The sequence below is a fragment of the Nicotiana sylvestris genome, chromosome 7 (assembly GCF_000393655.2).
Source record: "Nicotiana sylvestris chromosome 7, ASM39365v2, whole genome shotgun sequence".
Taxonomy (NCBI): Eukaryota; Viridiplantae; Streptophyta; class Magnoliopsida; order Solanales; family Solanaceae; genus Nicotiana; species Nicotiana sylvestris.
This window is the reverse complement of record NC_091063.1, coordinates 61075756-61147844: the sequence shown is the minus strand read 5'-3', so window position 1 is coordinate 61147844 and position 72089 is coordinate 61075756. Positions and strand designations below refer to the sequence as shown.

At 36.7% G+C, this 72089-nt stretch overlaps 4 protein-coding genes across 4 annotated transcripts; 2 read left to right on the top strand and 2 right to left on the bottom strand.

Annotated features, from left to right (window-relative positions):
* Positions 1-20479: 20479 nt before the first annotated feature.
* On the top strand, positions 20480-20875 carry LOC138873212 (uncharacterized). Its single transcript, XM_070151657.1, has one exon. It carries the CDS (start codon positions 20480-20482, stop codon positions 20873-20875), a length of 396 nt encoding a protein of 131 aa, XP_070007758.1.
* Positions 20876-28521: 7646 nt separating this feature from the next.
* Positions 28522-34007, top strand: LOC104218248 (sodium/calcium exchanger NCL-like). The gene is made up of 7 exons (XM_009768695.2): positions 28522-28974; positions 30282-30467; positions 31145-31326; positions 31689-31834; positions 31911-32187; positions 32263-32565; positions 33565-34007. Exons 1-7 carry the CDS (start codon positions 28593-28595, stop codon positions 33811-33813), a joined length of 1725 nt encoding a protein of 574 aa, XP_009766997.1. The 5' UTR covers positions 28522-28592; the 3' UTR covers positions 33814-34007.
* A 268-nt stretch (positions 34008-34275) lies between these two features.
* On the bottom strand, positions 34276-37219 carry LOC104218247 (uncharacterized). The gene is made up of 5 exons (XM_009768694.2): positions 36139-37219; positions 35731-35832; positions 35265-35431; positions 35025-35187; positions 34276-34936 (listed from the first exon to the last, which is right to left on the bottom strand). Exons 1-5 carry the CDS (start codon positions 36670-36672, stop codon positions 34769-34771), a joined length of 1134 nt encoding a protein of 377 aa, XP_009766996.1. The 5' UTR covers positions 36673-37219; the 3' UTR covers positions 34276-34768.
* A 5828-nt stretch (positions 37220-43047) lies between these two features.
* LOC104218249 (zinc finger BED domain-containing protein RICESLEEPER 2-like) lies at positions 43048-45278 on the bottom strand. The gene is made up of 6 exons (XM_070151656.1): positions 45056-45278; positions 44278-44977; positions 44078-44178; positions 43811-43942; positions 43184-43744; positions 43048-43085 (listed from the first exon to the last, which is right to left on the bottom strand). Exons 1-6 carry the CDS (start codon positions 45276-45278, stop codon positions 43048-43050), a joined length of 1755 nt encoding a protein of 584 aa, XP_070007757.1.
* Positions 45279-72089: the final 26811 nt, after the last annotated feature.

Genomic DNA, 72089 nt, shown 5'->3' with positions numbered 1-72089 from the left:
TTTGATACCCTTTCTTTCTAACCCCATCCAAAAGTCCACATTACGGTCCAAAGAAAGACATTCCGATCAGTCTTCGAGAGATGCCAAGTTAAGCAAATAGAGGTGATTCATATCAGGATAACACTCTGATCCAAGCAGGAAAAGTAATGAAAATGAGAAAATCTTATTGGTGAAAACCCTCATGGGCACCATGAGGCGACGAAAGCTGAGAGAAAGTAAAATTGAGAGAGTCTTATCGGTGAAAACCTTCCGGGCATCATGAGGCGACGAAAGCTGAGAGAAAGTAAAAATAAGAGAGTCTTATCGGTGAAAACCTTCGCGGGCACCATAAGGCGACAAGGAATTGAGGAACAAATGAATGAGAGAGGTTTGTCGGTGAAAACCCTTCAGGGCACTGCAAGTCGAACAAGGTCCGTAAGTTGGCGGAAAGTAAAATTGGGTTGTGGAAATCTTGGAGAACAAAGTAAAACAATTGGAAAGGAGATTGGTTAAATAGACTGGGCTGATTAATCCAAAATACATAACATGATCATTGGTGTCAGTGACTCCATTCAGATAAGTTCCTTTTTCCTATCTCCAACAGTCATCCAAATTTGGATTTTCTTCTTTATTCTTAATTCTCAAAATCGTCGCATTTCATTGCTGTTAATTTTTACTCCTCTAAAGCTCTTCCAAGGTTAGCCTTGTTCCAACAAATAAGAAGGAATGTCAAAGTGTACTACCAGATTCAAAATTGCACAAAGCAAAATACGGCTAGGACATGCTGGAGATAGTATGATGAAAAGTGGGACCTAGGGTGTAAGCAAAGGTTAAATCGGTGGAATGGTTCAGTAATGTCATGAGAGATGTATGGTTACGAATAAAAGGGTCAGAAGTGAAAAACAACAGTTGAGGATCCTGCAGTTAAGGATCAGTCATGAGGTCAAAACAGTCCTTTCGACCAGTTCAAGGCAGTCTGTTGAAGCAAAGCATGGCAAAGAGAAAACCATCCCCAACAAGAATGCCACAACTAACCACCACGTTTTAAACTGACAAGATTTTCTTTGATTTGAAACAGGGGCAAAGATGGCATTTATTTCAGGAAGCACCCTGTAAGGAAAGCAAGTACCATGCAGGTTTGATCGTATAAATTCTCAGGACCCTCCTAGAAAATGGGACTTAGCTTTAATTCAAAACATTCATGAGTACAAGATCTAGCACAAGCTCTACTTCGTGAAAATATAAGTTGGTTTGAATTTTTCATTTTTTTAAGACAAGACTCAATTCGAAACTTCAAGACCCTCCTGGAAAATGGGACCTAGGTTAAAATCCAAAAAAAACCATAAATAGTGAATATAGGACAAATGTTCACCAAAAGGGATATAAGTTGGCTTCAAAGTTCGCATAAGAGTTTTCAGGACTCACCTGAATAATGGGACGTAACTTTAAGCATTCCATTAGATAAGTAAGTGTTGTTATAAGAGAGTACAATTTAGCCGTAAAATTGTCACTCTTAAGATAAGACTTGATTTTTGATTGTCAGGACCCTCCTGGATAATGGGACGTAGTTTAAAACTGGCTTGGATAACAAGATTTAGCATAAGACATACCTTCAGTAGATATAATTTAGCTTTAAAATTGTCATTAATTAAGAGTTTTCAGGACCCTCCCGGATAATGGGAAGTAGTTTAAGACCTTCTTAGATAACAAGATTTAGCAGAAGTCATACCTTTAAAAGATATAGCTTAGATTTAAAATTGTCGTTTAGTTAAGAGTTGTCAGGAACCCCCTGGATAATGGGACCTAGCTTTCAAATTCTTAGTAATATTTGGTAATATGATTCAGTTTAACACTCACAGATGCGCCCAGCTACCAAATTGGGGCAGAAAATTTTCTTTTGTTTTGTCTATTTTTGTTGAAGTCAGGTGCCCATCTGAAGAACAGGGAGAACAACACGGATGTTAAAGATAAGAGCATGACCAAGTACTAGCAATCAGGCGTCCACCTGGAGAACAAGGAAAAACAGTTGAAATATCAGCAATCAGGTGTCCACCTGGAGAACAAGGAACAACAGTTGAAGTATCAACAATCAGGCGTCCACCTGGAGAACAAGGAAAAGCAGTTGAAGATTCAGTAATCAGGCGTCCACCTGGAGAACAAAGAACAACAATTCAAGTTTCAGCAATCAGGCGCCCACCTAGAGAGCAAGGGAGTACAATTCAAGTTTCAACTTTCAAGTTCTTACTGATATTTGGTAACATGATTTAGTTTACACTCATATATATGCCCAGCTACCAAACTAGGGCAGAAATTTTTCTTTATTTTTGTCTATTTTGTTGAAATCAGGCGCCCACCTGGAGATCAAGGGAATACAATTCAAGTTTCAGCAATCAGGCACCCACCTGGAGAGCAAGGGAATATAAATCAAGTTTCAGCACTCAGGCGCCCACCTGGAGAGCAAGGGAATACAATTCAAGTTTCAGCAATCAGGCGCCCACCTGGAGAGCAAGGGAATACAATTCAAGTTTCAGCAATCAGGAGCCCACCTAGAGAGCATGTGAGTATAATTCAAGTTCAGCGGTCAGGCATCTACTTGGAGGAAAGGGAAAACAACTCAGATTACAATTAAAGTCAACAACAAAAGAAGTTCGCGGCAAGAATGCGAGTCAACAGTCCGAGCTGATCAACAAAAGTTAGTCACGATCCAAAAAAAAGAGAAAGGCAAGAAGTGAATCCAAATGCAGAAGTTGATGAAAGATGTGAGCTTCTCAAGACATGGTTAAGGTGACAAGCACTACATGTCCGGTCTTGATCCGAAAATCTGAAGAAGAACGAGCTAGCACCTGCAACTAGCAAGCGTCAAGGTTCAAATCCAAAGTCTGCATGAAGAACTATTCAAGATTCAAGATCTAGCTTCAGAAGACTTATAGATAGGAATCTTGTAACCTCATAGTTGATAGGCTTAGCTAGTTTTTTTTCCATATTTTGATTTTTGATGTAACATTAGGATTGCGGATCGGAGCCTCGGACAGAACGTCACTCGACTCTCGAACATCACTTCATCACCTCATCCATTTCTGAACTACACGCGACCTGATTCCCTTATAACCTGGGATATATAGGCTGTCCAAAACCAAGAATCGGTTGCACTTTTTCTTTTTATTTTATTTTTCCTCTTTTGAATATCGATATGGTCAAAAAATTAGTCACATGGTTCACTTTATCTTTGCCCGAAAACTCTTCGTATTTTCGAGCAAAGAGGGGCAGCTGTGAACACCTAATTTTTTTCCACACTCAAATTTTATACTAGTTTAGTGTAAATATTCTTTTAGGTCTAATCTTAATATTTTAAAAAAAATTATCTTACTTTTAATATGTTTTACTTTAGAAAAAAAGGGGTGCCAAGAAAAGTTAAAATAAAATAAATAATCAACTAATGGAAGAACAAGAATCAGTAAATTAAGAAAGATACAAAATAATATTCCTTTTACCCATGATCTCCTCAACCGCCCCACGATTTCTCCTCCTAACTCCCATTTTTCCACTTCCTCATGTTAGTGACTTTCCCACTTCCTCATATTAGTGACTTTTCCACTTTCTCATATTAGTGACTTCCCCAATTCCTCATGCTAGTGGTCATGTCCCAATCCCCACTTCCTCATGTTAGTGCTCACTCTCACGTCATGCGCACACACACAATCACTGGCACACACACACGATCTTACACAAAAACACACATACACATCTATATAATACACTTCACAAATAAAAACAAGAAAAAAGGAAGAAAAAAATAATTCAAGTAAGAAGAAACAAGAGGAGAAGTTCAAAACACAGACGAAAAAAAAAAGATGGCTTCTTCTTAAAGGAGACAGGGGGTATACACTCGATTTACAGTCACTATACATTCTATATACACTAGAGATACTCTCAATATATACTGGATATACACGGGCAGCCATTGAAAAATACAAGGTCATGAACCCCACCCCAGACGACCACTATTTCGTCTTCTTCGTCCTCACTGTTGGAAACAGATACACACACACACACACACAACAAAAGAAAGAACAGGAATTCGTGGACTTCAGTTAGTTCGAGAAACTTCAGCGACCTCCATTAACGCCGACGAAATCGCATTTTTGTCTCTCTCTACTGTTCTCCTCTCATTTTCAGTTATTTTAGTGACTTTGTTCTACAAAATCAGATCCGGCTATTTTTTTAAATAAAAAAAATCCGACGAGGTTTCGTCGAGGTCCGAGCTCCCGTCCGTTTGAGTTCCTGTCATGGCTGCGGTGTCGATTTTGTTTGTGTAATTGCTGAATGCTTTGAGGAATTGAAACTTCATTTTTCAGGTGCAAATCTTACTTCTTCTTATGTTTCTCTAATGGTAATGGTGTGGATTCATTTTGAGTTAATTTTACAAGTATTATTTTCTGTTTGATTTACAACAAAGTAAGGAAACATGATTAATTTGGTTATAAGGAGAAGAAAACGGTACTGCCCGTCATTTTGATAATAGAAAACTATCCAATTTTCAGTTAAGGATTATATTCATTAATTCATATAAAGTAATTGTTAATATATACATTTTGTAATATTGTAATAAGTGTCATTTGGAAGACGTATACATATTGTAATGACACTTATTTGTGACCTTTTTGATTAATGATATACGCAGGAGACAAGAACTTTTCCCAACAGAAAGCTCTTTCTTTTCTATATTGTTTAGCATCTTTCCATCAAACTTTTGTTAATAATAAAAATGGGTTTCCATGGGCTATTAATTACTTTTAGTTTATATAGCTTGAGGTGTGCCATTCACAATTTTATCATTTGTGGCCCCCGTATTAACTTCACGACTTAGATATAAAATGACAAATGTTTGTAGCATGCTTTAGGCATGATTAATAAATAAACCATCGTGATTGTGTACACGTTCGCGTGATATAATTATGATTCTAAAATAAATTGAGGTATGTGTTCGCGCAACTTCGGCAAAAATTTCTTAATAATTAATATAGCGTTATTAATTGTTAAAATAAAAACGCAACTTCCTTTTGTTAAAATAAGTGAGGTGTGTCATGCCAAACAAAATTTATAATTCATAGCACTCGTAAGATTAGATTAAGAACTAACACTTATAGAAAATGTTTGTGGTGTGCCATAAATAAATTAAATCATCCATGGCCCTCACAAATATTGCTTTTAAAAATTTGAACAATCATAATTTGCTTTAGGCCCGATTTAGATTAGTATTGCGATTATATATACTTTCGCGTAATATGATTGCAAATTTAACTCTTAAAAGACTCGAGGGATGCGTTTGCACACCTTCAACCAAATTTTCCTAATGAATCAACGAAGCGTTATTAATTGTGGACACGTTCGTGTGACATGATTTTTGACGTGCCAAAGGAAAAGAGTATACGTACGTGTAACTCAATTCTTTAATTACGAATAAATCAAGTGATTTAAATGCGGTAAAAAGATAATTGCACATAGGTTCTAAATTAAGTAATTATACAATTTAAGTCGAGTATAAATTGGTAAGCGACCGTGCTAGAACCACGGAACCCGGGAATGCCTAACACCTTCTCCCGGGTTAACAGAATTCCTTACTTAGAATTTCTGGTTCGCAGACTTCAAAAAGAAAAGTCGAAATTTCCTCAATTTGGGATTTAAAATAAACCGGTGACTTGGGACACCATTTAAAATATTCCAAGTGGCGACTCTAGAATTAAATAAATAATCTCATTTCGAATAATGTCACTTAAATTGGAAAAACTCCCTTATACCCCTCAGGTGTTTAAAAAGGAGGTGTGACAGAGACAAAACCCAGATGAGGGAAAAAGAGTACGACTTAGGTGGCGCCTCCTTTTAGAAGTGAAAGTATTTGAGATGGGCGACATTCCAGTTGTTTTGGAGTAGTTTTCCTTTTAGTCTCTAACTGGAACGCTCATTTGTTTGCTGCCACCGTGATTTTGTATGGTCCGTCCCAATTTGTTCCCAGTTTTCCCTCATTAGGGTCTTTCGCTGCTTGTGTTTTAGCTTCGAGGACGTAGTCTCCGATCTTGAGCGGTCGCACTTTGGCCTTTTTGTTGTAATACCTTTCTACTTGTTTCTTTTGGGCTACCATTCTTATGTGGGCCATATCTCTTCGTTCTTCGACTTCATCTAGATTTTGTAGACTACTTTCGCCGTTGTTTGGTCCGCTCTCATTGGAGTATCACAAGCTAGGCTCCTCGACCTCGACGGGTATAACTGCGTCAGTCCCGTAGACTAGTGAATATGGCGTCTTGCCTGTGCTGGTTTTTGGTGTAGTGCGGTATGCCCATAGTACTTTTGGTAGTAGTTCAGGCCATAACCCTTTGGCATCCTCGAGCTTCTTTTCAATGTATTCAATATTACTTTATTGGAGGATTCGGCTTGACCATTGCCAGTGGGATGATATGGCATGGAGAGTATTGATTTGATGTGCCATTTTTCGAAAAACTCAGTCGTTTTCTTTCCGACAAACTGAGGTCCGTTGTCACAGCTGATTTCTTTGGGGATGCCAAAACGGCATATTATATTTTTCCATATGAGCGCGATGACCTCTTGCTCATGTATCTGAGTGTATGCACCTGCTTCCACCCATTTAGAAAAGTAATTAGTTAAAACCAAAAGGAAACGTACCTTACCTCGTCCTGCTGGGAGGGGTCTGACAAAATCCATCCCCCACTTTATGAATGGCCATGCCGAGTGACGGAATGAAGGAGTTCCCCTGCTTGGTGTATCATAGGGGCATACTTTTGACACTGTTCACACTTCCTGACGTAGTCCAGTAGTATCTGGCACGGATGAGGCATCGGACAAGGGCACAGTTTCCCGTGTGGGCACTACAGTGCCCCTCATATACTTCTTCCAGTACTCGCCTTGTTTGATTTGGCCTAAGACATTTGGCCAGGGGGCCGCCGAACGTTCTCTTGTAGAGATCACAGTTTACGAGGCTATATCTGGCTGCCTGTATTCAAAACTTTTTGGCTTCTTTCTTATCTTGTGGGAGTGTTCCATCCTTCAAATATGTTACGAGATGGTTTAGGTTTACAGAATGTACCTCGACTTGGTCTATTGCGGAATGGAGAAGGGTGACCACGTTTTCCTTGTTGATATTTTTGGTGGCTGCCGCTAGCTTGGCGAGGCCGTTTGCTTCGATATTCTGTGCCTTCGGTATTTGGTCGAGGCGGCATTCATCGAACTCTGGAAGCAGTTTGCAAATTTCTGACTGGTACTTTTGTAGTCTCTGTTCTTTGATTTGGAAAGTCCCGGTGACTTGGTTCACCACGAGTTGAGAATCATAGTGGAGGACGAGTCGTCGAGCGCCATATTTGAGGGCTAATTTCAATCCTACAATCACATCTTCATGCTCGGCCTCGTTATTAGTCATCTTGAGGCATCGTATGGACTAGCGAATTACTTCTCCCGTAGGAACCTCGAGGACGAGTCCCAATCCTGATCCCGATGCGTTAGATGCACCGTCAGCATAGAGGACTAATGTGCGGAAGCGCGGAGAGCCTCCTGCTCTACTTTAGGTAATATTTCCGTGCTGAAATCAGCGAAGAAATCGGTGAGCACTTGCGACTTAATGGCAGTTCGTGGTTGGTATGTTATGTCGTGCTCGCTTAATTCTATGGCCCATTAGGATGCCCCTCAGGGGGAAGGTTGTCATCATTTTATGGGGTGACATTGAAAATATGGTCTAAGCTTTCGTGAAGCTACGACTAATGCCAAAGCTAGTTTTTCAAGGTGAGGGTACCTTGTTTCGGCATCAATTAAGATTTTGCTGATATAGTAAATCGGAGATTGTGTACCTTTGTTTTTGTGGATCAAGACTGCACTTATTGCGACTTTGGAGACTGCTAGGTATACTAGTAGGCATTCACTCAGGTCTGCCTTGACGAGTAATGGTGGTGAGGATAGATACGCTTTCAGCTTCCTCAGGGCGTCGACGCATTCTGCATTCCACTGTAGTGCAAGGTCTTTCCTTAGCACATTGAAGAACTTATGGCATCTGTCCGATGATCGTGAAATGAATCTCGATAGGGTGGCTATTCGTCCTGTTAATTTTTGCACCTGCTTCTTGCTGGTCAATATCTCTGGTATTCCTTCGATGGCCCTGATCTGATCCAAGTTGAACTCGATACCCCTTTGTGACACTAGAAAACCAAGGAACTTTCCTGAAGTTATGTCGAAGGCACATTTTTCGGGATTTAGCTTCATCCTTTATTGTCTCAATATCTCGAAGGCTTCCTTCAGATGGTCAATGTGATCCTCTTTCTTTCCCGACTTTACTAGCATGTCGTCGATGTAGACCTCCATGGTCCTACCGAGTTGTTCTTTGAACATCTTGGTGACTAACATTTGATACGTCGCCCCTGCGTTCTTGAGTCCGAACGGCATTAGCTTGTAGCAGTACATTCCTCGGTGAGTGATGAAAGTGGTCTTTTCTTGGTCTTCTTCAGCCATTAGAATTTGGTTATAACCAGAGTAGGCATCTAAGAAGCTCAGTAGTTCGTGTCCCGCCGTTGCGTCGATGATCTGGTCGATGTGTGGTAATGGAAAGGAATCTTTCGGGCATGCTTTGTTTAAGTTGGTGAAGTCGACGCACATCCACCATTTCTTGTTCTTCTTTTTGACCATGACCACATTGGCGACCCATTGGGGATATTTTGACTCTCTGATGGAACCATTAGTGAGTAATTTATCAACCTCTTCGCCAACCGCCTCATTGATGGCAGCATTGAACTTTCTCCTCATTTGTCGTACTGGCGGGTAAAGAGGATCGACATTCAGCCTGTGTGTGGCAATATCCCTATCTGAATGGGAAAAGGCAAACAAATCGGCATTGTTAGTTAAAAACTCACGATATTTACTTGGTTCAGAGAGGTTGTGTCCGATATAAGCCTTTTTCGAGTTATCGGTGTTTTCCAGTTGGACGGGGTCGAGGTCTTCTACGGTTACCTTGCAAGCTTATACGACATCCGGGTCTTTAATGGCCCCGATTTGTACGTTGGGTTTGGTTCCCGATATGGCTGATTGTTATGCTTTCGCACTTGCCCCTTTTAGTTGTTTGTGTGTGTGCAATCTTGGGCGATCAGGTAGCATTCTTGGGCGGTGCGTTGCTCGCCCCGGATGCTGAATATCCCCCATGGGTGGGAAATTTGATTACTTGATAGAAACTTGACGGGACAGCTCGCATGGCGTATATCCATGGACGCCTTATAATGGCGTTGCGAGCTATTACCTGGTTCATGACGTGGAACATCGTCTCCAAGGTGACTCCTCCTGCCAGGATGGGTAGCACTATCTCTCCAGAGGTTCATTCCACTGCATTATTAAAACCTGTCAGTGTTATGCAATGCGGTATTATTTTATCCTTAAGCCTCGTCTGCATGAGAACTCGAGGGTGAATAATACACGTGTCGCTTCCGTCATCCACCATTATTCTCTTTACGTCAGTGTCCGCGATGCGTAAAGTTATAACCAAAGCATCAAAGTGAGGGAAAGACAAACCGTTTGTATCTGACTTATCGAAGATAATACTGTCTTCGAGGTCGTCATACCATTCGTGGGCGACTGTCCGTTTGAGTTTGTGTGTAGTGGTGAATTTCACATGGTTGATTATCGTATCGTCGCCGTCACCAATGATCATCTGTATGGTACGAGCTTGTGATGGTAGTTTTGAAGGTCTATGAGGTTGATCGCGTCCACGAGCGAAGTTGGCCCATCCTCGGTCACTCAGCAGTTCTTTCAGGTATCCCTGGTTTAACATTCTTACCACTTCCTGTCGCAAACCTATGCAGCCATCGGTCGTGTGTCCTCTTTCCTGGTGGAATTCACACAGAACGTTCGATCTCATATTGCTTGGATCTAATTTCGTCTTTTATGGCCACTGCACCTTTGTGCTGAGCTCTTCCAGTGCGTACACTATTTTTGAAGGAGAAACACAAAAGTTATGAGCAGATAACAATGGAGGCATACCTCTTTCGCTTTGGGGTGGTTCGATATGTCAAGGCGCGACATCTGTATGTCGTGGAGGAGATGGTTTGGATCTTCGGACATAGGGTTGGTGCCTTTCTCGGTTGAACCGTGGTAGCTGATCCCTTCGGTTGTTGTTGCGGTGATCTCTCCTTGTCTCGGTTTGGACTGAAGTTAGTCACTGGATCAGGCCATTCAGGTCATCCTCATCTGCCCTCACTTAGGCGCAATAGGCCTTATGGATCTCTTCCCACGTGGTGGGGGGTACTTCATGAGTCTACTTAGCAGCTTCTTGGTCGCTTTTGACCCGTTTCTGCTCAACCCATTTTGAAAGGCTGCTACCGCCATCCCTTCTGACACGTTCGGTAGGCTCATCCTTACCCTGTTGAATCGGACTAGAAAATCCCGAAGTCCCTCGCTTGTCGTTTGCCTGACGACGAAGATATCATTTACCTTAGACTCTGCCTTTTTCGCTCCCGCGTGAGCGGTGACGAACTTATCTGTCATTTCTTCGAACGTTGATATCGATCGTGCTGGTAGTTGGGAGTACCACGTTAACGCTCCTCCTTTCAGAGTTTCGCCGAACTTTTTCAGCAATACTGACGACACCTGTTTTTTTGATAGATCGTTACCTTTTACTGCAGTAACGTACTGGATTAAGTGATCCTCCGGGTCCGTGGTGCAACATATTTTCAGATATGGCGGCATTTTGAAGGTTTTTGGAATAGAGTGAGGGGCTGCCCCTTCACTGTATGGTTGTTCGACGAATCGTCCCATGTCACCATTTGGTAGCAACTTCGGAGCGCCCGGTATTTTATCAACCCTTTCCTAATGCTCTTTCATCTGATCGCGGAGTGTTTTGTTCTTATTTTTCATCTCTTCCATTTTCTTTAAGATGGCTGCAAGTGCATTGTTTCCCGCATCAGCGATAGTACGGGTGTTACCTGTTCGTGTAGTTTCTAGCTCATCGGCGACAACTGCGGTTTCTGTGGGTAATATGTCTTCGATATCCCTCTGAACGGGTTTCTCGAGTATGTTGCTCAAGGTGTTTGTCAACCATTCTTCTAACAGCCTTTTCACGGCCGGTGGTGCTTCTCCTGCTGCGGATGTTGAGGTTTCCCTCTCGCATGAGACAGTTAAACCCTCGTGCGGAGGGGGGGAGGGTGAGATCTCCCCCTTAGGTGTAGCACTTGGTGTTACATTTTCGTTATCTTCTCCACTAGCCTCATTGAGGGAATTCATGAGGTTGTTCGTGACACCTACTATTGCCTTTAGCCTTGCTTCTCCCTTTCCCGCAATTGTTGGCCTTTGTGAGACTAAAAAGAAGTGATTATTTCTTTCAAGAATCTAGACGAAACAAAGGTCTCAGCTATAGAAATCCGCACAGATGGCGTCAAATTGTTTGACTCAAAGGATATCGAAACTTTTTTGGACAAATCAATCAAAAAAGATAAAGGGGTAAATCTTAGCTAAGTGTAATAATCTCTAGAATGAAAGATAGATGAGTTGGATACAGATACTAAAAATTCCTTATCCCGTTTAGACTAAAAGAAAAACCCTCAGCAATAATCTTCTCGATTCTTTATGTAAGCAAGTTTACAGTAGGTATCATGGATTAACCAAAAGTTTCCCCTTTACTAAGTTGTTTCATGCTCTATATATAAGAAACCCCATCCTTCTGAACTCTAAAAGACAAGTGACAGGGAATAATCGAAAGAATATTCTCAATGTCCCCTAATGGACCTGCACTACTGCAAAAGTCGTACTGTCTCTTGTTCGCCTTAAGGTCGCCCTCTGCAAGATGTCGAGCTGTGAGGATCTCGTCGTTCGTCGTGCTCATCAACGGCTGTGTTTGTTCAAATTTGGACCCATACAGTACCTTAGTAATTAATATTGAATATATGAGATAATATCTAATGGATGTTGTATTGAACTTATTACTATTGACATATGGATAATGGATTAAATATAAAGTATAAGAATTTCGGATTTTTGAATATCCAAAAATTCGAAGTACTAAATCCAATACCCAATTCGAAATCCAAAAATTTTAAAAATTAAATACAAAATCCAATCCATGATCCGAAAATCAAAATAAAAAATAAAAAAAATCGAATTTCAGTTTGGATTTCGGCTTTGCCCAAACTATCCGTGGTTATATGTGATTCTCTTTTAACTTCTTTTCATGTTTATGGACCCATTTTTAGCTATGCCGATTTACTCCAACTGTGAAGTGTGAAACCGATGACAGGGGCTAAGGAAGCTTCCTAAATATCCGATTTTTTTTTTCTACAATAATATGTTGGAGATAATAATAAAATATAGATGAATTCTAATTTCCCGTTAGTAATGAGAAAATGATATATGATGACTGATTGATACATATGCTGTCGGCAAGGGTAGATGTGATGCATAATCTGCCCTCTTAACTGGAATGTGCCATGTGGACAGAAAATATTAGTCAAGAAACGACGGATTAAAAATGTTGATTTTTTATTTTCGCAAAAGGTTAAAATGGTTTAATTAGGTCTGTTTGGAAATTCACCAAGTAACTGGAATTAATGTAATTACTAGGGTAGTAATTATACAACCTAGTAATTATACAACTCGACCTGTTTATTTGTCATAGTGTAATTACAGTATAATTACAAGTTTACGGTTTGGTTGCACAAGTGTAATTACATAGTTTGATTAAATTTTAAATTAATTAATTTTCAAAACTGAAAAGTTAATATAATAAATATGTGCCTATAAAACTAATTTATCAAATACGTTTACCTAATATTTAGGAGTTCGAAATCAAATAAGTTTTGTCAAATGTTTAACAAAACTAATCTATCAATTCTAACTCAAACGTGAACAACATGTGATGTGAGTCAATACTGCTAAAACAAGTAAAAGTGAACCATGAATATAACACAATTTCAAAATTCAAGAAAAATTAAATAATTTAACATATGTCAAATTCCAACATAATAATAGTAAGTTCCACTACAACTTAAGATTTAGAAACATGATAAGTTTATAACCACATTCAACAATGAAATTTCACTTTAATTGCATCACTCATTATATGCCAAGTTTGTTAATGATTCATTATTTTTAATATTAGAAGGTGTAGTTTCAAAAATAGAATAATAAATAAATAAATAATAAATATGAGCAATTACATGGAATCATAAGAAGTAAAGATAGAGAAATAAAAGATAAATAATGTACAAAGAAAAATATATTTTAAAATTTCAAAAAAAAGTAAAAATAAAATTAAAAAATTAAAATAATAGAAATAAAAGGTTATAAAGAAAATAGATTAAAATAAAAACAAAAAGTAAAGAAACTAAAAGGCAACCTTGTAATTACACAGAGTAATTACCATCAATTTTCACCTCTCATTTGAGAATTGGAGAGTGTAATTATACCCCTCCAATTACACTTAATTTCATGCTGATCAAGTAATTACTTGGTCAAACAAATATATTAAACTGTAATTATACTTAATTATACTCAAATCTATTTTCAAAGTGACTTTCCAAACAGGCTATTAAAGTCGGAAAAAGTGATGTAAATCTGCTTGTCGCGCAAAAACTCTTTTTCACTTGTAACACGCAGCTTCAATAAAATTAGACACAATTTTAACTTTTATATATAAAAAGAATTTCAAAATTCATTTCCAAATTATCTCAATCAAAAGCTCCAAATTTGTCCTTTGGTTAGAAGTGACTAGTGAGTATTATATTTGATTAAAAAAACAATTTTGGAAAAGCTCAAAGTCCAAATGTGGCCAGGAAAGAAAATTGGCCGAATAGGAAGGTATAGCTGTACTTTTCACGTTGATAATGATGGCAGAGATGCAAATTGGGCAAATGGGTGGAGCACCACATCTACTCGGAAACGTAGATCAGATTGGTAGATTACACTGACTTTGACTTAAGAAAGTATACTATTAGGGGTAGTTAGGTAGAGTGTATAAAAATAATGCTGAATATGGTATATTGGCAATGCTGGTATTAGTTATTCTTGCATTAGTTATGCTGACATATTTCTTATCCATTATTTGGTTTGATGTATTAAGGTATTACACAATTTCTAAAAAAAATATTTAAATACCCTTATAACCAGCCCATCACTTTATCTTTTTAAAGAAACATATATTGAGGAATATTTTTATTTGAAAAAAATTTTAAAAAAATTTATTTGATTTGTCTACCTATATTGTAGTATAGAACCGAATATTTATTTATAAAAAAAAAATATGCTAAGCATTTTTATTTACTAGGAATATAACTTTATTTTTGACTTTCTTGGATTATTTCAACTTGCATTAATATAATAGTATATTTTAATCAAGCATAAATTTTGAAGGATATTTTTGTCTTTAACTAAGCTAATGCATGTATTAAAATTCATTGTATTATTAATACCATAGTTTTTTAGGCATTAGTTATGTCTAGAATAATACCAAATAAGATGTATAACTAATGCTTGCATAACTAATATATATGTTCAAAAACTGTATCAAACAAGATATTATTAATACACAAAATTAATGAATACATTATTTTATCTAATGCATCCTATCAAACCACCCCTTAATGTAAAAGTTTAAGCTGACGCCTACTTGTTCATACGCAGCGTTTCGACGTGGCGATCTGTTTGCTACATATGGACGTAATAATCTATTCTTTTTGGGGCCATTAGTAAAGTAAAAAGAAAACGAAAATCAGGGCTCAAATCTTTTTATTTTTATTTGGCAAAATACCTTAAACCACCTCTAAATTTGACTCAGATTATTAGTATCCTTTCCGAGCTATGCTCGGTCTTAATTACCTCCCTCAACTTGACCTTTTGAGAGTCATTATCCCCCTAAACGCTAATGTGGCAAAAAATATGGGTGCGCTTGCCTGCCACATGAATTTTTCTGTCTATGTGGATTTTTTTGAAAAATAAAATATTTTTTTACCTTTTTAAGAATATTACTTTTTAGATAATTTTTTTCGAATAAAATTTATAATAAAACTTGGATATAACTACATTATTTAGGCTAAATATTTTTATTTGGCCAAAAATAATAAAGTTTTAGTTAATTTTTTTTTTTTGGAATTTGACCTGAAAATAAAAATTTATACCATTGAAATAAATAGTTAAGGCATCTAAAAAGTTATAAAAAAATACATAGTTGAAATAAATAGTCATTACATCAAAAGAAGAAATAAAAAGAGTGTACAATTGTACTTGTAATTTCTTGCAATTGTACATTTTTTTATTTCTCTTTTGATGCAATGATTATTTATTTCAACTGCTAATTTTTACTTTTTTAGATAAAATTTGTAAAAAAAAAATAAAAATTTAGAGCACCGTAATTTAGAGTTATATAAAAAAATTATAGCCAAAATAATTAATTTCAAATTATGTATTTTTTATAACTTTTTAGATGCCTTGACTATTTATTTTAATTGTATAAATCTATATTTTCAGGTCAAATTCATAAAAAGATTAACTAAACCTTTATTATTTTTGGCCAAATAAAAATATTAAGCCTAAATAATGTAGTTCTATCCATGTTTTATTATAAATTGTATTCGGAAAAAATTATCTAAAAAGTAATATTCTTAAAAAGGTAAAAAAATATTTTATTTTTCAAAAAAATGCCACATAGACAAAAAAATCCACGTGGCAGGTGAGTGCAGCCACACTTTTTGCCACAACGGTGTCTAGGGAGGTAATGACTCTCAAAAGGCCAAGTTGAGGGGGGTAATTAAGACCGGACATAGTTCGAGAAGGATACTAATATTCTGAGCCAAGTTTAAAGGTGATTTAAGGTATTTTACCTTTTTATTTCAACAACCGTAGTGATTGGAGCTGGACCATTTTGCTATTTGTTATCTTCCATTAGTACATATGTCGAATAACTATATCCATCAAAACTAAAGCAAATTAAATTTTTTGCGTTTTTCTCCTTTTATTGCAATTTGAATCTTGATATGCAAGATATGCAACTAGGTCCCACCCTTGGGCAGTGTTAAACTCCTCATATTGGACAAAAATACTTCATCCAAATGAAGCACAAATTTTGGAGTATCAAATTAATAATATAAATCGGTCACCTATGCTTTAATTTATTTTTATATGTAAAATTAGTCTACTTTGAAATTACATAAAAAGATATTTCAAATTCAAATTTTATGTATATGTATATATATATATAGCCCCTTTAAAATGTTCAAAAAAGCTTTACTTACGAGATAGAACAAATGGACAATAACTCTAATTTTTGGTTTAAGATATTTGTATGGTCATCCGTGAACTTTCATTCAAAATATATATTTTTTTATTTTTTAAATTATCAACAACTATGTGGCCTTTTACACATTTGACTTGAAAATCGTTCAAATTTTATCATTTAATTGGTCTTTTGGTAAAGAATAAGGTCTCTAAGGTAGGTGTCGATGAAAAAGATGTTAAGGTGTAGCCTTTAGAATTGAACGAGAAGGAGGAACCCACCTAAGAATTAATAAACCTTAGGATAGTATTGGAAATCACACATTTTCCCGTAACAAACAAACCTTTCCCTTTGCATCATAAATTAATTTTGTAAAAGGATGAACAAGTTAAACTAAAAACAATTGTTGAAGTTAGCTTTTGTAAAGAAAAGGCGGAAAGCAGCCCAAGAAACTTCTTTTCTTTAATTTATCATAGCAAAGACAAACAGTCCAAGAATTTTTTTTGATTTTCCACTCGGTATCCGGTATCCGCTTTGGAACCCGACTATATTTGGATTCGCGCCACGTAGGGGCTTATTCGGAGGGAAACACTCCCTACCAAGGATTTTTTCATACCCAGGGTTCGAACCCGAGACCTCTGGTTAAGGAAATAACAATCTCATCCACTGCACCACATCCTCTCGTGGTAAACAGTCCAAGAATTGATTGTGCGGAATGGGTATCGCACAGGTTTTACGTTTCACAAATAAGGGAAGCAGTTCAATAGTTCCCACTTCCAAAGAATATGATTATTAAAGCATTCAATATGCATAAAAATTATTCTAATTTTAGTTTCTATTTTTATCTGATTACCAATTAATGATTATTAAAAAAACTAGTATTAGCATTCGTGCGGATGCGCGGACACTAATCATGTCAAATATTTATTTATTTGAATTATGTGTCAATAGTCTTAGAATTTAAATCTTCTTTATAAATATAGATAATTATTGGATACTCCTATAAATTAAGAAATACTACATGAAAACGATTAACCATTTCTCAAATTTCCTAGTTATAATTCTATCTTCTTTTTTGGTACCATTCTCAGCGGTGTCATTGGATCCTGAAAATAGTCAGGAAGCAAAATAATAACTCATATCTATGGCAATTTGCCATCAAAGGTTGAGACTATGAAGGATTCTTTGGATACAGCTTGACTCTTGTATTACTACTTGAACTCTTATTTGGTGTGTTGATATCTTTCAAAAAATATTTCTATTTTAAAATTTCAGTTTCTAAAATTTTATTTTTCAATACTAATTATGTTTATAATAATGGAAGTAAAAATATTATCCTTAATTCAAAAACTCAGTTTAGTCGGGTATCTAAAAATTTAAATAATTCTTTAGCCAGTGATTTATTTTTTTCAGTATGACTCCATTTTGATATTTGACACTGACCATATTAAACATCTGAGTTATTTGAATTATATATAAATAACCTTAAAATTTAAACCTTCTATATAATTATAGATAATCGTTAGATATTAATTAAGAAATACTACATGAAAAAAAAAAGCTAATATTTTTTCAAATCTCGTAGTGAGTTTTTTTTTTTTGCACCATTCTTATTGGAGTCATTGGAACTTAAAAATAGTCACGACGCGAAATAATAACTCGTATTTATGGCAAAGTACAAAGGCTGATACAATATGAACGACTTTTTAGTTACGACATGACTCTTTTACTATGACTTGAACTCTTCTTTGGTATGTTGTTATCTTTCAAAAAATATTTTATTTTGAAATTCTTATTTTATTTTGGTATGTTGTTATCTTTCAATAATGATTAGCTTTATAATGATGCAAGTGAAGATATCATCCTTAATTTAAAATCTACTTTAATAAACTATCTAAAAATTTAAATAATTTTTTAGCTGGCGAAACTTTATTTCAGTATGACTCTATTTTGAGTTTATTGATATCTCTAGCCACAAATTTTAAATTTTGAATACCCTATATATACAATTTTTTTTTCTTTGAATCATTAAATGTTAAATTAGCTGATTGTTATTATATAACATTGCACATATTGTCTTAAAATTATCAAGTAGTTTTTTCTCGACACTATACATGGCTTAACATCAATGCAAACTACTCAAATTGCATATAAATTCAGATTTGAATATCATATCAGTTTGTTAGTAATAGTAATTTTTGAAAACGACACACAATATAAATTAGAAAAAAATATATTCTAAGATATCCTTATCTTATAATCTATGTATTTTAGTTGAAAAAAATATTTTAAATCGATGAGATCAGCTTCCAAATTTTGTATACTCAATAGAGATAAAGAGAAGAAGAAATTCGTTGTCATCTCTATTTTCTGGTTCTTAGATTTTTCATATATTTTTTTTATATTTATTTTCTTTCTTTCTTTCTTTTGTAACAAAAAATTAATTTATTTAGCTATAAAACGATGATTTTTAATAGAAATTATCTACATAAGAAATTTATTTATATTTTTAGTCTTTGGTTAAAATTATTTTACATTTTTCTTTTGGCTTTATCTAATCAACCTAAATATGTGATCACCTAACCACTTAAATTAAAAAATTAAAAAATATGTAATTTAGATATAATTCATATATAGTACGTGTATAATCATGTATCGTCAGTATATCATCTATAAAAGATCAACGATAAATCTGGCCGGATATTTATGTAAATATTTCATAAAATTTCGGTTACTTGATTTCATCCATGATATGACTTCTATTATAATAATTTAAAAATTTTCCACTAAAATTCAAAAATATCTTATCCTTTTATTTTTAAAATTACATTATATTTTAAAAAATAATCACATTTTGAAATAATTTTCTTACATTTAAAAAAAAATATTTTGTGTCATACCATTTATTTTCAAAATATACTTTTTGTTATACTTGAAAATTGATATAGAAACTACCAATTAGAAACCAATATTCCTCTTGTTGAAATTCGAGAAACCTTTTACATAATTTAATGATTCAAAACTAATATTCTTCAACGAAAAAAATATTATACCCTACAATGTTGGCTTGACTGCAGCTAAATGAAAAGGTTTCAACTTATACCCTTTAATTTCTAAAAGATGCTAAATTAAAAATAGTGATAGCAATTGTATAACTAATATTTTTGTTATTTTTTTGATGTCCATTTATACAATTTGACTCTTCAAATAAACATTCTTCAAAAAAAGAAAGAAAGATAACTTTTTTTTTGAATATTAACACATTATTGTGATGTTTCTTTCTATACCATGTAGCTTTACTTCATTATATATGTAAGTAAACTTTTATTTAATTTTTATAACTTTTATTTAATTTTTATACTCTTTTTTGTTATTTGAATAAACATAGACATGTACCCTATATATTATATTTATTTTAAAAGAAATTTGTTTTATTCAAATCTAGCTATAGTGTTTTAAAGAACTATAATTATAGGGTTTTAGATGTGAAAGAGTTTAAAATTATATGGAGAATTTTTTTTTTTGCCCGAGGCAAAGTAATATTTAAATAATTATAAAAAAATTAACAAAAGTTCTTAACATGATTGCATATGATCATTAACTGAATTAAGCATGATAACAAAAGATAAATTTCTTTTTATTTTTATTTTAATTCAAATTTTAAAAATTTATATATAAAATTCAATATTATCTTTTTATATATATATATATTATATATATATATATATATATATATATATATATATATATATATATATATTTGTATTTGACTAACATAATCAAATATAGAATAAAGTTACCATACATTATTAGCATTTATTAGCTTGCCACTTGACTTAACCACAATGCTAATTATATTTGGTAACTTTATTCTTTTAATATATATAGATTACATGTAATTACCTAGATCTAATTGTGCAAATATTCTTCGCACCACAAGGTAAACTCATCATCATAATACAAGAAAATCAAGGTAACATGTTTACCATTCCTAACTTTTTTGCTTTTAATTACTCTCTATCGTATTGTGGGAGGGCAATATCTCTAAGAAAGCATTGCTGGCATGGGAAAAATATGTATGCCCAAATCAACAGGGGTTTCAATATTATGAGCATCACACTGTGGAACAAAGTAGTTATATGTAAACAATATTGGAACCTATGCAAAGAGAAGAACAAACTCTGGATTCAATGGATGCACAATTACTACATCAGAGGCAGGAACATATGGGAAGTCCAACTGAAGCAAACATCATGGATAATGAGCAAGATTATGAAAGCAAAGAAGACATTTGAGGAAGCAAACTTTAATCATGAAGATATCAGGAAGATGAACTGTTCAATTAAGCAAATATATCACAAGCTGAGAGGAAACTTCAGTAAAGTGAGTTGGAGAAGAGTTGTATGCAGCAATGCGGGCTGCCCTAGGTGGACATTTATACTAACAATGACAGCACATGGCAAGTTGTATACTAAAGATAGACTGAGAAAATGGGAAATACAAATTGATCAGGAGTGTGTTTTGTGTAGACAGGCAAGTGAAACTATTCAACACTTATTCTTTGAGTGCTCATATGCAGCTGAATTGTGGGGTAATCTGCTAGTTTGGCAAGGGATAAGAAGACCAATATATAGATGGGCTGAGGAACTAGCATGAGCTGAAAAATAGCTAAAGAGGAAAATTGCAAGAACTGAACTGTATAAGATGACACTAGCATCATGTGTATATTATGTGTGGAAAGAAAGAAATACCAGGATCTTTCAAGCTACAGTGAGACGATGGGAGATACTTGGCAAGATGATTATACAAGAAATACACTGTCGAAGCAATAAGCATGTGGAAAAAGCATTAAGTAAACTGGATTGGTACCCTATGTAATAGACAAAACAGTATAGCAATAGAAAGGTGGTGTGTGTGTGTGTGGGGGGGGGGGATACAGAAAGCATAGGATATATATAAGGGTTTTTATTTTACTTGTAAAATATTTCCCTGGTAAATGAAAGTTTTAATTACCAAAAAAAAAAAACTATTGGAGCTTGTTTTTGTCACGATCCGGATTTCACACCCTACTGGTGAAAGTTAGGCAAACCAAATTATCCTAATTACTTAACCTTTTCAAATTTTAAACCATTATCAGTGATGAGTAGATATCATGCAAATAGCGAAAATAATTAAGCAGAAGATAAAATCTGACAATTTATCTTAATACAAAACTGCGGAAGTCTAAATACAACTCTACCCAGAATTTGGTGTCACGACTTCATAGACGGTCTAAGAATACTACATACAAAGTCTGAAAGATAAAATAAACACTGTTTCTGAAATGAGTAAAGGAAACAGGATGAAGGAAAAGATAGGAGGTGACGCCAAGGCCCGTGGACGTCTGCAGGACTACCTCGTGTCGCATGTGTGGGCTGAAGACAGCACCTCACTGCGGTCTAAGCACTCCGGTATCAGTATCTGCACACAGTGTAGAGTGTAGTATCAGCACAACTGACCCCATGTGCTGGTAAGTGCGTAGCCTAACCTCGGCGAAGTAGTGACGAGGCTAAGACCAGACTACCAAATAAACCTGTGCAATATAGCGTACAAAAATAATAGGAAGCAGGTAACAATGATGGCAACAATAATCAACCAGTGATATAAATAGCAGGCAACAAGAACACAATAAATGTTTCTCAACAAATAATAAATACATGTGCAGTCAATTAATCAAGTCCTTCAAATATAAATCTTTCGCCTGTAAATTCTTCAAGTAATAATTTCTAAGATAATATGCTTTTCAATAAATATATTTCGAATATATTTCCTTCAAATAAATATCTTTCAGATAAGCATCTTTCGAATATAATTCTTTCGAGTAAAGGTCACCTTGTGACACCTCATTTCATAATCATAAATAATATAGGTCTCAGCCCACTTTCATATTTTCACGGTACCTCGTGCCCATATTTATGTCACAACCGCACGGACAACTCACGTGCCATTAAATAAAACCATAATATTTTCCCCGGCACCTTGTGCCCACATATTTCTATCTCACATTGCACAACAATATTCTCATGTTACTCAGCTCATAGGTTTCATAACCCAATACAATTAAGAATGTTTAAGGAGCCTCATTCACGTAACATAAAGTAGAATACAACTTCCAACCCAATTAGGAAATCAACAAGAAAAGATGAAGTTAATTTTAGGAATCATTTGATAAAGAAAATACCCTTTTCAATTAAATTACAATATCGAATGAATCATTAACTTTAATGTGAGAAATCAATAAATCGAAACATAGTAGAAATTCCTTTTTAAGTAAAGTACAACCTCAAACGGTTAAGGAAAATTTAGTTGAGAAATCAATTGAGTTAAAAATGTAACAATTGTTGGAATTTGGAGTATTGAACATATATAAAAAAAAGTAAAAATAGAATATCAAGAATAAAAAAAGAATATCAAGAGAATTATAAAGGAATCAAAATAACAAGAATAAGGAAAACAAAGGCAGATTTTACTTTCTTTTCACATCTTGTTGCAGGCGTGCAACCCGATCCCATTTCCTGTATCTCGTGGCAGGCATGTCACCCGCTCCCATTTCATGTATCTCGTGGTAGGCGTACCACCAGCTCCCATTTTATTATATCTTGTGGTAGGCTTACCACCCGCTCCCATTTCATTATATCTTGTGGTAGGCGTGCCACCCGCTCCCATTTCATTATATCTTGTGGTAGGCGTACCACCTGCTCCCATTTCATTATATCTTGTGGTAGGCGTACCACCCGCTCCCATTTCAAGCCAACAATAATCACAAGAAATCCCGGCAAGGGAACAAGAGCAATATAAAAATTTTCCGGCAAGGGAACAATACTATCAAAACAAACATTTCGGCAAGGGAACAATTATATTTCAACAACATCCCGGCAAGGAACAATACTATCAAAATAAACATCCCGGCAAGGGAACAATGATATTTCAACAATATCCCGGTAAGGGAACAATACTATCAAAACAAGCATCCCGATAAGGGAACAATGATATTTCAACAACATCTCGGCAAGGGAACAATACTATCAAAACAAACATCCCGGCAAGGGAACAATGATATTTCAACAACATCCCGGCAAGGGAACAATACTATCAAAACAAACATCTCGGCAAGGGAACAATGATATTTCAACAACATCCTGGCAAGGGAACAATACTATCAAAACAAACATCCCGGCAAGGGAACAATGGTGAAAATAACATATGAAGCGTAATAAACCACAACGGAGTCATAACAATTATAATACAAGACTCACGGGCATGCTTGACACCAACGTATAGATACTCATCACCATGTCTATACGTCGTACTCCACAATTAACATGTAGCAAATAAGACACAACTCCTAATCTCTCAAGCTAAGGTTAGACCAAACACTTACCTCGCTTTGCAACCAATTCAAAATTTCAACAAGCCTTTGCCTCGCGAATTCGTGCCCGAAATTCTCAAATCTAGTCATAAACAATTCGATTCAGTCAATAAAAATTATAGGAATTAATTCCATATGAAATTCTACATTTTCCATTAAAAATCCGAAATTGCACTAAAAATTTGCCCGTGGGGCCCACGTCTCGGAACCCGACAAACATTACGGAATATGAAACATCATCCAACCACGAGTCCAACCATATCAATTTTACTAAAATCCGACATCAACTCGACCCTCGAATCTTCAAATTAAACCAAGAGGGTTTTCAAGATTTTTCCAACTAAAATCACCAATTAATTGCCAAAACTAGTAATAGATTCGGGTAATCTAACCAAAATTAAGTTAAGAACACTTACCCCATTGTTTTCTCTGAAAATCTCCCGAAAATCGCCTCTCCCCGAGCTCCAATTTGATAAAAATGGAAAATGGGACGAGTCCCATTTTCAAAACCTTTCAAGACACGCCCCATGACCCCTTGGCCACGCCCCATGGCGGCCTAGCAAGCCTCACAATGCCTAGCGCCATGGTCGGCCCCGTGGTCTTGGCTGCGCCAAGTGACAAGCGCGCATGCGCCTCTGTCGCCCCTGACAATGTCGCGCGCGCAGATCCTGATGCCTCGCCAGCACCCAGCTGCAGGCCCATTCCAGCAGCGCCTCGCGCACAGACCCTGATGCCAGCACCAGCACCCAGCCTCAGGCCAGCACAACAAATGTCGCGCGCGCCCACAGCAACGCGCGCACAGACCCTGACCCGCAAGACAAAGTTGCTGCCATCGGACTTAGTTCTACCTTATAATAAACTAAGTCCTTTTCATTGTAATTATAGACTAGTTTACTTCATTTCCATTTCAGTGTGCTTCTACAGCTTTATTAGGGCTAGTCATGTAATGTTGGTTTATTTTTTTAAGCATTATTAAGGGGGACCAAACAATCAAACATTTTCAAGCAAGCATTTTCTGGTGTCTCTCCCCCTCGACATCCCATTTTCCAAACTTAAGAATCTGTCCAGAAAATGTCGGGGGTACTGTTCACGCGTTCGGTACTATTCACGCGGTACTGTTCACTACACTGTTCACGGGGCACTATTCACGGGGCACTGTTCATGTGCACTGTTCATGATGCTGTAAAAAAAAGACAGCAGCTTCCCAAAGAGAATTTCAATAGTTTTTTCTACCCGTTGACCTTCCGAAATCTACCCGAGGCCCTCGGAACTTCAACAAAATACACCAACAAGTGCTAAAACATGATACATACTTAGTCGAAACCTCAAATCGCATCAAATAATGCTAAAACCCTGAATCACATCCCAATTCAAGCTTAATGAAACTAAGAACGTCCAACTTTTATATTCGATGCAAAAACCTATCAAATCAAGTCCGATTGACTTAAAATTTTGCACACCAGTCATAAATGACATAACAAAGCTATGAAAATTTTCAGAACTGGATTCCAACCTCGATATCAAAAAGTCAAATCTCCGGTCAAACTTAAGAAATCTTTAACCTTAGATTTCTAGATTCCGTTAAATTGCGATAATTTGATCTAGGGACCTCCAAATTCAATTTTGGACATATGACCAAGTCCCAAATCACGATACGGAACTACCAGAATGGTCAAAACTTTTATCCGGGTTCGTTTGCCCAAAATGTTGACCGAAGTCAATTCACTTGAGTTTTAAAGCTCTAGTTCATAATTTAATCCATTTTTCACATAAGAACCTTTCGGAAAATTATACGGATTGCGCACGCAAGTTGAGGATTTATTGATAGCGCTTTTCAAAGTCTTAAAATACCGGGATAGTTATTTAATTTAAAGATGACATTTTGGGCCATCACAATTTTTTTAAATAAGCACTTACGTGTTTAGATAAAAGTGCTTAAGCTTAAAAAAGAGATGTTGAAGTATTTGGTAAATAAGTCCTGGTAAGCACTTTTTCTGTTAAAATGACTGAAATATCCTTAAAGCTGTTAACACTAAAGTATATTAATTTTGGAGAATTTCCTTTAAAATATTTAGAAAAAAATATTTATATTTAGATATTTTTTCATTTTGAAGTTACTATATTTAGTGCTATATATTTGTTTCAAATTTTTCGAATATTTTTGTATTTTAGTCTTCTACTAGAGAAATAAATATGATATTGTTTGTTTGACAATATAAAAGAAATGCAACTGTTCAAAACACAAGCAATTTCAAGAAAACAATTATTAGTAAATATACTAGTATCAAACAAGGAGGAGTAAAATAAAATGTGGTTATGATTATTTACGTGAGAAGGAATTATGAAAATGAAATCAGGGCATAGAAATAAAAAAAATATAGAAAAGTAATAGATATGAAAATGGGATATGCCATGAAAATGGCACGTGGCATTAGAAATGGTTGACAAAAATGGAAACAGTGAAGGGAGAAAGAAGGAAAAGAACGTTGGGCTTTTGGCTTTGAAGGAATATTTGTAGGGGTGTGCATTCGATTTATTGATTCGATTTTAACCCTTATCGATAATTACTTATCGATTATCGATTTGTACATATGCTTATCATTATCGTTTCAATAATAAGGTTTCGATTTTTTCGATTTCGATTTATCGATTTTTGGGGCTTATCGATTCGGTTATCGATTACACCAATAAGAAACATTGCGGGATTCCACGGAAAGTATATTGCTATAAACACGCCTAACTAATATGGACAAAAAGAAGCTAAAATAAGACAAACACCGTTTATAACATAAAAATTATGTCAACAAGCACATGCAACGAAACTAAAGTAAGGAATCAAATGTATGCCACCAACACTCCAACGATATAAAAAAATAAAAATACATCATCACGGCTAATTCTATCTTCCATTAATTTGAACTTCATTCCCTTGAGCTTTAAATATGATCATTCCTTAAATGTGGTAGATGAAATAATAGGGCTAGGGACTTAGGGTAACGGAAAGGGTATTATAGAATAAGGGTTAAAAAAAAACTTTTTTTTGGAATATCTTATCGGTTTATCGATAAACCGATAACCGAAGAGGACAAAATCGAAATCGATAACTCGATAAGGAAAATTTCGAATCGAAATCGAAATTGATAAATCGATAAACCGATAACAAATAATCGATTCGATTTATCGATAAACTGATTCGAATACACACCCCTAAATATTTGGGAAAATAAAAGATTATTAGGGATTAAAGAGTAAATTATATGGTCAAACTCAACCAGCTTTTAAGCTATAAAAAATAAGTTGGGATTCCCTAACTTGTTGTTTTAACTTGTTTGGACTTAAAAATACTTGATTTAAAAGTTATTTTTAAAGTTACCAAATACTCCAACCAGCTAAAAAGTACTTTTAAACTGACTAGCTTTTAAGCCAATCCAACACCCTCGAAGTTAAACTAAAAACAATTGCGGAAGTTAGCTTTTGTAAAGAAAAGGCAGAAAGCAGCCCAAGAAATTTCTTTTCTTTAATTTATTATTATAGCAAAGAGAAACAGTCCAAGAATTGATTGTGCGGAATGGGTATCGCACAGGTTTTACGTTTCACAAATAAGGGAAGCAGTTCAATAGTTCCCACTTCCAAAGAATATGATTATTAAAGCATTCAATATGCATAAAAATTATTCTAATTTTAATTTCTATTTTTTTATCTGATTACCAATTAATGATTATTAAATTTTTTACATGTAATTACCTAGATCTAATTTTGCAAATATTCTTCGCACCACAAGTACTTAAACTCATCATCATAATACAAGAAAATCAAGGTAACATGTTAACCATTCCTAATTTTTTTTGCTTTTAAATACTCTCTACCGTATTGTGGTAGAGTTTTATTTCCTAATAAATAACAAATACTGCTAGTATGTATGAAGTTATACAAATGGCAGATCTAGAAAAGAGCTTCCCTTGTAAAAATACAAAAGCGTCAAGATTAGGTGCCGTTGACATTTCCACAATATCTGTCTGTCTACTTGGCACCACATGGAGATAGGCAGTCGCAAAAAGTAGTTCAGTACATAAAGGATATTAAACTAAACAATAAAACCGATAAATTGGACCCAATAAGGTGAGCGATCGTGTCAATTATTAAAAAGCTGAAAAAGAGAAAAGCCAGAAGAAATTGTAGTCAGTTTGAATCTTAGCCTTCTCTTATTCATTTCTATTCTATCTTTGACTTTACAACAATAACATAGTCGTGTAATTCTAGATGTGAAATTTGAGGAGGATAATATGCACGCATACCTTATCCTACCTTGAGAAAGAAGAGATGTATTTTCTGATAGATCAAGGGCTCAAAAAAAGCATAATCACATCAGATTTTAGAAAACAAATATAGTAGTAAAGAAACAATGGAAAGAGAAGCAAAAGAAATAACATGTCAGAATAAAAATCTAAAAATAAGAATAATACTAGTACTATAGTATGGAAAAGAAATGCGTTCGGCTACTTACTGATATACTACCCAAATTTTCAACCTCTACATCCTTCGTCTTGTGCTCGGTTAGCTAAAGATATGTTATGTCTTGCCATATTCTTGATTTTCTACCGTTGAATAAATTGCATAAAGAGGGAAAAAAGAAGAAGGAAAAAAAACATCCTTTACTTTGTTTTTCCACGTAAACAGATCACCTCATTCATATCAATGAATAAATTTCGTACTTTTGGGCAAGATTTAGGGGAGAAAAAAAGAAATCTCATTAATGTACCAAAATAATCCTACAATAATACAGCATCCACGTTCAAAAAGGACCCACTCTCCTTAACTCAGTCTGCAAAAGTCCATACGCGTCAGTAACACGTATAACTCTGTACAGATTTATCGTTAATACAGTGATCTCTCCCACTCATAGACTAAACACATCTCTCTATATATAAATCCAAATATTGTGTAGATATTTCTAAGTCTGCAAAAATGTTACCCAAAGCTTATCTTCCTGTCGTAATCCTCCTCATCTTCTGTACCGCCACGTACGGCCGCGTTATCAGCGACCAGCCGTCATCGGATCTGGTCTCCGACGGAGTTCACGGCGGTAGTAGTGGTCGTGAACATGGAATTATCTCGCTTTTTGCTGAAACAGAGGAGGCATGTGAACAGAGCTATGGTTTTCTGCCTTGCACTAAAACTGCTCTAGGAAATGTCTTCCTTATCGTTGTGTATGGTTACCTTATGTTTCTGGCTGCTACTTATCTCTCCTCCGGTAGTGAATTGTTGCTCGAGATTTTAGGGCCAGGTCTTATTGGTGGACTCTTCCTTCCTGCGCTTGGTGCTCTTCCTGATGCTATGCTCATTCTCGGTATAGTAATCGTCCTTTCCTCTCCCTATATGTGATTGTGTAATGTGTTTGACCGGGAACGGAAATTCTTATTTATAAGTTAAAACGACTCATACATATTTGTGCGGCTCTAAATTATAATAAATTTAAAAATTTAAAGTTAAATTATTTCTAAATATAAAAATTTGTCATTCTTTTTCTTGGAAAGAATAAAAAGTAAATAAAGAAAGTGGAAGTATGATTTTATATTTCCGGAAAGAATGGCGTAACTATGGAAATTTGGTAGGAATTCAGGCATCATTTCTTATTGTTTTGAAATTAAACTTAACATATCTGACGACTAAAAGAAATATTACACATCATAATAATTAATAATTAAAAGTTAATTAATTGTTTTTTGGATAATTGAAATCATTTTTTAGCCAAGTAATTTGTGACAGAAGGAGTATTAGTATGGGATATTGGAGCGATTGAGAATTGCATTAGAAGGGAACAGAGATCCGACAATTTCGTTTGTCTTGTTTTGTTTTGTTTAATCTTTGTGGATCTAAGTTATGTTCATTGATGATGTACAATGCATAGACACTTTTAGGACTTATAGTTAACTTAAATCGGTGTTCCATTTGACCCTTTTCGTCATGCTTTGGACATCTCACCAGGATCTTAGGTACCCAGCAAACCTTATGTGTAAACGTATTCTTCAAAGAATGAAATCCACTTTTTTACAAACCTAACCCCAATACTAAAAATAAATTAGGCAGGTATGTGAATGTACTTTTTTTTTTTTTTTTGGTTTAACTGAATATTTATTAAATCAAAAACTAAACATCATAACATGAAACATTCATGGTTGTCCCATTGGGATCAACTTTCACTCTATTCTAGCACTTTTCATATGATACTGAATAATTTGTCTTTTGTAAGTGCACTAAGGGTTCTATAGAACTGTATATTCTCTATCATTTTTGATGGTGGTGTGCGGCCAGTTTGCACGTACTATGATTACCTGCTATAGCTATCGGGTAGCTCTTACCGCCAAGATAGGAAGAATCTCGTAGTGCTTTTTTGTTTCCGCTGGGATTTGAACCTATCATATAAACATAAAAGTCTGTAAATAGGCATGGCCAACACGGGACCTACTGTTAATGTAATAAGAACTGAATATTTATCGAACTGGTTGGTATCGCTGATATGGATCATTTGTTATGTTCTTAGCTAAGTTTATATTTTCCGGGAAAAAACCTTGGTTTGTTATTATATCATTAAAAGCACTTGTTGCAAGTCATATTAAGCCTCACAAGTTTCTTATTTTAACCTCATTGTTTCAGTATCGGGGGTATCCGGAACTGCTGCAGCTGCTCAGGGCCAGGTCTCTGTAGGAATAGGCTTGTTAGCTGGGTCAACAGTGATGCTTCTTACTGCGATATGGGGAACCTGTTGCATTGTTGGCAAGTGCGACATACAAAATTCTGTTGCTGTGGACTTGAGAGACACTAAAGGGCTCAGCATGACTGGTTTGTCTCTTAACTTAAGAATATCTACTCGCGAACTTGCTTCTGTTGATCTGCTGCAACAAGTTGATGCATTATATTATAAAAGCCTAGTTGGCTCTTACAAAAGAACTTAAAGAGAAAACGAAGTCTAAAATCCTTTTTACATCATTTACATGCTAACTAATAAACTGCAAAACAACGAAGAGGTGGCTCATGAATCTGTTCTTTTTCTTAGAAGGACTGGAGCCATTCCGTGGTTCATATCTGTACTACTCTTGAAGGGCAAATATTGGGGGGAATTACAGTACGAGTAGCTACTGAGCTGTCATTGGCTTTCAAAATTCTGAATCCATACTTGTTGAAAAAAAATAAGGAAAACAATTCCGAGTAGAAAAGATGATTTTGTTGAGATTTTGAATGTAAATTTTCTAGTTATATGCATAGAGGGACTTTCATGAAACCTTTCCACCCATCTGGATGCCAAATGAGGAAATCCTGCATATTTTGATCACAGAATATGATTAAAAAGGATTTAAGTGTCAAAAACTTTAGGCCTCGTACATGTCTATGGTGACAGCATATTCCTTGTAATTCTCCTTATGATCAGTAACATTTGCATGTTATATTTCATAGGTATAGGAGGCAGTTTTTCATCTATCATAGTGCTTCTGCTCACAGAGTAGGTCTTCTCTCTGTAGGTTCCGGTGTTACTACCGATATCTGGACAAGCTATGCTGCAATGATCATGGCCGTATCTGTTATTCCATTTATTGTTGTGCAGTTGCCACAGCTCTTCCATTCAACTTCAGGAAGACATTTAGCGGTCTTAATAGCACTTATCATATCACTGTCGCTTCTCGTTTCTTATTGCCTTTATCAGGTAATTGTCATATTGTCATTTTTTTCTCTCCATCCAATTTGAATTATTCTTTCTTGCACACTGCTACAATCTACATCATTATCTGCGTAGAATATGCCCAAGAATGAGCACATTTTGCAAAATCTAATCAACTTTAACAGTTCTGAATTGAATAGTTCAATTGGCATGCCAATGACTCAAGTAGCTTCCATCCAACCATAGCCAAAATGGTTGAGCTGGGATCAGAGTACAAAATGGTTTCATCACTCTTCTTAGAAAATAGAGAAGTAAAAGGAAAAAGAAAGCCTAATCGTCCTATATGCCTGGGCACCTGGCTGATAAATAGATAAATCGTGCTGAACTTCTTCTAACTTTTAATGCAGGTCTTTCAGCCTTGGATACAAACACGAAGACTTGCCTATGTAAAACATAAGCATGTCATATCAGGAATTTTGAAACATTTAAAAAAGCATGCATTGGGGAGGCTTTTCACAGATCATGGAACACCAAATATACAAGTCATAGAAAAGTAAGCTTGAAATTCTTTTTGCCCTGTTTATATCACCGTAGAATGTTGGCTGATGTGATGAAGGTTTGTGTGATAGGCTGTTCAACGCAATAGATGAAAATGGTGATGGATATCTTTCCCATTCTGAATTAAGAGCTTTGGTCGTTGGAATCAGTCTTGAGGAGATAAACTTAGACGAAAATGATGCTATAGCAAAGGTACTGAAGGACTTCGATACGTCTTCTGATGATAAACTTGATCTGACAGAATTCATTGCTGGAGTTGAAAAATGGCTTTATGAAGCCAGGAGTTCTAATGGTTCTTCTCGCGAGGCTGGTCCTGATACAATGAAATACCTTGACGATTTTCATGAGGTATGTTCTGAGCTGATGATATTATTTAGATAGTTATAGGTAGGAAGATATGATACAATGTGGATGTTTTTGCAGCAAACAAGGATGGAGCACAGTCTCTTGGGGGATACAAGTGATGAAATTGTTGAGGGTGTCGAAAATCCTCGAAAAGTTGCAATTAAGGCTGCGTTACTCTTGTTGCTGGGTACTATTATCGCTGCTGTTTTTGCTGATCCTCTGGTGGACGCTGTTAATAATTTCTCCAGTGCCACGAGTATTCCAACTTTCTTCATCTCATTCATTGCGCTGCCTCTGGCAACCAACTCCAGCGAGGCAGTATCGGCTATCATCTTTGCTAGCCGGAAAAATAAGAAATCCACGTCCTTAACGTTTTCTGAGGTCCGTTTTTCTGATTTGAGTTCTACGCCTTTAGTAGTTGAACATCATGTTTTTCTATCCAATGCTTTCATTAATTAACCTTAAATATCAAATCCTTAACTGAAGATTGCTAATTCGTAAATCCCTATTTCATAGTTTCAAGTTGTACCAGCACTAGGCTAGATTTGCTGGTAGATAGAAGCTTGCTAACAGATTATGGTCTATTGAAGCAAATGAAGAGACCTCATTCATAAAAGAAGGTATATAATTATAAAATAAAGAGACCAAGAACTTCAACTAGAGATTTTGAAGCTGTCAGCCATTACATGGACAAAATTTCTGACAGGCCTTGGTATAGATTAGTTTTCATGCAATGATCACTCATGTTTTACTTTAAACTTTAATGTTAGGGAAGCCTTGTTTCTTTTGTTCAAAATAAATGTACAGTGGAACATTCCTTGTGGTTCCTTCCCTAATTCAAATATTGCATGATTTTACATTTTGAATTAAACTTGTTCTGTTTTGGCCACTTACCGGGGTGGCTCAAGGGGAGGCTAGTAAAACCTTTGCTTTAGGCTCCCAAAATTTTGAGGCCCCAAAAAGTATAAGTGGTGGAATACATAATAATATTTTCGCTTTAAGACAATATTGAAGTTTGTAGAAATATTTATAGCTTTGACTTAAATTACTCAAATCTTTATTAGCAATAAAGTTTATTACAACAAGATCGAAGGTAATGTATTGGATGACATGACTAACATTTTTTTAACATAATTTAATCATTACCAATATAAATAATAGCATTAGTATGTGAAGTTAAAAACTTTATCTCTAGTAAGTATACGATAAACAATTACGAAACAAAAATGAAAGAACACTAAATATAAGTTATCTTATTAAAATTTAGTTTTAGGCCACTAATGTTGAGCCACCTTTGTTCACTTAACCGGTTTTTGATGGCTGGTGTGGCTGGTACTGTTTTTCATCTCTATTAATAATATCTCTGATGCTATCTTGCAGTTATATGGAGCAGTAACCATGAACAATCTCCTTTGTCTGTCAGTCTTCTTGGCAATTGTTTACATCAGAGGATTGACATGGAACTTCTCATCTGAAGTGCTGGTTATTCTAATAGTTTGCGTTGTTATGGGGGTCTTAGGGAGCATCCGCACCACCTTTCCCCTCTGGACTTGTTCGATAGCGTTTCTGCTTTATCCATTGTCCCTTGTACTTGTGTATGTTCTTGACTACGTATTTGGTTGGTCATAGATTATAGTATGGAACAAAAGATTCATGTGGTTGGTCTTACATCAGAGTTGGATGTGTATATTTTCAGCAGCAGTGCACATCGTTTGTCTTGAATATGTCAAAACTTGTTGATTATAAATCTCAATTGCTCTTGACAGAGCAGAGAAACCTTGTTTTTTACGTGTAATTTGAAATTCCAATTGCTATGTGTATTACTTCTTTGTTTTTCAGTTTTCAGATATGCATATATGCCATTGAATGTTGAGCTGAGTGCTGTTGTATTCTTGGTCTCTCTTGTAATGCATGGCTCTTAATACATCTCAAAAAATGAGTTTAAGAAGAAATTAAGGCGAAGTGTTTGTTTTCTTCTAGAATCCTATATCCTTTTTTGGGCACCAGAGTGTTCAAGTTTTCCAACACAATTGGATTGACAAATCGCAGTATAGTTAGAGACTAAAATAGATGGTAGATAGACTTTCTGCAGATTACAAAGAGATACTCTTTCAGGATTCTTGTAAATGACAAAATTCTGGAAAATAACTGCCTCTGGCTCTCGTCAACAAGGTAAATGTAAAGGCAATTAATGTCTTGAAACTAATCCGAGAAGCTTCCTAAATGTTGTTCTTCTCTTACAAGCAAAAAGTCACTTTTGTTTCACCTTTACTCTTCACTCCAAGAGGCACCACAACTACCCACAAGACACGAAATGAAGAGCTTTTGTTTACCATCTTTCTCTAATAGAACTAGAGTCAAACAACTATTTTTCTTTCTTTGGGGAACATCATGCTAAGGGCATCCTTTTTCATTTTTCAACTAATTTTCTATAAACTATTCCAATTCCCGTGAATGTTAAGACATTCATTACAAGGAAAATTTTCTATCCATGTAAAGAATAAAAGCCACACCTCGAGGACTTAACAAAGCCAGCCACCTCTTCATATGGCAAAAACACCATATGACATGGACTTAACTTCTTCTATAGCTTCAGATTAAGATCAACTTTTCCTCCTACTTCACCTTGACAGTTGCTTTTGGTTATTCCTGCTGGGCCAATTTGCACATTCGCAGATGGGAAGAATCTGAAGACAGGTTGTTGAACTAATCTGTTTAGGCCTGACCTAGTGCTAGGCTCTTCAGCAACTTCCTGTGGAGTTCAAAGAAGTAAATAAAGATGCATATAAGATACAGGAATCATAAAATAAGGTACTGATCCAAGTCCTTTTGTTGCTTACTTGGAAGGGTGTAGTTTCGAATTTAGATAAATCTTGCTGATTTCCTTTACCAACTGCTGTAGGAGGAGCCAATGTGAGAAAATCTCCGTTGAGAACTCTATTTTCTCCGATAACACTTGTTGGTTTTGCCTCAGACAGAGTTCTTGATCTTAAAGGAACTTCTCTGAAAATTGACCAAAAAGACTTCTCAAGAGGTACTCAAAAACTAAAGGTATGCCATCTTCAGGGGAGATATCAAACCTTTTATGAAGAGTTCCTGATTCTGAATGTACTGTACATTCATTACTAAAGGAAGCTGATTCGTGTGATCCAGATACAGGGGTAATATAGCACGGAGGATATTTTTGAAATGCAGGGACTGGTGGGTATTCTGGAGGGAATGGATATGGTCTTTTTATGCCAACCATCTACATTAACAAACAAAATAATAGCTTATCAACCAACAATTTCAAAACTGATCTCTTCTGCACAAACAGACTAGAAAATAGAAATTTCAAGAATACACAGTGGAATATCCTGAAGGGGAGCCTTGGCATAACTGGTAAAGTTGCTGTCATGTAACCAGAAGGTCACGGGTTCGAGCCGTGGAAAAAGTATCTTGCAGAAATGCAGGGTAAGACTGTGTACAGTAGGCAACCTTTTAATCCTTTATTTATTAGCCCTTTGTTATTTCTATCACGCAGGTAGGAAAGACTAGTAAATTTACCTTCACTTCTTCTGGCCAAAGAGGTAGATAGTGACAGCCATTATAACTTTGGTTTGAAGGGGGCTCCATCTGAAAATTTCTTACAGATGATGAGATATTCACCTGCAACATCCACAATAAAACTAATTAGCCTCAGCATACTAAATACAAAGAAAGACATGTTAGCCCAATAATGATTTACAGTACTGTGCTGCTAGAGGCAGATATAGTATTCGAATAATGGTTCAACTAACCTAGCATTTTAGCATAAATACATTTGTGAAAAAATCACTAAAATTCAACAAATATAACGGATTAAGTGGTAGGAACCCAAAAGTCGTAGGAACCCAAAAGTCGAACACATCAACTTTAAATTCTTGATCCGCCTCTGAGCACCGCAAGTAATAAGTAAGCTGAAAGCTGGCTTACCATTGATGAAGAACAAGCAGGCTGCTGATATTGTTGTGATCTAAGCAGCACATTGGGTAAAGACAAAAGTGGGATCTGGGGTTCATGTGACAAATATAGATTAGGCTGAACAACACCACCACCAGCACCACCATATTGATACAACTTCTGATTCTCTTCTTTAGGACTGTACTCACTACTCCACAATTTAGAGCAATCATCATAGCCTGGACCCAAATTCATTTCACCTTCACCTTCACCTATCATACCAGTTGTTCTAGATGGATTTGGTCTAGAGTCACAATTTTTCGACGATAATGGTGTTTGTGTAGGGATTGAAGAAGAGTTGAGTTTAGGCCTAAGAGAGGAATCTTGTGCTGAGGCAATTGAATTTGGTGACAAAACATTAGGTGAATGCAAAGTCTCATCTTTTATATGTTGTTCTTCCAATCTAATTCTCTCAAGTTGAGCAACACCTAGTCCTCTTTGTGGTACCTTTTTTTGCTTCAACTTTTTGCTATTGCTACTGCTTTGTGTATGATCTTCTATACTCATTATATTATTGCCTCAGCCATCAAATTAACGGCAACAAAATTGTATCTTTCTTAAGCGATACAGAATATATATATAAACAGAATCCAACAACATGATCATGATATTCTTAAGATACAGCAAATCTGAAAACAACCCCAAATATAAAAGAAAAAGAGAATTCAAAGTAATCATCAGGTTATGGAAAGAAAATGAAACCCCCCATAATTTAGTAAAGATTGTAACTTTGAATGTGGACAATTTAATAAACCAAATACATGTAGAGGAAATAGCTATAGTATCTGAGACTGTATGAGAGACAAAGATCAGATCACTAAAATATGGAAATAAAGCCACTTGAGAATTAACGGAGGAAAAAAAGAAGAAAGGAGTAAAAGGAAAGTGATTAAGAATCCAAAAATTTAAATGCTGCAAATCTAAATCTAAAGGAACCTAAAAAATGGGTCTCTCTCTCATTTAAACAATCTAATATGTCGCCCAAGTCCTCGCTCCCCTCCTCATTTCTATCTCCTAGACCGACTCTCTAGTACTCTTCTTCCTCCTTGCTGTTTTTTGTTTTTGTTTTTCCACTTCCTTTTCCTTTTCTTCTATCTTCCTTACTTAAGTAATTATTACTATTTGCAAAATGTGGGTCCATTTTATTGCATGCATGCAACTCACTAACCAAAAAATATTAAATTAAAGAAAAAGAAAAAGAGATCTTTATTCAGGACGGATGTTCCAATAAAACTAACTTTTGCTTAAATGTATTAAAAAACTTGTTAAATATACATAAATATTAAGATTTTGAATCTAGTAACTTAAATGATCAGTGACATCCATATTAATGGTGAAGTTAGGAATTTATCCAAGGGTGTTCAAATTTGAAAGAATTAAAAAAAATTCTCTGACAAAAAATATTTAATATATGTTATATATCTCTAAAACCTAATATTTTACATATATACAACGAAACAATATAGCTTTGCCCCTCATCCGAATCCACACAGTTCAAATTTTGAGTCCGCCGCTATTTTCGGTGTGTCGAAGTCATCAATTCCAACCACCTACCAATAAACAATAAAAGGCTCCTCTTTAAGTCTCTTTTTTTGCTTCCTTGAGTTTTTGATTGGATGTTGATAAGTCGTTGAAAGATTTTTTTTTTATTAAGAAAAATACGGTCACATAGAGAAATACTACAGAGCTACGTACGATCTTATGTAAGGTGGTCTTGACTTTTCAACTATTCCGTTATGATGAAATATAGTAGTTTATTATAATTATTCTTGTTTTCATTCTTCTTGAAAATGATTGATGATCCAAAGTGGCTTCGGAAGGTCATCAAGTCCCTTGCGTTCATCGAACTCTCCAACCGAAACGCCAGATAACAGAAAAAGAAAATAAATTAATCCGATGAATATATATATATATATATATATATATATATATATATATATATAGGTTTTGCTAACATTCTACCTGGTTATAGTAAGTTAGCATTATATATATTTTTTGATTTTCCAAAATACGTATTTGTTACCACCAAATTAAATTTAAGGAGTTTTTTGAGATTCACATCAAAATTCCACCATTTCATCTCTAATAACAATTTAAATCCTACATAGAAAAACCACGAATCCCTCCTCCCCATTTCTTTTTTCGGCGACTGCTCATGCTTATTTCTTTCTCAATGGATAAAATTCAGGAAGCAAGAGTATTCATCAAACACTGTCAACAAATTTACAGAAGCACATTATTCCATCGTAATTCTAATTTGTCATCATTTCATGTGGAAGGATAAGCCTAGAGAAGATCTTCTCTGCACAGTTATAATTAATTTGGGTGAAGTTCATAAAAAAAACAATAATGCCTTGCACTTACTAATGAGATCTTTGCATTTTAACCCCACTGAAACTTGACATTGATTCCATTATTTCATTTCAATCTAGTCTATTCTTTGGTCCTGACGTGTCTGGGAAAGAAAAGAAAAGAATGTTGCCGGCAAAGAAAATTGGGAGGGGAAATTCGCTAGAAAAGTGGGAGGAAATGAGGACCCAAATATTAATTTCTTGGTAGTACAAAAGTTCCGTGGAAAGACGATAGAGTCCTCAATTATAAGAAATGATGATGTGTTTGTAAGGGTATTTTGGAGAATCTAAAGATGTATACAAAGGCTAACCTACTACAGTCACTTAGTAGGTTAGCAAAATCTCTCTCTCTCTATATAGTTCATAAACATCTACGTCTTAGACCACCATTAGCTAATTAGGGATTAGATAAATACCTCATTCTTTACTAGCAAGTTTAATTAATTAAATATATAATGTTGATTATAATCTCCCTATTAAAAATTAAAGAAAAGGAAAAGGGACTCTTGTAGCAAGAGTTTCATCTCAGGAAAAATACAGCATACTGACATAATAATTGTTTAACCCAAAATTTAGATCTAGATTTAAACACTTCTCTTTATAATAGAGGGCCACAAGCGAGGCTATGTGGCACTTCTCTTTGTTAAGGAATCACATTTTTCTTTTTTCTCAATTTTTTGCCTTCTTTCTTATTTTCTGATAAATTATTTAAGCAAGCATCTAAGACACTTTCGTTCCTCTTTGGGAAATATCTCCACCCTTTCATATCAGTGCTTTAATAATCAATCCCTCCTATGCCTGTTTCTCCTCACTATTCCATCTTCCCTCTGTGCATTTCTTCTCTTTCCCGTGTAATTTCAGGTAAAGGCCTTATATTTCTCTATATACTCAGACTTTTGGTCTTCTCTATTTTAATTATCTTCAGTATTATACTTATAACCATTTCTTATTTCTCCATTATTTTCATAACTTGGTATACATGATAAGATTCATGATAGAGGGTTTCCCTCTCCATTTTCAACAGAAGTTTTTGTCTTCAACGACTTTAACATTAGTTTTTTTTCATCTTTCGTCGATAGTTCTCTCTGTCTTCACTTTATGATCAACAATTATATCGTCTTCTTTCTAAAGGCGCCATCTGTTGCACATCAGAGTGTCAATTATGCCGTTAATTAATTTTGTAATTTTATTGTCCATGAATAGCGCACATGTGGGATTTTTGGCGAAAATTTATTTTGGGACTTGCATGTGATATTCTTTGCTTAAAATGGAGATCACCAGGCTTTCTCCTCTAATTCATGATCAAATTAAATAACACGTTATACTTGCCAAACTTCAGTCAAGAATTTCTTTGCACTACTTATGAGGGCTTCTAATAAGTAGAAAGGAATTTGTTTCCCTAATTGTGACTTTTTGCGTTCATAGACGTTTTGTTTTTAATGGACTTCTAACAAGTAAAACGAAACGACGGATCGGTTATTTCCTAACCTCAGTAAGTGGGGAGGTGTCTATTCAAAATGAGGAGATTTATATTTTGTTACTATTTAATTATTTAATAAGGTAAACAATTAAAATAGAAAAATATCCAAACACAGGAGTAAAAAGACAAATGTAATTCGTAATTATTGAGAGGTGTCACAATAGTTTTATAATCAAGTACTTCATCCGTTCGCTTTTAGTTATTACCTTTTGACTTTCTACTACCTTTAAAATTTTACATTTTACCCATAATAATGATAGCATTTCAGAAAGTCTTATGAATGTTTCGGATAATGAATAGCTAATAATAAGGGTAAAAAGGGAAAAAAAGAATGTCTTTCTCTTGATTTGCTAAAATAGATAGTAAAAATAAAAATATATTTTTAATATAGTAGAAAAGTAAAAGTGAACTGAGAGAGTAATATTTTTTATCTCACACCTCTAATCTCTTCCTAATAGCCATAACTCTCTTAGCATTTCAAGTGCATATCTTTCAAATGTTTAATGTATAAGTTAATATCACCTTATGGTGTTCTATTGTATACTTATATAAGTTCATTTTTAGTTATTCTCTTAATACTTCTTTGTTGTTGAATTTCCATTACTCATATTCTTCTCCACGTTCATCTACAATTTTACTTTTGACTTCGTTTCCTTCATAACTTTGGTCTATCTCAAGTTTGTAAGATGACTCAAAACATTTTAAATTCTTAATCATTTTATGAGGATAAAAATAGAGGGTCTAGAGAAGATTGGTATTGTTAGAAAGGAGAATATATTTGAGGGAGTTCGGAAGATGAAAAAAATCTATATATAAGTTATAACTGCAAGGAAAGACCAACACTCTTTATCTTCAGATAATAAGAGATTCTTTCTTAAGAATTTATTCTGTTATTATTCTAAACTTAGTGATATATAGAGTGTTAGAGTAAACCGAAAAAATACTATATTTATGATTTAATCTGCTTATAAAATTAGTTTTTGCATGAATATACATGGAATTCATTCTCCTATCTTGACCAATTTACAAAAAATACCGAATATTTTATAGATTCTTTTTCTTGACTGCGCGAACTGCGGGCAACATCACTAGTTTTGTAATAAAATAGGGTTAATCTTAGCTAATATTAATATCCAAAAGATAGATTAATTGATTTTGTGATGACCCAAAAGGTCATCTTTCGTTTTAGAATTCGCTTCCGTATTTTGAGGCCTTGAAAACCTCATTTTATCTCTCCTCGATTTGCGTGCACTGTCCGAGCGTGTATCTGAAAAGCCCTTATGTGGAAAAAATTTAAGAAATGATGATTTTTGGCTTAAAAAGATAATTTTAGTTGACTTCGGTTTAACATTTTGGGTATACGGACCCTGAATCGAATTCCGAGGTCCCTAGCCCGAGAAATAAATTTTTGAAGAAAATTGTTAATTGAAAATATAATGATTTTTAGAAATTGAACCTGATCTCGTTGGTATGGGACCCATATTTTTATTCTGAAGCCCGGTACAAGTTTAATATGGTATTTAAGTCATGTCTGTAAAATTTGGTGAGAAACAAGACTGATTTGACGTGATTCAGACATCCGATTGTGAAAATAAAAATTTCAAGTGTTCTTAAGGATTTCATGAGTTTTGGTGTTAAATTCGTTGTTTAAGATGTTATTTTCGCAATTTGACCGCACGAGCAAGTCTGTATGTTGTTTTTAGACTTGTGTGCATATTTGGTTTGGAGCCCCGAAGGCTCGGGTGAGTTTTGGATAGGCCTCAGAATATTTTGGACTTAAGGAAATTTTCTGGTATGTTGCAGGTCTGCAGACTTCGCATTTGCGGAGTCTGGCTCACAAATGCAAGCATCGCATTTGCGAACACCCTTCGCATTTGCGATCAGGAGGTTGGGCAGGCGACCTTCGCATTTGCGAAGTTCATCGCCGCAATTGCGACTTGAACTGTGGTCGCATTTGCGAACAATTGTTCGCATTTGCGAAGATAGCAGGCCAGGCCAAGCTTCGCATTTGCGAAGTATTGGTCGCATTTGCGAGTAAGGCTGCTTATCGGGCGGATTGGGCAGTTATTTACTCTTAACGGTTTGGCTTAACGGTTATCGGCTTTTAAATGTATTAATCCATTAGCCACCCGATAAGATATCGGGCGTATTGGTATCGATTTTGCTCTTATCGGGCGGTTTATCTGCCTAACATACATATTCACTAAATTGTATTTTTCCTGTTGGACATGAAATATCTGAACTGATTATAGAGCATGAATCGGAAGCAATGCAGAGGTAAGTGGTTCAGCACTTTACGAAGTATGTACGAGAATTCCTTTCACTCTCTTCTTCTGCAACTTCTATATAAAATTCAGCAGACATCATCAAACAACAAAAAGAACACTAAGTTACTCTTTTGCACAGAAAAATGCTTCTACATACAGAGCAAATAAATACTATCGCAAGTGTACTTTATGAGTTGTCCCAATTAGGAGCCCACAAAATTAACTGCCGACCTTTTTTTCTTACTGCTCGTCACATTAAAACCCCTGGTCAATCAAAACACTAACTATTTGCAAAGATAGCACTGACTATACACATTTGCAAGATTACCAGCACCTAACTTCTTGTGCATCCAGTCAATGATATCTTGAGCAATTTCTTCATCTCGGGCTCAAACAGAAGGTCACGCTCGGCCTGCATTTGGATGACGAACATAATATTAAAGAGCGATGTTGATAGCAATGTCTTTACAATGTCAAATTAGTCGAATCAAGAATTTTATTTAATAAATCACGATATTACTGCACTAATTAATAACTTATGATAATGGTCCCTTCCATGAAGTTGATAGCAACAGTAACAAAGATTAGTCGTTCACCCACCACAAAAAAAGTTGTCCCTATCATCAGCTATAAATTTTTTACTACTATTATTAATTAATTGCAGGAGATAGTCAAATCAGGAGACACTAAATAGGTTTTTTGTTGAGAAGAGAAGAGGTAGCCAAATGATAAAACTGGGAATAGACAGAGTAGCTGATGAATAATCTTACCAAATATATTAACACTATACGTCAATTACGGAAGGGTCTTTTCCATTGCTGGCTAAATTTGAAGAAAAAAATTAAAATAATGAGTTGTGCGATAAATATAAGCATATCAACAACACTTATATACAACAAATATAGTAACAATATTATTACCTTGTTCAAGCTGCTCGATTTTATCAAGATCTTCCTCAACACTAATGGGTTGTTTTAATTTTTCATTTCGAAGCCAATCTTGAAGACACACTAGAGCTTGCACCAATTTAGGAGTTAATGAACTCCTAAATGAATCAAGAAGATGTCCTCCCGTACGAAACACACATTCGGATGCCACACTTGAAACCGGAACAGCTAATACATCACGGGTCATCTCCGCAAGAATAGGAAATCTAGCTGAGTTCAATTTCCACCAAAGAAGAACATCAAATTCTTTAGTGTCATCCTCAGTTTCTTCACCTAAATATTTATCTAATTCTGTTCTAGTATCAACACCTCCACTCCCACTTTTATAGTTTTTTATATCTTTCATGAGTGATTCTAAAAGTCCTATATTTTGGGTGCTTGCTTGACTGCCAGAAAGCCCGGAAGTCGAAGTGCCCAATGAAGAACAGCCTGAAGATGAAGCAAGCACAACACCTTTTAAGCTGGACTTTACATACTCACTGAATAATGAAGTCATGTACTTCGCCACTTCTGCTTGTATAGTTGCCCCCGTACCTACACCAAATATCTTTACAAGTGCAAAGCCAACTGATTCGATCTTCTAACGTGGATCCAAAATACAAGTGATAAAAATTATCTTGTTCATTTTCCCTGGATCATCCCAATACTTATCAAACTTTTCTTTCATATTCTTTGCCATTTCACTTAAAATTATATCTTCATTTGCTAACAATTGCTTCAAATAGACAGCAACTGCACAAATTTCAAGAAAATGAATATTCGATATAATATAACGTGATCCAGATATCTTCAAAATAAGAAGATAGAAGATTTCATAAAGCTTTGTAATTCTTTTTACATTCTCCCAATCACTACTCAAAAGTTCACCTGTAGGAATTCCAACATCAATATAAGAATGCTCAAGATAATATCTCAAACCAATTTCACTAGAAGCATAATGTGAAAATGCACTTTCAAATTCAACAACCCTGTGCAACATCAAGTAGGTGGAATTCCATCTAGTTGGAACATCTAAACATAAGGTTTTCTTAGAATTGAGTTATTCAGCATAAAAACATTCTTGAAACCTCTTCAACCTTGCAAGAGACTGCCTAACATATCTCACTGCATGCCTTACACGTTCAATAGACACTGAAGTTTCTTTTAAACCATCATGGACCACAAGATTCATGATGTGAGTCATACATCTCACGTGAAGGTGAGTACTATTCATCAAATTAGTTCCCATTTTTGTTAATTGCTTAGATAATTCTTTTACTGTCACATCATTTGAGCTTGCATTATCAACTGTGACAGTGAAGATCTTATTTATCCCCCACTCACGTAAGCACCTACCAATACCGTTTGCCATATCTTCGCCTTTATGACTAACAATAGGACAAAAGTTAATTATTCTCTTATGCATATTCCATTCACTATCAATCCAATGGGCAGTGATACACATGTAATTGATTCTTTGTATAGAAGTCCAGGTATCAGTGGTAATACATACTCTTTGTTTTGTTTCTATAAAAAACCTCTTCAACTTTTGCTTTTCTTCATTAAAAAGATCAAAACAATCCCTAGTTACAGTACTATGGGAAGGGATCTGAAAATAAGGTTGCGCCACTTTCATAAAGTCTCTAAAACCTTCTTTCTCAACAAAGCTAAAAGGAAGCTCATCAACTATTACCATACGACATAATGCCTTCTTACATTCTTCTTGTTCAAATTTCCAAGTAACAACAACTACGTCACCCTGACTACTCTCCGGAGCAGATTGAAAGCCTAAATTTGATTGTTTTTTATCAACAATAGCAGGGTGTTTAGGACACTTAAGCATATGAGAAAGAAGTGTCTACGTACCGTCTTTGGTCTTAAATACATATTCAATAAAACAATAGTCACATTTTGCTTTTGTACTCCCTTTAGAAGTAATAATTTCTGTAAAATGATCCCACACAACAAACTTTTTTCTCCGTTTTTTGGTTATATTTGACTCCGTTGTTTGAGCTTGACTTGTTACATTTGAATTAAAAGCCCCACTTTCACCCATCATCACCTTATCACTTTGTATATTTTCAGCCATGTATGAGTCATTGCAACAAGAAAAGAAAAGGAATGAGAATAAAGACATCAAGTTGTAAACTAATCGTATTTGGTTATTAAAGTGGAACACATTTATAACAAAGAAATAGTGTAATTGTATTTTAAACTTACTAATTTAAACTTTATAATTTTTAAATCTGCCTAAATCCAACATATCTAATATAGTGTATCCGATATGAATTACATAAATTACTTCACAAATAGGAAAATTTCAAAATTGTATAGGCTCTCGTTTTTCCTGGAAAATGTATTACATGAGACTCTTATACCACAACTCCAGAGCTTGGATTTACGGTTTTGGTTAATTATAGGAAGTTTCTGCTAAAGTTAAACCTAAATTTATTAATTTTAAATTAAACCTAAAGTTAAACCTAAAGTTAAACCAAACTGAAGTTATTACCTGCTAAAGTTAAACCTAAAGTTAAACCAAACTGAAGTTATTACCTGTTCCTTTGGATGGATCATACAAAATTAATTTTTAGTTGTAAACATCCTAGTAATTTAATAACCAAATACGATTAATTTGAACAGCACAAAACATAAGAAAGAGAAATGAAGACGAAGAAGAAAACCCTAAAATTATCAAAATAAACAACTTCTTCAACTACTTGAGTTGCCTCAGATTGCACCTCTACTGAAGTTGAAATTTGTGAGAAATACTCCTCTTTAAAGTCCCAGCAAAAACCAAAAAATCTTATTCATAAGTAAGAGTACCTGGATAAGAAGATAAGAAGCCGCGACTCGCGAGAGGGAGAGACGAGACGGCGAGAGGGAGACCGGTGGCTGGTGGAAGTCGACGACGACGAGGACTGTTGGCCGGTGGGCGGTGGCTGCTAGTTTAGGCGTTAGGGTTTCTCTGGAATTAGGAATTAGGAATGAGTTAGACTTTAGAGTTTATCAAACCTTTAATCGCAAATGCGATACCTGCAACAGTTCAAAAGGAGTTTTTGGACGGGATTTTCAATTCATTTCTCAAATTTTCAAACCATAATCTTCAAGAGGCGATTTTCTAAAGAATAATTCTTCCCCAAATCATAGGTAAATGATTTCTAACTCATTTCTTTCAATCTATTTCATCTTTTTACAAGATTTTATCACAAAATCTAGGGATTTTCATGGAAAAATTATTCTTTTTAGTAGAATTTAGGAATTTCAAAATTTGGGAATTTAGACCTCAAATTGAGGTCGAATTCCAAAACCAATTGCATATCCGGGCTTGGGGGTGAATGCGTAATCAGGTTTTGGTCTGAACTTTGGGAAATCCATAATCATGCATTAGAATTGGTTTCTTTGGCATTAATTGATATTAATAAGTTAATTATGCCTAGATACGAGCGGATTGGAAGTGGAAACTAAGGAAAAAGCGGTATTTGAGGCTTGAGTTTGGCTGTGGAATCGAGATAAGTCTTGTGGCTAACCTTGGCTTGAGGGATTAGGTGTTGTTGCCTTATTTGCTACTTGTTAGTTGTTAAGTACGACATATAGGTGTGGTGACGAGTATCTATACGTTGTTTTCGAGTCATAGCATGCGAATGAGTTTTATACTTGTGATTGTTGTGTTTCTTTTTACGTATTGTTCCTGCTTAAACTAGTTATTACTCATGTTCAACATGTCTTATTATGTTTTTCCTGGTTTTGGATATTGGTTGAGGATTGGATCAAGTTGAGATTTCTGTTGTGAAATTAAATGACCAAACAAAGTTGTTTGATTATGATGCCCTTGCCGGGTTATTATTGTTTCTGTTGCTTCTTATGGTGAGGAAGAGTGATAAAGCACGAAGGGTGATGTCGTGCACATTTATATCACTCATATGGTGAGGAAGAGTGATAAAGCACGAAAGGTGATGTCATGCACATTTCTATTATTCATATGGTGAAGAAGAGTGATAAAGCACGAAGGGTGATGCCATGCACGTTTTTATTATTGATTGCATAGTGAGGATTGAGAGTAAAAGCATGAAGAGTGATGCCATGCATTTTCTGTTTGTTGTGTTTATTTGTTGTTATCGGTTCAAGTGTACTAGCTATTTAGATTCCTTTACTGTTGTGATTCTGTATGTTGGAACCCCCATAGCATGTTTCCCCTTCCCGTTCATTTCTGCTTAGATTTTATTACTTGTTATTCTATTAGTATATTGTTTAACTACACAGATTTATGTTGTTTGTCGTGTCCTAGCCTCGTCACTACTTTGCCGAGGTTAAGCTCGACACATACCAGTACATGGAGCCGGTTGTACTTGTAAGCACGTGATTTTTGACCCTCCCCGGGAATTTTTACGTTCTTAGCTTAAAATATTTAATTTAGGACTAATATAGCTATTTTAACTATTTTTACTTTATTTCGTTGCAAAAAGAAAATTTTCAAAAAAAAATATATATAAATTTTAGTTTATGTATCTCTCATAAACTTGAAAAAATACAAAAATTGCACTTTATTTTTGTACTTTATATAATTTCGAAAATTACAAAAAAATATAGTTCTATTAAGGTTTTATAGTCATTTTTAACTTTGAAAAATACAAAAATGTTACCTCATATTTTATCTTAATATTTAAAACGAAAATTACAAAAAAATATATTTTATTAATATTTTGTAGCTATTTTAAATCTTGAAAAATATTAAGAAAATAATAATATAGTTTTGTTTTAAATTAGTCTTATTTTAGTAGCTATTTTGCTTACATAGGACTAGTTAAGCAACGTGTTCCTATTTCTCGGGGCCGGGCAAAAGGATAATATTCGGGTTCAAACTACCCGGTTTTAGGCCTAATTTTCGGACTTAGCCCATAATAAACCGTGTCCAGGACACATGGGGAACCCCACCACGCGTGGGGGACATAAGTCTCGAACCCCACCACGCGTGGGGCTCATTTTTCTTGGCAAAACATTACAAAACACGGACAAACACATTTGACAAAGGGGGGAACCTTGAAAATTTTTGGAAACAAGGGTACTGTTCACGCTTCTTCTTCTTTAGAAGAAGAAGCAGAAACCCTAGAAAAACGACCCCAAAGACCACCATCAACGACCTCACGACCACCACCAAACCACCACCAAACACCCACCGCCTTCACGTCCGTCGACCAACAAACCTAACCAAACCCGACCCCAAAACCACCAGGCAAACCACCGCCAGTCCCATCGTTCACCATCCTCCCACCAGCAAACTCCACTACCCAAACACCATTACCAAGCATACCACTCCATTTCCAGCTTCCCTGTCGCGACCAGTCCTCATCCTCCTAGGTTCATCGTCGACCCCATTGTCGCGTAGGTCGAGCAGCAACCATTGTTGCTGCTGTTCGTCTAACACCACGTCAAATAGCAGCTCACGACCACCTGCTACCCAGCCTCGTCGACCACCGGCGTACACCTTCCACCTCCAGCTGCCTCACCCGTCATCACCCTCCTCACCTCCAGGCCTCCATAGTCCTCGACCCTACTGTCAAAAACCATCAGCTCACGTCCAGGCTCCAGCCATCGCCACCACCTCACGTCTAACACCACGTCAAACACCTCTGCCCCCTCGACCCCTTCCGCTTCATCTCTTCGCACCAATCTGCTGCGTCGAGAAAAGTCAGTAGAAGCGAGCATGGTAGGTTGTTAGCACTTTCGGGCCGAGTTTTCAGTTTTCCGTGAGGTCGTTTTGTTCGTCGAGGTCCGGTACGTCGAGGTTGGTCGTTGAGGTCGCTGTAGGGGTTCGGTCCATGGCTCTATGCGTTTCTGTTTATTCAGGTTAGTAAGCCTCGATGTATTGGATTAAAGAAATTTTACGTTCAATGTTTGAAGTTGCAATATATCAATTGATATGATAATTTTCTGCTTATGTTTCACCGTATGCATTTTAGTTCATTTTTGTGTTATGTTATTATTGTTTACTTGACGTCATTTGATTTAGTTGTATTAGTAGTCCTAAGACACAGTTTGACGTTGATTCGCTCGTCCCTTCATTGTCTTAGTTTGTTTGGACAAGATTAGTATTAGTACCTGTTGTTACTACGCCCGAAACACTCATTCGCTTAACTTCTTTTATCAAATCTTGACAAGTTATGAGATTGTAGTTGTAAAGAAGCCGTAAGGTTTAGTATTGTTAAAGGCGTGAAAATGGCATCCTTTTAAAAAATATAAAAAAATAAAAAATAATAATAAAAAAAAAAATGGGACAAGCTTCGCCAAAAATAAAAAATGTATAGATTGTGGAGCCCTCACAAAATATATGTATTAAATACTTAGATTCCGGGACGGGCCGTTTAGTAAATTTCATGGCCCTACCCAAAAATAATAATGCGCTAGTTGCTTTAGGCGCGCCTTTAATAATGTTATCTCCCTAAACTCGGGTGCACATTTATGTGACCCAAATCCAAATCTCAACGGAGTCGAAATATGTCTTTAGTCACGGGCGCATTGATTGTGGCGTGGCCCGAGATGCATTTCCATGACGTTGTAAATTCCTTTTAATAATAAATGAGACGAGCCTCGACAAACAAAAATGTAGAAGCTGCGGGGCCCTCTAAATGCATATATATTAAAAATACTTAGAATTCGGGACATGCCGTTTAGCAAATTTTACGGCCTTTCCCAAAATAACAATGCGTCAGTTGCTTTAGGCGCGTCTTAATAATTTAGTTTTCTTAATTCGGGTGCACATTTATGTGACCCAAATCTAAATCTCAATGGAGTCGAGATATGTCAATAACCACGGGTGCATTGATGTAACGTGGTTCGAGATATATTTTCACGACATTGCAATTCTCGTAAAAAATAATAATAAAAGCATTCAAGAGTTTAAAACTTGCACATAGGTTTAACATGTACAAAATCAGATAATTAAGCCAAATATAACAGTTGAGCGACCGTGCTAGAACCACGGAATTCGGGAATGCCTAACACCTTCTCCCGGGTTAACAGAATTCCTTATCCGGATTTCTGGTACGCAGACTGTAATATAGAGTCATTCTTTTCCTCGATTCGGGATTAAAATTGGTGACTTGGGACACCCTAAATCTCCCAAGTGGCGACTCTGAAATAATTAAACCAATCCCGTTTCGATTGTCCTTTAATTGGAAAAAACTCCCCTTTGTGCCCTCTCGGGTGCGTAAAAAGGAGGTGTGACAGCTCTGGCGACTCCGCTGGGGACTTTGGACCCAGAACCACTGGTTCAGGGTTAAGAATTCGAGCTTAAAATAATTGTTATTATTTGGCTTTATTTATTATCTGATTTTTACATGTTTGAGCCTAATGTGCTAAATGCTGCTTTTACCGCTTTGATATTATTTGGACTGTATATAAACTGTGCCGAAACCCTTCTCTTCTTACCTCCGGGGAGAAGCTCGCTGGTCGAGACTCCCTATTCTGTTAGTGTCAATACCCGAAATAAGAAAGAGGACGGATAAGTTACGAAGCCGGACGACCTTTTGGTTCCCGGTAAGTTGCCCCCTCCTCGACTCGAGTTGTCCGCTCGGGTACACTGTCTAGAACACTGACCCAGGTTTTTGAACATAGAATAACGTGACTTCATGCCGGATCCCTAGTAGGAACGTTTATTTGCATCATGTGCATTTGACTTAGGGGACTCAACACAGGGGTTGGGTCCGTCTAGGACAAGCAACCTGAAAATAATAGACCATCTTATGGCATCCTATGTGCTACATGTTGTATTCAGTCAAGGGCGAATGAGTCATTTGGTCATTTCCAGCATGATGTTATTTTAATCAAAGCATGGGGAACATTTGTGGAATCCAAGAAGCCTTGGAATTCCCTATGTCCCCCACGCTTGCTTTTTGGGAAAGCACATGGGGAACATTTGTGGAATCCAAGAAGTCTTGGAATTCCCATATGTCCCCCACGCTTCATATGTTGGGAAAAGCGCATAGGGAGCATTTGCGGAATCCAAGAAGTCTTGGAAATCGTTATGTCTCCCATGCCACATTTTTGAAAGAAATAATAAATATAAAAAAATAAAATTACAAATAAAACAAAGCATGAAAATTCAAAAGATTTTGTATGTTTTCATTATTTTCCACAGATTAAAAAAATCGTGAAAAAGAGGAGGAAAAATGACAGTGTAGAGATATAACTACTTATTTTTAGAGAAAAATCAATGTCCGAGTAGTATCGAAACTCTGCCAAAATTTTGAGAAAATGAAAATGAATGTCTTATTAGTTTGTTATATTAAAAGCAAAGGAAAAATAGAGAAAAAATCATCATTGTTCTGTCTTGTTTTTAAAAAAAAATATAGAAAAGAAAATAGTTTGTTTAGCCGTAAAAATGAAAATAAAAAAAAGGTTTTGTTTTAAAATGGGTTTTTATTTATTTATCTGTTTATGAAAATGTCAAAATAAAAATAAAAATAATAAAATAAAAAGAGTTGGGCGTTGAAAGTAGTTTTATTATTTGTTGCAAATATATATATATAAATAATCCAAAAAGTTTTTCTTTATATGTATATATATATATCTTTATCTGTTGCAAGAACATTTGTCTTACCAAGAGTTTTTAGAATCCCAATTTTCAAAACAAATAATCCAAAAATATTTTCCATTATTGACTTCTTTAGAAAGTCTTTCTAGTTGTTTCTTTTAAAAATAAAATAGAAAAAATAAAAAATATATAATATATATAAAAAAAACAAATCCGAAAATATTTTGATTCTTCTTTCAAAAATTGAAAAGAAAATTCAAAATTCAAAAAAAAAAAACATTTTAGAAGCATTTCTTATATTAAAGGTAAAATTCCGAAAAAATATTTTCTTCTTTTCTTTAGAATAAAAAAAAAGAACGAAAATTCAAAAAATATTAGTCTTTCTTTTAAAAAGAAAATCAATCAAAAAATAATATTTTCTTGCTTCTTTTAAAGTAGTTCTTTTAAACGAAAATTCAAAAAAAAAAGTTAGTTCATCTTCTTATTATCATTTGCCTACTTATTCTTATTCACCCGAACTACGCGGGTTTGATTCTCACCGGATGTGAGATACATAGGCAACCCTCATCGGGTCCAACCCCACCTTCTCAAAAAAGAAGGAATGTTTTATGTTTTTCGTTAATTTGTTTGTTTGTTATGAGTGAAAAATAATAGTCTATTTGATTGTTGTGAAAAAAAGAATAATAATAAAAATAGAAAATGGAAAAGGGTCTTCTCAAAAATAGTTTATTTGCCCGAACTACGCAGGTTTGATTCTCACCGGATGTGAGATACGTAGGCAACCCTCATCGGGTCCAACCCTACCTTTTGCTAAAAAGCCAAAAACAAATAAATAATAATAATAAAAGAATAATATGTCAAATTTTAATTTTGTCATAAAGAAGTCGGGTGACGTTGTTTTATCAAGACATAGCCGAATGTTCCCGAGAGGGATGCCGGAAGGCTGACTTTGCATAAACAGCCACCTTTGGGTCATGTCTAGGAGTTTGGTCCAGTTGACCCACACAGCCTTAAAAAGCTTCATCCCCGAGACGTCGAAAGGCCGTGTTTGCAATACAAGGTTTTTATCATAATTTGAAAAAAAACAAAGAGTCAACGGTCGGGTGAATGCCGTTTGGATGTTTAGTCAAAAAAAAAAATATGAAAAATAAAATAAGCCGAGCCAGTTTAGGCCGCGTCTTAAACCGTTCTTGCCGAAATAGCCTTAGAGTATCTTTCAGTTGTCGAAAGGCTATTTTCGTAAAAGAATGGACAAGTTTGTAAAGTGTCATAAATAATCCTCCCCGGCCTCAAAATTCATGTGAAATTTGGAAGGGGCCACATTTGCAAAAATAACCGTTTGGTTGCATTTGTCGAACAGAGAAAGGGAGCTAGCCTTTTGTTTTTGAGTTTGTAAAGCTTTTGATTAAAATATGTGGGTTGTTTGATTTTTGAGTTTGCAGGTCATATTCAAACCTTTGAAACCCAGTTTGTTCTAATATGAAAAATGTTTAGTATTGTTTATCTTTCAGTAGTCACGAACTACGCAAGGTCTGATTCACGCGGGGTCATGATACGTAGGCAATCTCCATAAGATTCGATCACAACAAGAAAAAAAAATGAAAAAAGAAAATGAAAAAGAGAATGGAAAAGAAAAAGAAAAGAAAAAAAATGAAAAAGAGCAAAATGAAAAAAAAGAAAAGAGAAAGAAAAAAAAAGAAAAAAAAACATCGAAAAAAAAGAAAAAAAAGAAAAAAGATGTTGTCAATAATGAGGACCGACTGAGTCCATTCTAACCTGTTTGTTTTGCAAATAAGTTAAGGTGGTTGGTTTGTGGTAAGCTGGACAATGACACCCGGAATCCTTTACTTGCACCTCATGATGCACACTCTGCGGGGATCAGGCCTGATGATAGAAGCATTCGAGTCCTAGTGGGAACTTGTTGACTAAGGGTAATGATATTGAAGTTGGAAATGGTCATTGCAGTACTAATGCAAAGCTCAGTGGCTACGATGCCGAGTTTGATAAAATGGGAGGACGCTCCCTTCCTTGGTTAACAAGAAAGAAGCAGCTGGTGGCTTATTTTGTTGTCATTTCTGTTGTCCGGATTATTAAGGTTGTCATTTGATTTTTGTCCTGTGTCAAACCTTCTTATCTTTCCATTTTGTCATAGCAGTTTGTTTAAATTTTGTCCAGTTTGTGGTAGGATTTTATTCTGGTTGTTTTGTTTGTTTTATTATTCAAGCCATTTCGCCGGTAGTCTAATACAAAGCCGGTCTTTTGTTAGTTCCAGTCGTCTTTTGTTTAGTCCTTTTATCATTTCGTTCAATGCCGATTCTAGGGACATGACATGCGCACCCAGTTTGGGCCTAGTCTTTAAAGTTAATCATAAAACCACGGAAAGGCGATCAAACCATTTAAAGAAAATAAGGACGGTTTGAGATTATTCAGAGCTCGAGTCATGTGGAACTGGGGCAAGTTAAACAAAAAAGAAAACCGTTTAAAAGCAAGATTCGCCAAATTGGCATGAGGTTCGTTCATAATAACGAGAAAGAGAGTGTCACCCAACGGTGCTTTAGAAGTGACAAATGAACAAACAGACGTTTAACATAATTGTCAAGTCCAGCACCATCAGAAGGGACTACAAGTTTAAATTGTGTTGTTTGCGCTTGGCATGTTTTGAAGACTGGAATGACGAAGGCATTTTGTTCTGCTACCTAAACACTTTATCCTTCGTTACCCCTTTTTGAGCCTTATTTATTTTCTTTCATATCCCTCGTTCGGAATTAGTAGCAACGAATAAAATATGCGAGCATGGTAGGTAAGAGAAAAGAAAGAAAAGAAAACAACAAAATGGAAAAAGAAGAATAAAAGAAAAAAGAGAGAAAAAAAAAATACGACAAAAAAAAAAGGAGAAAAGAAAAGAGAAAAGAAAAGAAAATTGATAAAAAGAAAAAAGAAAAAAGAAAGTCAAATGGAGAAGAGGAATTGGGAACTACGTTTGACCTGATTCCTCAAAGAGGATACGTAGGCGCTTCACGGCTCGGTCATAGTTTTGAAAAATGAAAAAAAATCAATTAAAATATCCCCAAGCAAGAAACTGGGGCAAAAGTTGCGTTTGTTGTAAATAAATCTAATTCCGAAGGTTGTAATTAATAACCCAAAATTAATGCATTTTTGAGCCTTTAATACCTTTTTTTTCTAGCCCTATCCAAAACCCACGTTACGGTCCAAAGAAAGACCTTCTGATCAGTTTTCAAAAATGCCAAGTCAGACAAATGAAGAGTCTTACCGGCAAACATAACATTCTGTTCCACAGCAGAAAGGACTCTAATCTCCAACAGAAAGAGTCATACCGGCAACACTCCAAATCCCCCCAGCTGGAGAGAGATATAAAACGAGAGAGTCTTATTGGTGAAAACCTTCACAGGCACCATAAGGCGATGAAAGCTGAGAGAAGAACCCAAAAATGAGAGAGACTTGATAGTGAAAACCCTTCGGGCACTACAAGTCGAATAAGATTGAGAATCAGAGGGGGAATCGCCAATTGAAGATCTTAAAAGATGATTGACGGCAGAGGATAGGCCACATACGCATGTCATGGCCATTAGAGTCGGTATCTGCGTTTGATAGATTTTTATTTATAGTTTCTTTTGTAAAAGAGTCATTCGTTTCCTTTGTCTTTTATTTTGTTTCTTTTATCTTTCTCCTTTCATAGAAAAATTCCCCAATAGAGTCTGTCGGGCCAGAACAAGTATGAAATGACTTCAAATATGCCATCAGCTTTTCAAGATGAGATCTGACTAGTACATCCAAATGGTATAGTCAGCAAGGAACAAGCGCGAGGCCAGTGTCAATAAAGATATCCCCAGCAAAAGGGAATTGACAAAAGGATTGACGAGCGTCAAGAGAGATATCCTTGCCAAAACCAAGGTTATAAACCTCAAAGGCCAAGGCCCATGAACAGAGCAAGGAGAGCAGTGAGCATGATTTGGCGAAATCCATACTAGACTAAAAGGTCGGGGAAATGCCAGTTTCCAAGCTATGCCACAAAAGAAGAGGGATATCCCCAGCAGGAAGGGATTATCCCCAGCACATAATATCATCCCCAACAAGTCGTGGAGCACAGCGCAATGAAGGAGAAAGGGAAAGCAATCCCAATAGGAGTATCACAGCCAACCACCATGTTTTAAACTAACAAATTTTGTTTGATTTGAAACAGGTAAAGGAAATGGCATTGATGCAGAAACGCATGCCACAAGGGATATTATCAAACTGGGGCAGAAAATTTTCCTTCCATTTAGAAAATTTTCTGGAAGTCAGGTACCCCCAGCTGATAGCATTTTACCCCCAACAGGTAAGTAAATCAAGGGAGGTAGTCTTTGAAGGAAGAAGCTATGCAAAAACAAAACAAAAAAGGAATAAAAAAAAGAATAATAATAAAAAATGGGGAAGGTAGAAAAGGAAAATTCATCCCAATCCCCAGCAAGTATTCGAGGTAAGACATTTTCAAGTCTTAAAGATAGTTTGGGTTCATCCGCCCTCGAATAGGATATGTCGGGTTCATCCGCCCTCAAATAGGATATGACGGGTTCATCCGCCCTCAAATAGGATATGTCGGGTTCATCCGCCCTCAAATAGGATCTGTCGGGTTCATCCGCCCTCAAATAGGATATGTTGGGTTCATCCGCCCTCAAATAGGATATGTCGGGTTCATCCGCCCTCAAATAGGATCTGTCGGGTTCATCCGCCCTCAAATAGGATATGTCGGGTTCATCCGCCCTCAAATAGGATATGTCGGGTTCATCCGCCCTCAAATAGGATATGTTGGGTTCATCCGCCCTCAAATAGGATATGTTGGGTTCATCCGCCCTCAAATAGGATATGTCGGGTTCATCCGCCCTCAAATAGGATATGTTGGGTTCATCCGCCCTCAAATAGGATATGTCGGGTTCATCCGCCCTCAAATAGGATATGTCGGGTTCATCCGCCCTCAAATAGGATCTTATTTTCAAAGTTATTGTCCATGCCAGGCGCCCACCTGTATAACGAGAGGAATACATTCAATCTTTAAATTTCTTGCCAGGCGCCCACCTGTATAACGAGAGGAATACTTTCAGTCTTTAAATTTCTTGACAGGCGCCCACCTGAATAACGAGAGGAATACTTTTTGTCTGTTCATTTCATATTTTAGGCGCCCACCTGTATAACAAGGGAATACATTTCACGTCTTTTCCAATAGGAGACGCACTTCCTAATTTGAAATCATTAAAGTTTTTACCCGTAGGAGACGCATTTCCTCCTAAGTAAGTTTAAGTTTTACCCATAGGAGACGCATTTCCTCCTAAGTTTAAGTTTTACCCATAGGAGACGCATTTCCTCCTAAGTTTAAGTTTCACCCATAGGAGATGCATTTCCTCCTAAGTTTGTTTTACCCATAGGAGACGCATTTCCTCCTAAGTTTATGTTTTACCCATAGGAGAAGCATTTCCTCCTAAGTGATTGTTAAAGATATAAAAAAAAAAATAACCTAGTCTGACAAACCTTCTCCTAGGATCAAAATCTTAGTCTGATGAATTTTTCTCCTAAGATAGAGACCTAGTCTGACGAACCTTCTCCTAGGATCAAAATCTTAGTCTGATGAATCTTTCTCCTAAGATAACAAAAAGAAAAGACCTAGTCTGATGAACCTTCTCCTAGGATCAAAATCTTAGTCCGATGAATTTTTCTCCTAAGATAGAGACCTAGTCTGACGAACCTTCTCCTAGGATCAAAATCTTAGTCTGATGAATCTTTCTCCTAAGATAACCAAAAAAAAAAAAAAAGACCTAGTCTGATGAACCTTCTCCTAGGATCAAAATCTTAGTCTGACGAATTTTTCTCCTAAGATAGAGACCTAGTCTGACGAACTTTCTCCTAGGATCAAAATCTTAGTCCGATGAATCTTTCTCCTAAGATGCTAAAAAAAAACATTTTGAAAAAAGAGTCATTTTCCTAAATCCAGGCGCCCACCTGTATAACGAGAGGAATACATTCAGTCTTTACTTTTCAGGTGTTGAAATTGGGAGCCCGCCCAAAGAACAGAGGCATACATTCCAGTCTTTAAATTTCTTGCCAGACACCCACCTGTATAACGAGAGGAATACATTTCAGTCTTTTTCATTACAAGTGTTGAAGTTGGGAGCCCGCCCATAGAACAGAGGAATACATTTCAGTCCTTACATTTCAAGCATTGAAGTTAGGCGCCCACCTGTATAACAAGGGAATACATCCTAATCTAGTGTTTAGTTCACTCTCAGCACTGCATCAGTAGTATCAGTGGGCTACGATTTTGCTAACGACTCACAAACCTTCCCAGTGCAAACTGGGTTAGGAAATTTTGTTTGTTTTGTTTGTTTTGATTGTCAGGGGCCTGCCTGTAGAGCAGAAGATTGTTATATGTCAAAGATTGAAGAAGTTAGGGGTCCGCCTGTAGAACAGCGGGATCGTTCAAAGTCAAGCCGTAACCCATTGGAAGGCAGAAGGCTACAACAAAAATCCCCAGCACTCAATCCAAGATAGAAGCAACAAGAAGCTCGCCCCAAGAATGCGAGTCAACAGTCTGAGAGGGTCAACAAAAGCTAGTCACAAAAAAAAAAAAAAGAAGAAAAAAGAAGAAAAATGAATGAATCCAAAGCACGGAAGTGGAGAACAGATGTGATCTGCTCAAGAACTAGCGCCTACAACTAGCAAGTATCAAGGTTCAAATCCAAAGTCTGTATGAAGCACCATTCAAGACTCAAGACCAAGTTTCAGAAGACTTAAGAGATAGGAATCCTTGTAACTAGTAGCTGATAGGCTTAGTTAGTCTTTTTCAGTTTTCATTTTTGTTGTAATGACAGGACCGCGGACCGGAACCTCAACGGAACGGCACCTCGATCGGCTCTCCACCTCGGTACAACTTCACTATCTCTCTCATTTCCGAACTACACGTGGCCTGATTCCTGTATAACCAAGGATATGTAGGCAGCTCAGATACCAGGGCTCGGTCACATTCCCTCCCTTTCCTTAAGTGTAGTCCGTCCAAGTAATGGTCGGGTCAAAAACACGTCTAGTCGTTCTTTGTCGGAAAACTCTTCGTGTTTCCAGTCAAAGAGGGGCAGCTGTAAGCACGTGATTTTTGACCCTCCCCGGGAATTTTTACGCTCTTAGCTTAAAATATCTAATTTAGGACTAATATAGCTATTTTAACTATTTTTACTTTATTTCGTTGCAAAAAGAAAAATTTCAAAAAAATATATATATAAATTTTAGTTTATGTATCTCTCATAAACTTGAAAAAAATACAAAAATTGCACTTTATTTTTGTACTTTATATAATTTCGAAAATTACAAAAAAATATAGTTCTATTAAGGTTTTATAGTCATTTTTAACTTTGAAAAATACAAAAATGTTACCTCATATTTTATCTTAATATTTAAAACGAAAATTACAAAAAATATATTTTATTAATATTTTGTAGCTATTTTAAATCTTGAAAAATATTAAGAAAATAATAATATAGTTTTGTTTTGAATTAGTCTTATTTTAGTAGCTATTTTGCTTACATAGGACTAGTTAAGCAACGTGTTCCTATTTCTCGGGGCCGGGCAAAAGGATAATATTCGGGTTCAAACTACCCGGTTTTAGGCCTAATTTTCGGACTTAGCCCATAATAAACCGTGTCCAGGACACATGGGGAACCCCACCACGCGTGGGGGACATAAGTCTCGAACCCCACCACGCGTGGGGCTCATTTTTCTTGGCAAAACATTACAAAACACGGACAAACACATTTGACAAAGGGGGGAACCTTGAAAATTTTTGGAAACAAGGGTACTGTTCACGCTTCTTCTTCTTTAGAAGAAGAAGCAGAAACCCTAGAAAAACGACCCCAAAGACCACCATCAACGACCTCACGACCACCACCAAACACCCACCTCCTTCACGTCCGTCGACCAACAAACCTAACCAAACCCGACCCCAAAACTACCAGGCAAACCACCGCCAGTCCCATCGTTCACCATCCTCCCACCAGCAAACTCCACCACCCAAACACCATTACCAAGCATACCACTCCATTTCCAGCTTCCCTGTCGCGACCAGTCCTCATCCTCCTAGGTTCATCGTCGACCCCATTGTCGCGTAGGTCGAGCAGCAACCATTGTTGCTGCTGTTCGTCTAATACCACGTCAAACAGCAGCTCACGACCACCTGCTACCCAGCCTCGTCGACCACCGGCGTACACCTTCCACCTCCAGCTGCCTCACCCGTCATCACCCTCCTCGCCTCCAGGCCTCTATAGTCCTCGACCCTACTGTCAAAAACCATCAGCTCACGTCCAGGCTCCAGCCATCGCCACCACCTCACGTCTAACACCACGTCAAACACCTCTGCCCCCTCTACCCCTTCCGCTTCATCTCTTCGCACCAATCTGCTGCGTCGAGAAAAGTCAGTAGAAGCGATCATGGTAGGTTGTTAGCACTTTCGGGCCGAGTTTTCAGTTTTCCGTGAGGTCGTTTTGTTCGTCGAGGTCCGGTACGTCGAGGTTGGTCGTTGAGGTCGCTGTAGGGGTTCGGTCCATGGCTCTATGCGTTTCTGTTTATTCAGGTTAGTAAGCCTCGATGTATTGGATTAAAGAAATTTTACGTTCAATGTTTGAAGTTGCAATATATCAATTGATATGATAATTTTCTGCTTATGTTTCACCGTATGCATTTTAGTTCATTTTTGTGTTATGTTATTATTGTTTACTTGACGTCATTTGATTTAGTTGTATTAGTAGTCCTAAGACACAGTTTGACGTTGATTCGCTCGTCCCTTCATTGTCTTAGTTTGTTTGGACAAGATTAGTATTAGTACCTGTTGTTACTACGCCCGAAACACTCATTCGCTTAACTTCTTTTATCAAATCTTGACAAGTTATGAGATTGTAGTTGTAAAGAAGCCGTAAGGTTTAGTATTGTTAAAGGCGTGAAAATGGCATCCTTTTAAAAAATATAAAAAAATAAAAAATAATAATAAAAATAAAAAAAACGGGACAAGCTTCGCCAAAAATAAAAAATGTATAGATTGGCAAAATATATGTATTAAATACTTAGATTCCGGGACGGGCCGTTTAGTAAATTTCACGGCCCTACCCAAAAATAATAATGCGCTAGTTGCTTTAGGCGCGCCTTTAATAATGTTATCTCCCTAAACTCGGGTGCACATTTATGTGACCCAAATCCAAATCTCAACGGAGTCGAAATATGTCTTTAGTCACGGGCGCATTGATTGTGGCGTGGCCCGAGATGCATTTCCATGACGTTGTAAATTCCTTTTAATAATAAATGAGACGAGCCTCGACAAACAAAAATGTAGAAGCTGCGGGGCCCTCTAAATGCATATATATTAAAAATACTTAGAATTCGGGACATGCCGTTTAGCAAATTTTACGGCCTTTCCCAAAATAACAATGCGTCAGTTGCTTTAGGCGCGTCTTAATAATTTAGTTTTCTTAATTCGGGTGCACATTTATGTGACCCAAATCTAAATCTCAATGGAGTCGAGATATGTCAATAACCACGGGTGTATTGATGTAACGTGGTTCGAGATATATTTTAAGCGATGTTCACATTCCTAAAAAATAATGATAATAAAGCGGTAAAAGATAAAATTTGCACATGGTTCATAATTGTATTAAAAATCAGATAAATAAGCCGAATATAACAGTTGAGCGACCGTGCTAGAACCACGGAACTCGGGAATGCCTAACACCTTCTCCCGGGTTAACAGAATTCCTTATCCGGATTTCTGGTACGCAGACTGTAATATAGAGTCATTCTTTTCCTCGATTCGGGATTAAAATTGGTGACTTGGGACACCCTAAATCTCCCAAGTGGCGACTCTGAAATAATTAAACCAATCCCGTTTCGATTGTCCTTTAATTGGAAAAAACTCCCCCTTGTGCCCTCTCGGGTGCGTAAAAAGGAGGTGTGACAGTACTGATACTGCACTCTGTATTTTCTATGTAGATCTCGGTACTAGACCATACTGATAAGAGTTTAGGGTTGCTGCCTTCAGTCCACAAGAGATCCAAGGTAGATCTGCCGGCGTTCACAGACCCTGGAGTCCCCTTCCCTCTATCTTAGTTCCTGTTTTCTTTCATTTCGAGAAATAGATGTATTTTCATTTATACCGGTATTTATAGAAATACTTAGACGTTCGTGGATTATGACACCAGATTGTTGGGGTAGTCATGTTTTAGAGTTTTGAACTGTTATAAAATTTCCGCACTTCGTATATGTTAAGCTTTAATTATTATTTACTACTATTTTGGTTAATGATTAATGTGTTAGAACCGTATCTGTTGGCTTGCCTAGCATTTAGGAGTTAGGCGCCATCACGATCCCGACGGTGGAAAATTCAGGTCGTAACAAGTTGGTATCAGAGCACTAGGTTGCCTAGGTCTCACAATTCATGAACAAGCAGGGTAGAGTCTGAGGGATCAATACGGAGACATCTGTGCTTATCCCCCAGAGGCTATAGAGTTTAGGAATAACTTCACATCTATTCTTCTTTGTCGTGCGATTTGATTTCTCAATGCTAATTGAATTTCTACTCTGTTCTTTCGCAGATGGAGAGAACACGTACCGCTTCATTAGCTGATCAGCAGCCCGAGCCCCTAGTGACAGCTCCTACACGGGGAAGAGGACGAGACCGTGCTAGAGGCTGAGATAGGGGCAGGGCTCAGCCTAGAGCTCGAGCACCAGCACCAGCGGCAGAACCTCAGGTAGAGTTTGATGATGAGTTTCTGGCCCATACCGTTCCAGCGGGCCCAGCTCAGGTTCTAGAGGAGTTCATTGCTACCCCGGTACTCCAAAATGCTCTGGTCTGTCTAGTGGGCCTTATGGAGAGTGTCACTCAGGCAGGCATACTTCCAGTAGCACCAGCCGTCTCTCAGGATGGGGGAGGAGTACAGACTCCTGCAACTCACACTCCGAAGTAGATGGCTCTCCAGTTTCAGACTCCAGCCGCTCAGCTAGTTGGGGTAGTTTCGCCGGGTATTGTAGCACAGACCCGTGATGGATCAGCTATGTCTTTTGATGCTTTGTGGAGATTGGACAGATTCACCAAGCTTTTCACTACTACCTATGGAGGTACATCTTTAGAGGATCCCGTGGATTATTTGGACAGTTGTCACGAGGTTCTACAGAATATGGGGATAGTGGAGACAAATGTGGTCGACTTTGCTGCTTTTCCTCTGTCAGGTTCCGCCAAAAACTGGTGGAGAGATTATTGTTTTGCCAAGCCATCTGGGTCACCAGCTCTCACTTGGGACAAGTTCTCTCAGCTATTTCTCGAGAAGTTCTTTCCCATCACTCATAGAGAGGAGTACCGCAGGCGGTTCGAGCATCTTCAACAGGGTTCTATGTCTGTCACCCAGTATGAGACTAGGTTTATTGATTTGGCTCGTCATGCTTTTCTAATACTTCCCACCGAGAGAGAGAGAGGGTGGGGAGGTTTATTAAGGGACACGCTCTGCCTATCAGATTGCAGATGGCTAAAGAGTCAGGGAGCAAGATTTCCTTTCAGGATACGGCCAATGTGGTCAGGCGAATCGAGATGGTTTTAGCTTAGGGGAGTGGTCAGGGGTCTGATAAGAGGCCTCGTCATTCTGGCAGGTTCAATGGTGCCTCATCTGGAGGCAGGGATTCTTTTGGTAGAGGACATCCTTCCAGGCTGTTTCATTCAGCACTTCAGACTTTTCACGATGCTCTAAATGGTTGTGGCTATCATATGTAGTATTCTGATCAGCTACCCTACAGTGCACCATCAGCTCCTATCAGTGCACCTCTGCTCTAGAGTTTTCAGGGTGGTTACTCCGGCCGTCAGTTTTAGGGTCAGCAGTCTCAACACCCGAAGTTTTGTTATACTTGTGGCGATCCAAGGCACATTGCTAGATTTTTCCCTTGATCCTTGAGCAATTCTCAGCATCAGGGTTCTCAAGCCATGGTTCCGGCACCGGTTGTTCCACCGCCCGCTCCGCCAGCTAGAGGTAGGGGTCAAACAGCTAGAGGTAGGGGTCAAACAACAAGAGGTGGAGGTCAGGCTGCTAGAGGTGGAGGCCAGTCAGCAGGAGGCCATCCCAGGAATGTAGTTTAGAGTGGTGGGGCCCAGCCCCGATGTTATGCTTTCCCAACCAGGCTTGAGGCTGAGTTCTCCGATGCAGTTAACGCAGGTACTATTCTGGTTTGTAATAGAGACGCTTCAGTTTTGTTTGATCCAGGGTCTACATACTCCTATGTATCTTCTTATTTTGCTTCATATTTGGTTGTGCCTCGTAATTCTTTGAGTGCTCTCGTATATGTGTCCACGCTGGTGGGTGATTCTATTATCGTAGATCATTTCTATCATTCGTGTGTGGTTATTATTGGGGGTCTTGAGACTAGTGTAGATCTCCTACTTCTCGATATGGTGGATTTCGATGTCATTTTGGGGACGGATTGGCTGTCACCTTATCATTCCATATTGGATTGTCACGCCAAGACCATGACCTTAGCATTGCCGGGGTTGCCTAAATTGGAGTGGATAGGGACTCCTAGTCATTCTACCAGCATGGTTATCTCTTATATGAAGGCTCGGTGTATGGTCGAGAAGGGGTATTTGGCTTATTTGGCTTATGTTCGTGATTCTAGTGCTGAGGTTCCTTTTATGGATTCTGTGCCAGTTGTTCGGGAGTTTCCTAAGGTATTTCCTGCAGACCTACCGGGGATGCCACCCGACAGAGATATCAATTTTTGCATTGATTTGGCTCCGGACACTCAGCACATTTCTATTCCGTCATATCGCATGGCCCCGCTAGAGTTGAAGGAATTGTAGGAGCAGTTGCAAGATTTGCTTGATAAAAGCTTTGTTAGGCCCAGTGTCTCGCCTTGGGTGCACTGGTGTTATTTGTTAAGAAGAAGGATGGAATGATGAGGATGCATAGATTACCAGCAGTTGAACAAAGTCACCAATAAGAACAAGTATCCATTATCGAGGATTGATGATTTATTTGATCAGCTTCAGGGTGTCAAGGTATTTTCGAAGATTGATTTGAGATCTGGCTACCATCAGTTGAGGATTAGGGCTTCCGATGTCCCTAAGACAGTTTTCAGAATCGATATGGGCATATGAGTTATTAGTGATGTTATTTGGGTTGACAAATGCCCCAACAACATTTATGGATTTGATGAATCAGGTGTTCAAGCCCTATCTGGATTCCTTTGTGATTGTCTTCATTGACGATATCTTGATCTACTCCCGTAGCCGAGGGGAGTATGAGCAGCATCTTCGAGTTGTTCTTTAGACTCTGGGAGACAGCCAGTTATATGCTAAGTTTTTGAAATGTGAATTTTGGTTGAGTTCAGTTGCATTCTTGGGTTACGTTGTATCAGCAGAGGATATTCAGGTTGATCCTAAGAAGATTGGGGCGGTCAAGGACTGGCTTAGACCCACATCAGCTACAGAGATCCGAAGTTTCTTAGGGTTGGTGGGTTATTACCGTCGATTTATGGAGGGGTTCTCATCTATAGCAGCCTCGATGACCAGGTTGACCTAGAAGGGTGCTCCGTTCAGGTGGTCGAACGAGTGTGAGGCGAGCTTTCAAAAGCTTAAGACAGCTTAGACTTCGGAACCGGTGTTGGTATTGCACATAGGTTCAGGGCCACAAACAGTATATTATGACGCATATCGTATAGGACTTGGTGCGGTGTTGATACAGAATGGCAAGGTTATTGCATATGCTTCACGGCAGTTGAAGATTCACGAGAAGAATTATCCAGTTTATGATTTGGAGCTAGCAGCCATTGTTCACACATTAAAGATTTGGAGACATTATTTATATGGAGTGTTGTGTGAGGTGTTCACGGATCACAAGAGTTTGCAATACTTGTTCAAGCAGAAAGAGCTAAATTTGAGGCAGATGAGGAGGTTGGAGCTATTGAAGGACTATGATATCACCATCTTGTATCATCCTGGGAAGGTCAATGTAGTGGCTGATGCCTTGAGTAGGAAGTCAGCTAATATAGACAGCCTTGCGTATATTCCAGTCGGTGAGAGACCACTTGCATTAGGTGTTCAGGCTTTGGCTAATCAGTTAGTAAGGTTGGATGTTTCTGAGCCCGGTCGTGTTCTAGCTTGTACAGTCGCTCGGTCTTCCTTGTTTGAGTGTATCAGGTAGCGGCAGTATGATGATTATCATTTGCTTGTCCTTAGGGACACGGTGCGGCACGGAGGTGCCAAATAGGTTACAATGGGAGATGATGGAGTTTTGAGGATGTAGGGTCAAGTTTCGTGCCTAATGTGGATGGACTTCGTGAGTTGATTCTAGAGTAGGTCCATAGTTCCTGATATTCTATTCATCCGGACGCTGCCAAGATGTATCAGGATTTGCGGCAACATATTGGTGGAGGAGGATGAAGAAGGATATTGTTGCATATGTAGTGTGGTGTTTGAATTGTTAGCAGGAAAAGTACGAGCATTAGAGACCTGGTGGTTTGCTTTAGCAGATTTAGATTCTTGAGTGGAAGTGGGAGCGTATCACTATAGATTTTGTTCATGGACTCAGAGGAAGTTCGATGCAGTATGGGTTATTGTTGATAGGTTGACCAAGTCAGCGCATTTCATTCCTGTGGCAGTTTCCTATTCCTAAGAGCGGTTGGCTGAGATCTATATCTGGGAGATCATTTGTCCCCATGGTGTGTCCGTATTTATCATTTCTGACTGAGGTACGCACTTTACCTCGTATTTTTGGAGGGTAGTACAACGTGAGTTGGGTACACGGGTCGAATTGAGCACAACATTTCATCCTCAAACGGACGGACAGTCCGAGCGTACTATTCAGATTTTGGAGGATATGCTCCGCGATAGTGTTATTGACTTTGGAGGTTCTTGGGATCAGTTCTTGCCGTTAGCGGAGTTTGCCTACAATAATAGCTACCAATCGAGCATCCAGATGGCCCCCTACGAGGCATTATATGGTAGACGATGTCGATCGCCAGTTGGATGATTTGACCCGAGGGGAGGCTCTGTTGTTGGGTACAGATTTAGTATAGGATGCCTTGGATAAGGTTAAGATCATTCAGGATAGACTTCGTACAGCTCAGTCCAGGCAAAAGAGTTATGCCGACCGTAAGGTTCATGATGTGGCATTCATGGTCGGAGAGCAGTGTTGCTTCGAGTGTCGCCCATGAAGGGCGTGATGAGATTTGGGAAGAAGGGCAAGCTAAGCCCTAAATTCATCAGGCCTTTTGAGATCCATGATCGAGTGGGGGAGGTGGATTACAGACCTGCGTTGCCGCTGGGTTTATTAGCTGTGCATCCAGTGTTTTATATGTCCATGCTTCAGAAGTATCACATCGATCCCTCCCATATGTTAGACTTCAGCACTGTCCAGTTGGACAAGGATTTGACCTATGAGGAGGAGCCGGTAGCCATTCTAGACCAGCAGGTTTGTCAGTTGAGGTCGAAGAGTTATCCTTCGGTTCATGTTTAGTGGAGAGGTCAGCCTGTCGAGGCAGTTACCTAGAAGTCAGAGTGCGATATATGGAGCAGATATCCCCATCTTTTTACTAGCTCAGGTACTTTTCTATGTTTGTTCGAGGACGAGCAGTTGTTTTAGAGGTGGAGAATGTGATGACCCAAAAGGTCATCTTTCGTTTTAGAATCCGCTTCTATGTTTTGAGGCCTTGAAAACCTTATTTTATCTCTCCTCTATTTGAGTGCGCAGTCTGGCTGTGTATCTGGAAAGCCCTTATGTGGAAAATTTTTAAGAAATGATGATTTTTGGCTTAAAAAGATGATTTTAGTTGACTTCGGTCAGTATTTTAGGTAAACAGATCCAGACCCGTGTTCCGACTATCCCGAAGTGTCCGTAGTAAAATATAGGACCTAGGCATATGCCCAGAATCGAATTCCGAAATCCCTATCCCGAGAAATAAATTTTTGAAATAAATTATTAACTGAAAATATAATGGTTTTTAGAAATTGAATAATGCTTGATCTCGCTGGTATCAGGCTTGTATTTTGGTTACGGATCCCAGTACAAGTTTAATATGGTATTTAAGTCATGTCTATGAAATTTGGTGAGAAACGGGACTGATTTGATGTGATTCGAACGTTCGGTTGTGAAAATAGAAATTTCAAGTGTTCTTAAGGACTTCATGAGTTTTGGTGTTAAATTCGTTGTTTAAGATGTTATTTTGGCGATTTGATAGGATGAGCAAGTCCGTATGATTTTTTTTAGACTTGTGTGCATGTTTGGTTTGGAGCCCCGAGGGCTCGGGTAAGTTTTGGATAAGCCTCACAAATGCGAGCATCGCATTTGCAAAGACCTTTCACATTTGCGATCAGGAGGCTGGGCAGGGGACCTTCGCATTTGCAAAGTTCATTGTCGCAATTGTGACTTGAACTGTGGCCGCATTTGCGAAGACAGCAGGCCAGGCCAAGCTTCACATTTGCGAAGTATTGGTCGCATTTGCGAACCTGTGATCGCAAATGCGATACCTACAATTGTTCAAAATAAGTTTTGGATGGGATTTTCAATTAATTTCTCAAATTTTCAAACCCTAAGCTTCAAGAGGCGATTTTCTAAAGAATAGTTCTTCCCCAAATCGTAGGTAAACGATTTCTAACTCATTTCTTTCAATCTATTTCATCTTTTTACAAGATTTCATCACAAAATCTAGGGATTTTCATGGGGAAATTGGGATTTTTGAGTAGAATTTAGGAATTTCAAAATTTGGGGATTTAGTCCTCAAATTGAGGTCGGATTCCAAAACCAATAGCATATCCGGGCTTGGGGGCGAATAGGTAATCGAGTTTTGGTCCGAACTTCGAGTTTTGACCAAGCAGGACCAGGGTCGGTTTTTGGTTTTTTCGGGACAATGTTGGGAAATCTATAATCATGCATTAGAATTGGTTTCTTTGGCGTTAATTGATGTTAATAAGTTAATTATGCCTAGATACGAGCGGATTGGAAGTGGAAACTAAGGGAAAAGTGAGTTGTTGCCTTATTTTCTACTTGTTAGTTATTAAGTATGACATATAGGTATGGTGACGAGTATCTATACATTGTTGTCGGGTCATAGCATGCGAATGAGTCTTATACTTGTGACCGTTGTGTTTCTTTTTACATATTGTTCCTGCTTAAACTAGTTATTACTCATGTTCAACAAGTCTTATTATGTTTTTCCTGGTTTTGGATATTGGCTCAAGTTGAGATTTCTGTTGTGAAATTAAATGACAAAACAAAGTTGTTTCATTGTGATGCCCTTGCCGGGTTGTTATTGTTTCTGTTGCTTTTTATGGTGAGGAATAGTGATAAAGCACGAAGGGTGATGCCGTACACATTTATTCATATGGTGAGGAAGAGTGATAAAGCATGAAGGGTGATGCCGTGCACATTTCTATTATTTATATGGTGAGGAAGAGTGATAAAGCACGAAAGGTGATGCCGTGCACGTTTCTATTATTGATTGCATGGTGAGGATTGAGAGTAAAAGCACGAAGGGTGATGCCGTTTATTTTATGTTTGTTGTGTTTATTTGTTGTTATCGGTTCAAGTGTACTAGCTGTTTAGATTCCTTTGCTATTGTGATTCTGTATGTTGGAACCCCCATAGCATGTTGCCCCTTCCCGTTCATTTCTATTTAGCTTTTATTACTTGTTATTCTGTTAGTATATTGTTTAACTGCATAGGTTTATGTTGTTTGTCGTGTCCTAGCCTCGTCACTACTTCATCGAGTTTAGGCTCGGTATTTACCAGTACATGGGGTCGGTTGTACTGATACTGCACTCTGCACTTTCTGTGCAGATCCCGGTACTGGACCATACTGATCAGAGTTTGGGGTTGTTGCCTTCAGTCCACAAGAGACTCAAGGTAGATCTGTCGGCGTTCGCAGACCCTGGAGTCCCCTTCCCTCTATCTTAGTTCCTATTTTCTTTCCTTCTGAGAAACAAATGTATTTTCCTTTAAACCAGTATTTGTAGAAATTCTTAGACGTTCGTGGATTGTGACACCAGATCGTTGGGGTAGTTGTGTTTTAGAGTTTTGAATTATTATAAAATTTTTGCACTTCATATCTGTTTAGCTTTAATTATTATTTACTATTGTTTTGGTTAATGATTAATGTGTTAGAAACGTATCTGTTAGCTTGCCTATCATTCAGGAGTTAGGCGCCATCACGATCTTGATGGTGAAAAATCTGGGTTGTGTCAATTTTGTAATGAGATTCCACGGACACTGTTTGAGTAACAATAAATAGTATCAATAATGCTATATTCAATGATCCAAGAATAAAGAAGGTAACATTTAATGGTAGTAAATAGTAATGAATGACATTTATGCAAATAAATACATGTGAGTCACCCTATGTGTATGATGAAGTAAGAATCTTTAGAGAATGTCAATGTATTATTTTCTACAATGAGTGTCTCATGCCCCCTATAGTTACATATATTTCTATTAATAAGGGCACATGGGCCACAAAGATCCTAATAATATAGATGGGAGAAATATTCACAGGAATATTCTCTGTAAGGTCTTTTTTCCAAAATTAGCCGTTGTTGCTCATTAAAAGGACTAATCGCCCTCGTCTTTGTCCTCCGTTGGATCCTCGACCTCGCCTTTATCTTATGTTGAAACCAAATTGATGACACGTGACATCCTTCGAAGGCTTTCTTAATGTTAATTAGGCTCACATATAATAATGATCAGGGGCAGATGCACGCTTATCGAAGCGGTGTCACGCGACACCACTTCTTCGGAAAATTTTACGTAATATATGTATTAATACTTTACGGAAATGGATAAGTAAGAAAAAATGACACCACTTGACATAAATTGTGTCTTGTATATTGGTAATGTACTTGATTTTGCTCTAAGAGGTCAAAGGTTCAAACCTCAACTAGCACATTTTTCTTTTGCAAATATTTGAGAGAACCTCTGTGGTTAAAAATTATGATGAAGTAAAATTGAGCTCAGGACCTTTTCTAACTTAAGACTCAATAAAAATAATAGACTATGACTATTTCTTGTCTAAATGTATGATAATCAAAGTTATATTCTAGTTCTTTTATAAATTTCGACACCGCTATCAAGGCACAACAAAGTCTAGAAAGATCGCTTCTAACTAGCACGACGACACAAGATTTTTACTCCTAAGAAAAAAAACTAACTGCACTTGGTTCAAGTAAAAACCCTTGAAAAAGAATCGCGACACAAAGAAAAACCAAGGGGGAATTGTTACAATACCTAAAAAACTAAAACAAAAAATAAAAGTATTTTTTTTATATTTTTTGAATTTTTTTCGACCTTAATCCCTCATGAAAACAGTCGAAGAGATCCATCGTCGGTTAAAATATAACTTTATTTCTTTCTAGAATGATGAAAAAAACACAACGATTAAAAAATACATACACATATTTACACCCCCTACCCTACACTTTAAATTGTGGCATGTCTCCATGAAACAAGTAAAAAGTAAGAGGTAAAGGAAACTCCCCTAAATGTTTTTCATTTTCGAGAACTTATGAACTCAACCCCTAATTCTGAATTCATTCCTTGTTTCTACTCTTTGGGATTCTTCATGGAGCTGATTAGGCCAAATTCATCAAAGGATATCTATATGACCCGCTCTTTTCTTCATTGCTTGGCCGTATTCTGAGCGGTAAATTATTCTTGTAGGATAATCCTCAATTTGTTCCTGCATTCTTGTACAGGATCACTCCATGCATCTTCCTGTAAATATCCAAAAATAAAATCCACATGATCAATGTTAGAATAAGAAAACAAACAAGAAAGGTCATGTGAATATTCCTCTCATATGTTCAAGACCATTTGTTTCTCATTCTTTTCTACTAAAGGTTGTAAATGTGGAAAGGTGGATGGGAGTTTGAACTCTTCTTTTATTGCTCTACAATCAACCAAAGCCTCATTTTTAGCCATCTCAATTGAATTAGAGTGTTCTTGCAGAGTGGCAACTTCTTTTTGTGGATGCTCATCCTCTTGGATAGGCTCATTCTCATAGGGTATCTCCTCCATATATTCACCATCACAATGCAATGAGCTTTCTAAAAGTATAATTACTATTTGATTCACTTGTATTGTTAGGTTCTTAATGGATTCAACATTTTGTATAAGTCCTTCTAGATTTTGAATAAATCTTTCTTCGACACTATTTATGAACTTATACATAAGCTCTTCTAAACTACCATTCTTCTCTTGAGGTGGTTGTCTTACTTCATTTTCATACCGGTTATAATAAGGGTATTCATCCCAACCACAGTTAAGATTGTGTCCATATGAAACCTAATAAATGTACGTACTAGAAATAGAGAGAGATTAT

What these genes read in the sequence shown, in the direction of transcription:
- LOC104218247 (XM_009768694.2), bottom strand. Translation starts at nt 36,672, where the DNA reads ATGAGTATAGAAGATCATACACAAAGCAGTAGCAATAGCAAAAAGTTG. An exon ending in TTTGGCCAGAAGAAGTGAAG is followed by an intron (nt 35,432 to 35,730) that starts GTAAATTTACTA and finishes TTGTTAATGTAG; the next exon opens with ATGGTTGGCATAAAAAGACC. An exon ending in TCAGGAACTCTTCATAAAAG is followed by an intron (nt 35,188 to 35,264) that starts GTTTGATATCTC and finishes GTCAATTTTCAG; the next exon opens with AGAAGTTCCTTTAAGATCAA.
- LOC138873212 (XM_070151657.1), top strand. Translation starts at nt 20,480, where the DNA reads ATGAGCAAGATTATGAAAGCAAAGAAGACATTTGAGGAAGCAAACTTT.
- LOC104218249 (XM_070151656.1), bottom strand. Translation starts at nt 45,278, where the DNA reads ATGGCTGAAAATATACAAAGTGATAAGGTGATGATGGGTGAAAGTGGG. An exon ending in TCTCTTGCAAGGTTGAAGAG is followed by an intron (nt 44,179 to 44,277) that starts GTTTCAAGAATG and finishes GATGTTGCACAG; the next exon opens with GGTTGTTGAATTTGAAAGTG. An exon ending in TGATGTTGGAATTCCTACAG is followed by an intron (nt 43,943 to 44,077) that starts GTGAACTTTTGA and finishes AAATTTGTGCAG; the next exon opens with TTGCTGTCTATTTGAAGCAA.
- LOC104218248 (XM_009768695.2), top strand. Translation starts at nt 28,593, where the DNA reads ATGTTACCCAAAGCTTATCTTCCTGTCGTAATCCTCCTCATCTTCTGT. An exon ending in TGATGCTATGCTCATTCTCG is followed by an intron (nt 28,975 to 30,281) that starts GTATAGTAATCG and finishes TCATTGTTTCAG; the next exon opens with TATCGGGGGTATCCGGAACT. An exon ending in TTTCTTATTGCCTTTATCAG is followed by an intron (nt 31,327 to 31,688) that starts GTAATTGTCATA and finishes CTTTTAATGCAG; the next exon opens with GTCTTTCAGCCTTGGATACA.